Source organism: Aquarana catesbeiana, linkage group LG12, assembly GCF_042186555.1.
Source record: "Aquarana catesbeiana isolate 2022-GZ linkage group LG12, ASM4218655v1, whole genome shotgun sequence".
Classification (NCBI taxonomy): Eukaryota; Metazoa; Chordata; class Amphibia; order Anura; family Ranidae; genus Aquarana; species Aquarana catesbeiana.
In genome coordinates this window covers 206,391,639-206,452,586 of record NC_133335.1, presented here as the reverse complement: position 1 = coordinate 206,452,586, position 60,948 = coordinate 206,391,639, and the positions used below count along the sequence as shown (strand labels likewise).

At 41.8% G+C, this 60,948-nt stretch overlaps 1 protein-coding gene across 1 annotated transcript; it reads left to right on the top strand.

The window, feature by feature from the left end:
- The first annotated feature begins 3,713 nt into the window (after positions 1-3,713).
- BPIFB2 (BPI fold containing family B member 2) lies at positions 3,714-46,145 on the top strand. The gene is made up of 16 exons (XM_073606548.1): positions 3,714-3,870; positions 8,980-9,113; positions 9,815-9,947; positions 12,494-12,598; positions 14,515-14,661; positions 16,997-17,057; positions 21,138-21,198; positions 25,762-25,853; positions 27,457-27,642; positions 30,684-30,737; positions 36,068-36,238; positions 37,562-37,629; positions 37,708-37,759; positions 39,911-39,974; positions 43,569-43,645; positions 45,982-46,145. The coding sequence occupies exons 2-16, from the start codon at positions 9,008-9,010 to the stop codon at positions 46,021-46,023; spliced, it is 1,419 nt and encodes a 472-aa protein (XP_073462649.1). The 5' UTR covers positions 3,714-3,870; positions 8,980-9,007; the 3' UTR covers positions 46,024-46,145.
- Positions 46,146-60,948: the final 14,803 nt, after the last annotated feature.

Below are 60,948 nucleotides of genomic sequence, written 5' to 3'. Positions count from 1 at the left end.
TGTTAGGGGCCCCGTCCCCTGAAAGGGGAGGAGGTCCGAACCACGACCTGAGATCCCAATGGGGATCAATACCCATAGAAAAAGGGTGGCCTACGGGGGGTACACGTACCAACATAGGGAGAGGGTGAAAGGGCCTCCGTCCAGCGCATCTAATGTGGTGCGATGGGAGAGGGAGAAAAGTGGGGGGATGAAGAGGGCAAAGGGACATCTAGGCCTGAAGAAAGCATTCTGGTTAGCGTTTGAAGGAAGTCCCAATTGTAATACTCAGAAATACACAGGTCACGATAGCATCTCGCCATCAAGGAAGCATAAGTCTATCAGTTTCTTAAGAGGGCCAGGCCCGCTGAAGAGTCTGAGGGGTGCCGCCTGCGGTTTCGTTTGTGGTTTTGGCTCTTAGCGGGTTGCCATGGCTGTGGGCAATCTGGCAGCAACAAAGTCCAAAGAGCCCCTCCAGTCAGGAAAATCCACCGGATCCGGGTCCAAGGAAGTCAGGAAATGCGGGAGGTCATCTTTAGTACGAAGAGTCACAGATCTGCCCTCCTTGGTAACTTGGAGGCAAAAGGGAAAACCCCATCGGTATGACAGGCTGCGATCTGAATGGCTGCCAGGAGAGGACGAAGTGATCTTGAAATGTCTTGGCTAGGTGTGCACCATCAAAGTCAAGATAGGGTTTGCCTCTCATTTTCTGCATAATGCGGTCCTTGAGCGTATATTTATGCAGTTTGTAGATAATGCCCCTTGGGTTGTTCACATCTTGAGAAGGGGGTTTCAGGGCCCTGTGTGCACGATCAATTTCAATAGTGGCAGTAGCAGGAATCCCCAGAATTTCTTTAAAGACGCCTTTCAGGGTGGGGATAATGTCCCTAGCACCAGTGGCTTCAGGTAGGCCTCGAATCCTGATGTTGGCCCTGCGGCTACGGTTCTCTGCGTCGTCTAACTGGCAAAGCAGGGCCTCAATCTGGTGGCCCTGTATGGCGCATTTATCCTGTAGCATGGAGATGACAGGAAGGGCTTCCTCAAACTTTTGCTCCAAGGATTAAAGCCTACACTCCAGGTGCGTTGTATCAGCTTTGAGCTGTGCAATGTCCTCCTTAAGGGATTTTTCCACCCTGTCAGCAAAGCGCTCAAGATCAGCTTTAGTAGATAAGGACATAATATGGCGTCTAATGTCAGCCAGGGGATCCATGGGTCAGCAGGATCACCCTCCTGGGATGCGGGGGAGCCCCGGGAGGTCAGGGGAGCTGAATCACTTACCGACCGTGGGGACGGTATGGGAGAGTTGTTCCGCTGGTGTGACCTGGTGGCGGTACTCTGCGCGGCCTTGTGTGCTCTCTGGGCCTTTGCGGCCGGCCCCATCTTGGAGGCCTCACGGCCTCTCCCGTTGTGCTTGGGGAAGAAGGAGTCTAGCTGAGCCTGCCACGATCGGTCAGTTTGCGGTGGCTGGGAGGATGTCCGGTTCCTCAGGGACATGACAGGTGGCGGGTGGGGTATGTTTCACTCCCGTAGCGCTGGTGAATTGCGAGACGGAGCTAAGGAGACACACGTCTTCACTCCTCTATTGCCAGGACACACCCCAGGAGGGTATTTTAACTACACTGGACCTTATGAGAGTTAGTGACCACTTTACAGCTGAACAATTAAATCTCTTTGGAGAACTGTTTGCTTTCCAAATTATTTTTCCTTTGTGGATATTTTCTACTTACAATGGCGGGGTGTGGCAAAGGGGTCCAAAGTCACCCTATGCAAGGATGTTTATGAACCAATTTTAAATCTGAGTCTTTTATTCACCGAACATAGTTTACTTTGATGGCGCTATATTGATGATTTCCTTGCATTGAGGTGGGGCAACATTGGATTCCTCTTCCAGTTTAATGAACAATAAATGGTTTTGATGATACATTGTGTGTACTTTTAATGCATATTTCAGAAAGGTTTAATTTTTGGACACTTGTGGACTTGAGAAAGAGCAGGTAAGCCTGAAACTATTGCTCTTATGTGTTTCCTGTGTATCAGTTAGGCTTTTGCAAGATTAACACATTAAGATAATTGATCTGTATATATGACACAATCTCTGATTTATCTGGTGCCATATACTATTGACAACGTTGTCTTTAATGGTTTTTACTGTGGTGTGGTGAATGTTGCCTTTTTGTGGAAATTCTATTAATAAATATTTTCTATTTTTGTGACTATTACACTGCTGTGTGTTTCCCTTGAGAGTTACTCTCTCTTGGTATATTGCTATATCCAAGTCCTCACCTCCTTTTCCGCCTGTTACTGAACTCCGGGATCCCCCACAATAGGGGTGAGTCAGTGAATTTTTACTTCACTTCCAATTTAATCAAGTGTTGATTTTCCCTGTTTTAACCCATTCATGCCATATATAATATTATGCTTTTACACGCACATGAACGTTAATGGCATCCCAGTCTTAATCCGTAGGGCTCAATATTGAGTTGGCCCACACTTTGCAGCTATAACAGCTTAAACTCTTCTGTGAAGGCTGTGCACAAGGTTTAGGAGTGTGTCTATGGGAATGTTTGACCATTCATCGAGAAGCCCATTTGTGAGGTCAGGCACTGATGTGGACAAGAAGGCCTGGCTCACAGTCTCCGCTGTAATTCACCCCGAAGGTTGAGGTCAGGACTCGCCAGTCAAGTTCCTCTGCCCCAAACGCACTCATCCATATATTTATAGACCATGCTGTAGCTCTCAAAAATGCAGCAGACGCTAGGCCAGCTGCTGGTCAGGCATCTGGATGAATTGTGACATTATTATTGGAGTCTCTGCAGAGCCTGGACTGGCTCTGTGATGTCTTTAGCCCACTGTTGGCTGAATCTGGGTCACAGGATTGCAGAACTAAGTGCACTCCTGTGAGCCACATAAGAAGTATAGCCAAAAGAGATTTGGCCATACTTCACCTTTAAAGGAGGTATTAAAGTGGTTGTAAAGGCAGAAGGTTTTTTTTTTTTTATCTTAATGCATTCTATGCAATAAGATAAAAAAAAACCTTCTGTGTGCAGCAGCCCCCCACAGCCCCCCTAATACTTACTTGAGATCCATCTAGATCCAGCGATGTTGCACGAGAGACTTGACTGTTCGGGACTCTCCTCCTCATTGGCTGAGACAGCAGTGCGGCACCATTGGCTCCCGCTGCTGCCAATCAAAGTCAGTGAGCCAATGAGAAAGGGGAGGGATCAGGCAGCGGCTACATGTCTCAATGGACACAGGGAGCTGCGGCTCGGCTCAGGTGCGCCCATAGCAAGCTGCTTGCTGTGGGGGCCCTCAACAGGAGGGAGGGCCCAGGAGAACTGAAAAGGGGCCTGAGAAGAGTAAGATCTGGGCTGCTCTTTGCAAAACCAACTGCACAGAGCAGGTAAGTATAACATGTTTATTATTTTTAATGAAAAAAAAAAAGAGACTTTAGTATCACTTTAAAGACTGCAGTGTCAGTGCCAACAGATGCTGGAGCCAACAATATACCAACAATGCAACAAAGTCAGCAATGTCATGCCAATACTTACAGAGATTTCAACTGGGATTATATTTTTATCCATTCTAGTTTGCAACAGTAATATATACATACATGTATCTCCCTGCCTCGTGAGAAAAAGTTGGTATTGGGTAAATATATTTTAAAAGGCTACACCCATGAGTGTACTTTAGGGTCTGTGTAGCCAATTATTCACAAAATGTTTTAAAGCATCTATTTTTAGAGAGTTACACCCTAGCTGTGCTTTGGTTCTATTTAGCCAGCTATTAACTTAATACATTGTAAACATTCAACCAAATATAAAATGCTATTCAAAGTTTCAATTTCCCTGCAGTCATCAGCCACAGGAGAGAAGTCAAGGCCATACAGAATTACAGGTAGGAGTCATGTAATGTTTTTCTGGGGGCAACAAATAGCTCCTCCTTAGATACAGTGAGGTGAGCGAGTGTAGCCTAGGATGAGAAGTAACTTGCAGGATTAACGGGGAAAATAAATGAAAGCCTGAAAAAAAAAAAAGAAAACTAATGCACCTAAATGAATCATAAGCTGCAATATATTATTTTTTGTTTCTTGTGTTAGATACATTGTAATTATTATTTTTTTTTTTTTGTAAATTCTTTTTATTAAAGGTTTTCCACATGGATAATACATATACGAACTTAGAACATAATAAACATTCAGCACCACAATTCAGCACCAGTGTACAATGCAGCTCCCATATCTAATAGTAACAGACATCAAAAATCTTTCCATACAAAAATCATAGCAAAGGGGAAGACAAATCAAACAAAAAGGGGGGGGGGGAGAGGAAAGAGGGGAAGAGGGAGGACAAATACAATGTACAGTTGTTATACAAAGTATAATATCCCCAAATAGCCGTAGTAAAGGAGAGTCTAAAATTCCCATCTAGGCTTACCCAAACCTCACCACCCGCCACATAATTCAACTAGTCACCAGAGGGCATTCAATAAGATGCAGTAGAATTATCCTCAAGGTACATTGTAATTAAAACAAGATGTGGCACTAAAATTCCTCTTGATTGGGTAGTTACACTGACCTTTCCTTCTGTATGTTCTTAGACAGCAAACTGCAATGCATACAAACTTGAATGGCTTAGGCTAGGTTCACACTGCTGCGAATTCTATTGCGAATTTGAGCCATTGCGATCGCTCAAATTCGCAAGTCATTTAAATTACATAGATTAACATTAGTGCTGTTCACATCGACGTGTTGCGAATATAACCTGCGTGAAAAAAAGGTCCTGTGCGAGTTTACTGCGTTGCGTTGCGAATTTAGTCTCCATAGACATCAATGTAAATCGTTCTTGAATCGCATTGATTGGTTCACATATGTGCGAATTCCACCACACTACTCTCCACAAAAACCAGGAAGTACACAGGAAGTTAAGACCCTTTTTTTTTTTACATTATGATTCCATTGGCTAGACTATCAATCGCAGCTATATCCAACTCCTGAAATTCGCGGTAAAATCGCGGTAAAATCGCGGTAAAATCGCGGTAAATTCGCGGTAAAATCGCGGTAAAATCGCGGTAAATTCGCACTGCAGCAGTGTGAACCTAGCCTCAGTGCCAATCTTTACCCATGCAGGTCTGTTGCTGTACAGGAGATTACAGCAGGCTGATATAAAGACAGCTTTACATCATTATGCTAGTAGTACTGTATGTATGAGTAATATTGGGAATGGAAATTAAGGGGTTCCTATAATTATAGCTTTGAATCTGTGAAATTAATTAAAATGTATTTTATATATTACAATATTTACTTTCTGTTTAGGGGTTCTTTAGCTTTAGAAAGCAACCTAAGGGTTGTATAGTCAGGCCTGTCTTTAGGTAGGGAAAAGGGGCAGATGTCTTGGGCCCCATCATTGTTGTGGGGCCCGAAGCAGCTGCCTTATACTTACCAACTCTCCTAGTTTAAATTCCCTTGTCCCTTTAGTCCCATGCTGTGTCACGATATCTCAGTGTGAAGTTCTGTTACTAATACTGCCCAGCTCTGTCCTATTGCCGTGTTCAGATGACTCACCTGCAGACCCTGTGTTTACACGTAAATAACATGCATTGATATGTAATTAGCAGTTGCATTAATATGTAAATAGCCTCGGACCAGTGGCATTGAGATGTAAATAGAGGCAGCATTCATATGTATATCATGCCCCCCCCCCCAAGGTCATATCCACCATGGCTTCTGCTGAATGCTGCCCACAGGGGAGGTAAAGGTCATACTTAAAAGTCCTGCCTACAACGGTGGCCTTTAAGTCAGCCTGTTCTGCAAAGGTAAGCAAATTGGAGGGGGAACTCTTTTTCAAAATAACATGGCGCCACAGCACCGTGAATTGTGGTGCCTATGAATACGCACATCTTAGCAGATGTGTGAGGGTGTCATTAACAATTAATGGCACTGCTGTGCATCTTCTAAAGGGCAGCACGTTTCTGTGGTGTCAGGAAAGCAATTTTGCATGGGTTCCCAGCACACACAAATGTGAACGCAGTCTAAATGTCTCAGTTACATTGGTGGTCAGTGTAAATCTTCTCATTACATTGGGGCTTGGTGTACAATCCTTTCATTCTTACTAGTGGCCAGTGTGCAGGTCCTCCTTACATTGGTGGTCAGTGTAAATCCCTCCTTACAATGGTGGTTACTGTGAATGTTCCTAATACATTAGTGGTCAGTGTAAATCCCCATTATATTGATGGCCAGTGTAGAAACTCCTCTTTATATTGGTAATCAGTAAAAACAAAAAAAAACAAACTTACATTTGTGGTCAGTTTTCGAATCCTCTCTTACATTGGTGGTCCATGTAGGATCCCCCCTTAAATTGGTGGTGAGTGTAAATCCCCCCTTACATTGGTGGCCAGTGTAGAAATCCCCCTTTATTGGTTTTTGATGTAAAATCTCCCATTACATTGGTTGTCAGTGTAAATTCTTCATTACATTGGTGATCAGTGTACATTTTCCTTTACATTGGTGGTAAGTGCAGAATTGCCCTTACACTGGTGTTCAGTGTAAACCCCCCCTTTACATTGGTGGTCGGTGTTGAAGTTTTACCTTACATTGGTGGTCAGTACAAATCTCCTCGACAATGGTTGTCAGTGTAAATTCCACCTTACATGGGGGTCATTGTATATTCCCTCTTACACTGGTGTAAATGCTCCTATTACATTGGTGTCAGTGTAGAAATCCCTCTTTATATTGGTGGGTGGCATAAAATTCCCTGTTACATGGAGGTCAGTGCAAATCCCCCCTCACATTGGTGGTCAGTGCATACCCCCCTCACATTGGTGGTCGTTTGTAAATTCCCCATTACATTGGTGGTCAGTGTAGAATCCAGCACTATATACTTGCCAAAGATTTCCAGCTTTGCTCTACATAATTCAAAATTTGCCACAGTGCATTGCCTCCTAACTAATCCCCCCCCCACCACTGCCACTGATTCCATCAACCCCCCAGCATTGCCACTGAACACCCCCCCCCCCTTCCCCATGCATTGCCACTGATCCCAGGAGTTTTCTGTCTATTGATGGGTCCCCTCACTTCCCCAGTCCATGGTGCACAGGCAGTGAGGAGATTATGTGCTGTAACCTTTCGCAACCAATCAGTGGGCAGGATTGATGTGCACTAACCTCTTGCAACCAATTATTGAGTGCTAAGGATATGCAGTAACCTCTAGAAACCAATCAGTGAGCAGTAATGATGTACACTAACCTCTTGCAACCAATTATTGAGCGCTAAGGATATGCCGTAACCTCTAGCAACCAATTAGTGAGTGGTAAGGATGTCCAGTAACCTCTAACAACCAATCAGTGAGCAGTATTGATGTACATTAATCTCTAGCAACCAATCAACAAGCAGAAGTCATGTGCTGTAACCTCTAGCAAATAATCAGTGAGCAATAATGTGTGCTGTAACCTCTAGCAGCCAGTCAGTGAGTGGTAATGATACCCTGTAACCTCTGGCAACCAATCGCAATCGCTGCCTGATCTAATTCAATAAACTGCTATTTTTTGTATGTCTCAGAGCAGGTGGAGAACGAAATTGTATGGGGGGCAAGAAAATGTTTGCCCAGGGTCCAATCAATATTAAAGATGGCCCTGTGTACAGTATAAAACTAAGTCCGGCCCTTTTTTACCCCTCCTGGTATAAGTTGCTTGGTTTGCGAACATTACAGTAATTCAGGTGCCTAATGTTAAAAAGTAGTAATGGCCATTTTCTAGGCTAATAGGCAAGGATTTGTCAAACAAATGGCATGTACCAAAGCAAAAAAAAAAAAATTGTCAGCAAGCAGCAATTTTATTAACGCTTAAAGGTAAACATAAAAATTTTATATTTCCCTCAAACAACATGTCTGAGGGTTGCCCTTAACTTGCCTGTGAAGTGACCTATCTGTACACTATATATAACTCATTACAGAAAAACGGACATTTACAAAGAAAAAATTCAGTTTAAATTGTTGGTAAATGACAGCTCCTGCTTACTTCTGTTTATACCAGACTCTTATTCTAGGTGAGGGTCTGGAATAAATGTTAAGGGAGACCTAATCTATAGCAGATCCTCATTTGAGCATGCAGACTGGCAGGGGGACAAGCATATAGCTCATGAATATTGCCAGGCCACATGCCCTTGACACGAGGAGGGTACTTTACCGACCCCCCCCCCCCCCCCCCCGAAAAGCACCTTGTTTTCATGTTGATCTCCTTCCTCCAACCCTGTTCCAGTAGTTGTGGGGGTCTATGAGCGCAGGGTGGGAGGCTTATTGGAATGTGGAAGCCCCCCTTTAAAAATAAGGGGGACCCAGATATGTAGATTTATTTGAATGAGTGGGGTTTACTCATTCACATGGGGGGGAAGCATCCAGATTTAGAGCCCTTCTTTTTTGAAAAAGGGCTTCCAGATTTAGATAAGCCCCTCCACCCGCAGACTCATCCAGTGGGCCAGGGTTGCAGAGAAGAGGTCTTTTTCTTGTTTTTTGCATGGGGTTCCCCCTTAAAATCAATTATAGACCTTAAGGTACTGATGTGGATTTTGGAGGAAACAGCAGATCATCACATTCACATTTAGCACCAGTAGTAATACCTGCTGCAGCCAGATGTTCAGCCCAGTTGAACACTTATTTCGTTTGCACATTCACCACCAGCAAAATTCGGGCCAAACATGGGTTTGGGCCAAACCAGCAGCTCATCCATAGTCCCCTGCCCAAGTATTGGTCACTAGGCCTCTGTCGAAGGAAGACTTTCAGGCAGGACTGACCAATTGGCAGCTCTGCCTAAGCATTGATTCTCCCAATGCCATGGCGAGGGGAGTATCAGTGTTTAGGCAGAGCTACAGATTCATCAGAGGAAGCTAGGAATATTTTATTCTTTAGAAAATGTAAGTGAGGCTTATTGCAATGAATCTCCTTAATTGCATGTAATTATGACTAATGTGTTATATAAACTTAATTAAATCAAAATGTTGCATTTCCTTGAAAGCCAAAGAGCCGTCCCCACTCTAGGCATCATGAAGCTGCTATTTATTGCTGCGCTGATGATTGTGTGGGTCTCTCCACTGAGAAGCACACCTTGCAAAACAGTCCTGCGTGTAAAACAAGAAGCTATGGAATATGGTGAGTGAGGTTTATCTATTGCACTCTCTAGTTTGGTGAAAGGACACTTTGTATAAGGATGTGGCTATATCAGTATGACATCTAAATGCAATCCTGTCTAGGCAGACTCTGGCTATTTCTTGCAGTATTTTCATAGGCTTTGGCAGTCTTCTGTACCATCACTGATTATATTATATAACATGCAGCCTTTTGTGACATCAGGCAGGGGAAACATATGAAACCTCCTATATCTAGTAAGTTGAATGCCACTGCTCTGTCCTCTTCGTTTATTGCCAACCACACCAGGTTCTCTTACCCTTCCTTTGTTGCTCCATTTGGTCTGCAGGAGCTAGGATCAAAAGTGTCAGTCTCGGGACCTGAGACTGACACTCTCTCTTTAAGCCCATGTGACAGCGATGGCTGCCTGAGTGATCAATTGCCAAGTACCAATACTCTCACATAGAAGGAAGGAAAGTGAATTAAATGTTGCCCCATAAAAATTTGGTATTTTTAGGTATTCAAGTATTCAGCTAAGGATTTCTGACTTTACTCAAACTCTCTTGATCCACATACTTGCTCTAGGTCAATGACTCAGAAAGTATTGAAGTCAGAGGTTCACCAGCCAGGAAACTGTTTTCAGAAGAGGATTAGCAATGACAGCCCCCCATTTCTCTTGGTAAAGGTTTACCTTGATTTGTTCTATGAACTTTTTCTTTATGCAGCTTGCCAGACCCAAAAAAGACCTCTCCAAAAGGCTTTTGGAATCATTCCCATTCCTTCCGTTATTAACGGAGGAGACAGAGGTATCCTTGGTCTAGGATTGGGACTTGTGGACAATGTTGTCAAGCTTGCTGGGTATGTACATTATTTTTGTAAGGCAATATTGTCCATTTATGAATGTATTCACTTGGGACTAAAGCTTATCCCCATTTTGTGTTAGAATTATTTTTGCATACCACACATTGTTAAATAAGTAGGACAAAAAGTGGGCAATAGTTAAATTTAAAAATTAAAAAAATTAATGTTATAATTTTATGGTTGTGTAAAACTCTGAAAACTTTCTGAGCACCATTCCCTTGCAGAATATAATATCAAAAAAGGGACTTTGTTCAAAAAAAAACGTTGAATGCTTTCCACTACATTTGATTATTTGATAAATGACTGAAAAAATTGTTCTGATTTTGAGCCACAAAGTAGACCTCTTTTTTACCTAAAATATTCTAAAGATTTGGAATCCCTACATGGGGTAGCACAGGGGTAGCTATTACAAATCTTAAATTGTATCATTATTTAATTTTGGCTAGAGTAGAGAAAGATTTGTATTACTGTCTGTGTGCCTGAGAAAATTTGGCTAATTTATTAAAGGCAAATAGGATGTTCACTTTGCAAAGCAGGTTGCACTTTGCAAGGGAATTTTCCCCAGAGCATAGTGAATGTGGTAAGTTCTGCTGCCTTTATTATCCAATCATGTGCAAGAAAAAGTTTCTATACATGTTTGGGTATTCTTTGCAAAGTGAAACTTCACCACATTCCTTAATCTCCAAGGCAAATTTCCTTAAATACAAAAATAACTAAAAAAACAAGGGGGTTAGCTATTACCTTTTTTATATAAAGCAAAAAAATTGGTTAGATCTACTGATGTCTAGAGAATGCAGGATATACTGCATTCACCTATATGATAATGGAAGGCTTTAATACCCCTACAGCTTACAGTGAGGAAAGAACCTCCTTCCTCCTTCCAATGCCAGGGCATTGAAAATGGGTCGTGGATGGGTATTCCAGCATGACAATGACCCAAAACACACAGCCAAGGCAACAAAGGTGTGGTTTAAGAAGAAGCAAATTAAGGTCCTGGAGTGGCCTAGCCAGTCTTCAGACCTTAATGCCATAGAAAATATGTGGAGGGAGCTGAAGGTTCGAGTTACCAAACGTCAGCCTCGAAACCTTAATGACTTGGAGTGGATCTGCAAAGAGGAGTGGGACAAAATCCCTCCTGAGATGTGTGCAAACCTGGTGGCCAACTACAAGAAACGTCTATTTGCCAACAAGGGTTTTGCCACCAAGTACTAAGTCATGTTTTGCGAAGGGGTCAAATATACTTATTTAACTTTTTTAAATGCAAATCAATTTATACATTTTTTGAAATGCATTTTCCTGGATATTTTTGTAGTTATTCTGTCTCTCACTGTTAACATAAACCTACCATTAAAATTATAGACTGATCATTTATTTGTCAGTGGGCAAACGTACAAAATCAGCAGGGGGTCAAACACTTTTTCCCCTAACTGTAGGTCAGAATAGCAGTATATTGCAGAGTGTAGTGGATGCATACCTGCTCTCTGTTCTCATGGTCTATGTAATGTAGGTTGCACTTGCCATCCGAGGGAATGCAAAAGTCATGCATGCTCTAAACCACAAGCAATCATTGGACAGGCACATCATTCTCAGACAAGCTCAGAGATGTGGGGGTTGATTTACTAAAGGTAAATAGAAAGTTCACTTTGGAAGAGAATGTTCCTCAGAGCTTGGTAATTGCGGTGAAATTTCATTTTGCAAATTGTGGAGAAATCTCACCCCTGCAAAGTTAACAGTCTATTTGCCTTTAGTAAATCAACCTGATGATCTCTATTCTTTTCCAATAGCTTTTATCACTAAAGCGTGTCAAGAAAAAATATTGTATTTTGCTAAAGCGTATTTTTCTTTGCCCCTCCTTGTAACTCTGTGTATAAATATGTGAGTCCCAGATTAATTTTTCAGAAATGTATGCAATTTGACAAGGGGGTTTTGAGCTATCCTAAAAGCTTGCATCTTTAGTAACTGCAGTTAGCCAATAAAGGGTATCAGTTAAACTCCAATGTTTCTGCATTATTCAATGACTAAGGGCTCTTTCACATGGGGCGGATCAGTGATGATCCGCCCGTGAACATCCACTTGCTCGGCGGGGATCGCTCCACCGATCCCCGCTGAGCAGGAAGATGACAGGTCCGTCGCTGCACACTGTGCAGCGATGGACCTGTCGGAGCGCCGCTCTCCCCTATGGGGGATCGGGTGATGACGGACCGTAGAGTCTGTCGTCACCCGATCCGATCCGAAAACGGATGGAAAAGTAGGGTTTTCCTCCGTTACACTTTTTCGGATCGGAGCGGGTCGGATGTCAGCGGACATGTCACTGCTGACATCCGACGCTCCATAGACCTCCATGGAGTGTCCGTTCAGGTCTGCCTAAAAATCTGACAGGCGGACCTGAACGGACAGTCCGTGTGAAAGAGGCCTAACATGGTACAAAATTATACTACTGCTAAGATGGAAGAATTTTTATTCATGTTATATGGCCAAGTTGATATTACTAAAACTAAAAATGATATACAATCTAATATAAATTATTTGTTTCACAAATACAGGGTAGAAATCCTGGATGTCAAACTGCCAGAGCTCAATGTGAAAATGATGCCCAATGTTGGTGTTCAAGTTTCTATAGATACCAGTTTTCAGATCAGTGGGAGAGTGTAAGTTATTGTTACTAATTATTAGTTATTAATTATTATTAATAATGTAAAAAATATTTTTTATAACATATTATTATATTTTTATACCTTACAGATAAACATTAAGTTAGGATGAAAATACATTTCTTTATTTTGTATGTATTGAATATTGCAATTAAATATAGTTTCCTTTCTCTAAACAACATTAAAGTATATCTATAGTCAAATGTATTTTTTGAGTTTTGGATAAAGTAGGAAATAGTCAATTTTTTTTCTTGTTAGTTCTTTCTGCCCATCATGAGAATTTACTTAAAGCTCCGAACACACGGGCAGAATGTCGTGAGACATTTGCCGGTTCAAAAAAAAAAAAACAGCCGACAATCTGCCCATGTGTATGTCAGTCTGTCCGACAGAAGCCAGCAGTTCGGCCGGCTTCTGTCGGACGTGCATGCTGGAAAGCCAGCAGCTGACCGACTCCCAATCAATGCTCTCAGACTCAGACAATGGCAGAAAGTGCTGATCGGAGTGTTCTGGCAGGCGTGGCGTCCCCCTGTCAGAACACAACAGCTCAGTGGGGGAGATCGCTGAACTAACCTTGCATGGTTGGTACAGTGTCTCTGAATGAAGCTATTAGTATGTACCCGGCTTAAAGCTGACCATACAGTATTTAATCTGATGGAAATCAGTTCATTTAACAAAAGTAAACTTTTGCTGCAAAACAGCATAAGCCTTAATTAGATGGGTTCTTCAAAGGACTCCTGATGAGGCCCTGTTATAAATGGTCATGTTGTAAATAGTCTTTCTTTTTTTAACACTCAATATCTACACATTTTGTGGTGATGGGATTAAGGTGCCTGCGCTACTTGTGTGGATAAAATGCTGTGGTGTCTTCTTGACACTCATTGGAATTAAAGAAGTTGCTTGGAGAAGCTACAAAACCTCTTTAACATTACCAAACAAGTCTATTTGAATATTACTAACTACTACTAGCTGGTCTGGTGTGCAGCTTAGTGCACCACTGTCAGAGCGGATTATTCACCTATAGTGGAACTTCCAGAGCAAACGTTCATACATATTCCAGATTTTCCAGAGTAATGAAATTACCTTTAATATAAGTGGTTTCATTAACTACTGTGTATGTGTGTAACTGTGTAACTACTTGCCCCCCGTAGGATGTCCATGGGCATAAGGGATGATGCCTGTAGCTACAGGCATCATCCCAGTATTAAATCCTTCAATATTTCCTATAATAACCCTTAAGATTGGAAGTCTATTCACTTTTCAAGCATTTTCTGTCAGTTCCTGTTGTGTCAGGACAGGAAGTGAATAGAATACTAACCCAAAGCGGAAAAAATAACACGATAGGGAATTTAAACCTTCACTAATGTATCTAAAACATGCACTTTAAGGACTCATTCAAAGACAACACAATACAAGTCAAGACATGAATATATACATTTTTGCATCCTGTTCTCAATTGTGTTGAGCTTTGGAGTTTTAGGATATGGTTATAGCTAGGTATCTGGGATTGATCTTTGAACTTGGGAATAGAATAGTTCAGATTATTCTTATGATTTATCAACTGCGGTTATAATTTTCTTTAATATTTATGAAATTTGCCCGTGTCATGGAAAATGTTGTTTCTTGGTAATGGTCACTTGTTCACCTATGAATTGTGATACGGTCACATTGGCCTGGGCTGCTCCAGCAAACAGCATGTTTTTTAAGCTTGTGATTCCTGTTTTTCATGGATTTAAAGAGACTGTACATTTGTAAAGACACACGTATTTCACATTTCATGTTGAATTTAATACAGATCTGTAGAAAGAAAATTAATTCTCAAATGGGGGACATGTTTTTTGTAAAAACACACATTTGTGTATAGATATTTTCGAAATATCTTGTTCCTACTATTAACTGAGTATCTCTTTTTCTAGAGTCCTTGTTGGAAAAATTGATATCAAAGCAGAAGCTGGTGTTCTTGCAGATCTGAGAGTCACCAGGACAGAAAGAGGTATCCCTATACTCAGTGTTTCAGCTTGCAAGTCTGTGCTGGGAGGAATAAGAGTCACAGGACCCCTTGGGTATGAATGTTATTATAGGATTTTACACTTACATTTAGTCATTGTCTATATATAACAAATTCTGTTTCAGTCACAATTTTACATTAAAATAGATGTAAGAAGTGCAAATATAGTAAACTATTTACATACTAAGAGGGATATGTGGAAAGCCTATGACTTCTGAGCTGTTCAGCCAACAGAGCTGATGCCAAGAGGTCTTAGAAGATCTGAGCCTAAACCGCAGCTAGGAGACCCTATGAAATAGCCACAAGGCACATAGATTTGAAAGTGTGCATACATACCTTTCAACTTCAGAGTGTTTGCAAAAAAAAAAAAAAAAAAAGCACAAAGGGCGTTACAGTTTATGCATAGAGTCCTTTGCGCTGGATTCTGCTTTAGTTTAACTCTTCCTCCTCCGATCCCCCCTAGCCCTGCTGTCAGACTCTTTCACTGTAGGTTAATTGAACTGAAGGACCTCACATATACACCCGTCAAAAGTGCTGACTATGCCCGCCCTTTCTGTCCATCTCCTCCAATCATAGAAACTGTACTATAGCTTCTATGAATGAAAAATGATCTTTGAATGGAGGAGGCAGACTTTTTATTCATCCACCCATCCTCTATTCATAGATCACATTTCATTCATAGACTCTATAGTACATCTTCTATAAATGGAAGTAGGTGGATAGAAAGGCAGGTATAGTCGGCACTCATCAAGAGCCCAACTAGCTATACCATCTGTAAATTACTGGAACGGACATACATTTAAGCTTTTCTAGTTGTAAATAAGCCTGTGTCAGCTAAATTGGCAGCACAGACAGACCAGAGAACACTTTCCAGCTCAGCTCAGCTTATTTTCAATCCCAAACAAAGTCAAAGAAATAGATATGCAGTCAGACCGACTTTGTACCAATAACCTCAATTTTTACCATCTTTCCTCCATTTTCTTCTTACAACAATTGTGATGTGTGTCTAAAAAAAAGACTTTAAAGTGATTGTAAAGTCTTGTTTTTTTTTTTCTATTAAAATAACAAACATCTTATACTTACCCTGTTTCCCCAAAAATAAGACCTAGCGTGATTGTCGGTGATGGCTGCAATATAAGCCCTACCCCCCAAATAAGCCCTAGTTAAAGTCCTTGTAGGTCTTATTTTCAGGGTAGGGCTTATTTTCAGGGAAACAGGGTAGGGCTTATTTGGGGGGTAGGGCTTACATTGCAGCCATCACCGACAGTCATGCTAGGTCTTATTTTCGGGGAAACAGGGTACCTGTTCTCTGCAGTGGTTTTGCACAGGGCAGCCTGGATCCTCCTCTTCTTAGGTCCCTGGCTGGAGCTCCTGGCTCCTCCCTCCTGTTTTGTGCCCCCACAGCAAGCAGCTTGCTATGGGTGCGCCCAAGCCAAGCTACAGCTCTGTGTATCCATTCAGACACAGCGCTGACATTCAGCTCTGTCCCCTCTCTCTCCTGATTGGCTAACTGAGTTTGATTGACAGCAACTGGGACCAATAGCGCCGCTGCTGTGTTTCAACCAATCGGGGGGGGGGGGGTTGTCCCAGACGGCCGAGGCACTCGTTGACATCACTGGATAGAGAGGGAACTCAGGTAATTATTGGGGGGGGGGGGGGGGGCAGAGGGGGCTGCTGCACACAGAAGGCTTTTTATCTTAATACATAGAATGCATTAAGATAAAAAAATAAAATGTCTGCCTTTACAACCACTTTAATAGGCACCATAAAAGACCTCCTTCTCTCAGTAATTCACACAGATCAGCTCAGACATACACCTTCTCTTTTTCTGCAATACAAGTCCCCGAGAGGGCCCTTGTGCTAAGGGGTGTGGCTATTACTCAGCTCTGCAAGCACACAGCACAGCAAGGAAGCAGCATAATCACTAAGGGAAAATGGCATTTTTTAGGTATTTCCATTAAAAATCCGTCACAAATTGTAACAAAAGTCAGTGCAGGACTATAGATATATAAAAAGTTTGACTGGGAACCTGCTTTTTAGCAATGAGATGGAAAGTACAAATACTTAGGGGGAGATATACAAAAACTGGTGCACACAGAATCTAGTGCAGCTGTGCATAGTAACCAATCAGCTTCTAACTTCAGCTTGTTCAATTAGGCTTTGACAATAAAACCTAGAAGCTGATTGGTTACTATGCACAGCTGCACCAGATTCTGTGTGCACCAGTTTCAGTAAATCTCCTCCTTAATCTTTTCATTTGTCTTATTTTTTATCACTAGTATTAAAAGCAGAATATTTTGAACATGATGGACTTTGGTCTACTTCAACATTACTTGCTACTTATTATGTTACTTAAAATGTTTAACTGACGTATTTTTACTTTTCTTCAGTTTACTTTCTGCAGTAACGAATATAATAAAAGGTCATATTGAAGCTGTCCTTAGTGAAATGGTAAGTGCATGCTAAGATGTGTTGATTTGTTTTGTTAAATAGTGTTGTAAAAAGGCAATAAACAACAGAAGTTCAAATTAAAAAAATGATGCTTTCATGTGTTGGTGTGTAGCCAAAATAGCAACTTAAAGCGGAGTTCCGCCTGGGAAAAAAAAATAAATAAAAGTCAGCAGCTACAAATACTGTAGCTACTAACTTTTATTACAAGTACACTTACCTGTCCTGGGGGGCCCGCGATGTCGGCACCCGAAGCCGACCCGTGCCTTGGCTCCAGGTGCAGGCGCCGGTATCCTTACTAAGGGAAACAGGAAGTGAAGCCTTGCGGCTTCACAGCCTGTTTCCTACTGCGCATCCGCGAGTTGCGCTGCGCTTTCTGAATGGTACCTGCTGTCTTCTGGGACCTGTGTGTCTCCCAGAAGGCAGCCGGGAAAGGGGGGAGGTCATTCCTGTAGTTTGCTGCACAGATTGCGGTGATCTTTGCCCTGAAGTGGGAGTAAATACCTGGATTTGACAGGTATCCGCTCCCCCCTGAAAGGTGCCAAATGTGGCACCGGAGGGCCAGAGGAATCCGATCAGCAAAAGTTCAATTTCTGGGTGGAACTCCGCTTTAAGGGCGCTTCACACTAATGTGATGCATCAGAAAGCGCATCCAAACTGCGGTACATAATAGAAGTTTATGGCAAAGTGCAGCTAACTCGCATGAAAACTGTGAGTACACCATGTTGCCCCTGTGCTGCAGGAAAACAACACAGCATCAGTGTAAAAGCACCTTAAATTTTTTTTTGGCTACACTTCCCTTTTTGATTACACAAATACATTTACAAATGTACTCCTGTACCCTAAGGTCAGTCGATAATGGGCTATTGCTCAACAGTGGCTGATGGGGCAGAGCCTAAAAATACTCTGACAATACTGTCGAGATCCACCTCCACTGTCTGTTTGACAGCTAGCTCTGCCTCCCAGCATGCAGCTGAGAGCCAGAGACAGCAGCACCCACCTCCTCCCTTCTTTATTGCTACAGTCAGCAAATCAAAGAGGGAAGTAGGAAATCCCAAGAGGTGCCACTAGAAACAGAGGCCAAGAGCTGTCATATGATCATCATGTTTCAGTCTTATGATCGTCTTATGACGATCGGACTTTCCGACGGAAAATTTGCGATCGGAGCTTGTTGTCGGAAATTCCAACCGTGTGTGGGCTCCATCTGACTTTTTCCATCGGAATTTCCGACAAACAAAGTTTGAGAGCTGGCTCTAAAATATTCCGACAACAAAATCCATTTGCGCAAATTCTGATCGTGTGTACACAATTCCGACGCACAAACTTCCACGCATGCTCAGAATCAAGCAGAAGAGCCGCACTGGCTATAGAACTTAGTTTTTCTCGGCTCGTCGTACGTGTTGTACGTCAACGCATTCTTAACATTCAGAATTTCCGACCAACTTTGTGTGACCGTGTGTATGCAAGACAAGTTTGAGCCAACATCTGTCGGAAAAAATCTGATGGATTTTTGTTGTCGGAATGTGCGATCATGTGTACAGGGCATAAGAGTGGGACAGCTGCAACAACTGGAACGCTACAGTAGAGAGGTGAGTATGTATGGTAATTTATTTATGAACCCTCATTTAAAGGGTTAGCCCACCCAAAACTGCTCAGGGAGTAAATTGGTGAGAAATCCTGGTCTGCACACCTGCTATGGTCATTTTAAAGAGGAAGTAAACCCTGATGGGTTTTACTTCCTCTCTATTCCCCTGCAAAGTAAAAGCATAATGGGGCTAGTATGCATCGCATACTAGCCCATTATGTGCCACTTACCTGAAAACAAAGCCCGCGATGTCCCCGCTGGTGGAAGCATTCATCTTCACCCCTCTTCCTTCCGGGGCCGCGGACTCCAGCTCTGTGACTGGACAGAATTGCGTGATGTCACTCCCGCACATCTGTGCGTGAGCCAACTGTCACGGCACAGATCCTATAGAAACGACACAATCGTGCCCTTTCTATAGTGTCGGTGCAAGCATATATGGTACATATCTCCTAGACCGTGCAGGTTTTGGAGATATTTCCAGTACCTACAGGTAAGTCTTAATATAGGCTTACCTGTAGGTAAAAGTGGACTGTAAGGGTTTACAACCACTTTTAAGGGGTCTTTACTCTCAATAATAGATTTTGATGTTTATATTATATAATAGAGAATGCAACAGGATGAAGTGGAACATAAATTTGGGTGAGAACTCCCAAAAGGGGGACAGGTACAGAGTCAAACATTTGTAGTGGGTGGAAAATTTCACTCTAGAACTCTAAACATATTCTAAGAAAGCTAGAAGCAGGACTCTACCTTTACTTAAAATATTTTTGTGTAAACTGAACCTTTAATTATTAATAAAATACATTATATACTGTATCTAACACCAACAGTTTTCACAGCATATTACAATATATATTACAATATAAATTGAGACATTTCATTTACAATACAATTCAAGACAAGAGATTTAGGAGGGCCCTGCTCATGAAAGTTTACAACCTATAGAGGAGGGGCAAGTGATACAAAAAGTCATACCTGTGTGGAGATGAGTGATGAAGAAAGTAAAAATGTAGTTGTTATGTAGGGGCAGGAGAAGCTGGACGTGGCAGAAGATAACTGGAGAGATTGGGGCAGAGAGTTCCAGAGAAGGGGGAAGGCTCTGGAGAAGTCCTGGAGAGGAGCACATGGAAGGGTGTAAAGAGGGAGTTACTATATCAATGCATTGGACTATAACATTTTTTGTTAGGTTTCGACATTAGATTGTGCAAGTTAATTTCAAAAACCTTTACCTAATTGTTATCATCAGGACATATCTAGAAAGAGGGGCAATTTCTGCAGTAAAGTCATTTCTTTACTCCTCATATTACTTCTCAGGACTTTGAATGCAGTCCATCAAATCAAATCATATTCAGATCAGGATGGGCATATGGTTCTTTCATCTCTAATATCACAGATAGCCTGCAAGAAAGAGAAAACTTGACCATATCTAAATGTACATACACTTTTCAAATAGTTTCTACTCAGCATAACTGCACAGCATTACATACACTATGACAAGGCTATCAACCCATGCTGTCTCTAAAGGATGCATTGTAGACGACACCCAGAAGGTTCATGGTTAAAGATGCCATGCACATCTAATACTATACAACCTGATGATTGATAATCATGTGTCCTCTGTTGCTCAGTCTTTATCTTGTTGTAAAAACACATGGAAGCTTTGCCTCTTACAGCCACCCTTCTACGGTAAAATATGGAATTTTTTTTCACTTTTCTATTTTCCAATTGTTCAGTTTTTGTTGGGAAAGTCCCACATTTTGTGCTTAGCAAAATAAAAGTAGCGTGTTGCATGGGGCAAATTATGGTAAAGGTGAGGCATGTGGTTTACAAGCCCCAATTTATGACCTCAGAATGTTGGAAGATATTTCTTCCAGTAGTGGTAGAGCATGGGTGCTCAACCTGTGGCCCTCCAGCTGTTGCAGAACTACAAGTCCCATGAGGCATTGCAAAGCTGATAGTTAAAAGCATGACTCCCAAAGGCAGAGGCATGATGATGGGAATTGTAGTTTAGCAACATCTGAAGGGCCACAGGTTGAACACCCATGTGGTAGAGTAATGAGCTCTAAAAAAAATCTGAGTACAAACATGGCAAATGCCTGAGAGTACTCCAACATACAGAGCTAAACATACACCACCAGCACACAGCAACCAACAAGACGTGAAAACTATGCAGGATTTTTTTATTTTATTTTGTTTTTTTAGGGCAGACGATATATGGGCTGAATTATGCGTTATTGTCTGATGGGAACTATATTAATTTAGGAACAGGTCTGAGTTTCACTTTATATTTATAATTAGAATGAAACATTCCTTCAGGTACCCCAGAATCAGATTAGTTGAAATATGAGTTATTATCTGTTGAGAACAATACATTATTAGAATTCCCATTAGACAACAGAACACATCTAGGTTTCACTTCATTTTAACAGATACAATTAATCTTTCCTTTTACTACTCCAGAATCAAATCTAATAAAGATTTCTGTTTTTTCCTCACAGCTTTGTGTATCGGTATCCAACGTTTTCCTGGGATTTAATGCAAATCTGGGCATGTTGGTTGGTAAGCAATAGCCACTAGCTAACACAAGAGCAATACTAACTGAAAAATGGTCCATGACCACTTTATTGTATGGGCACACAAGCATTATTGATTCCACCCTCATGGCATGCTTCGAATGTAACTGTTTTGGAAAATCAATGGAGTTAGTTCTGCTCAAAAGCGAAATTTTACCCATAACAACTTGATAAAAAATAAGGTTCTTTAGCAAGGAACATATACAGGGCCGCCATCGGAGGGACAGTCGATACAATTATAAGGGGCCCAGGGTCCTAAGGGGCCTGACCGGGCCAGGAGAAGGCAGGAGCGGGTGAAGGGAGGTGTTTTGTGCACTACAGAAATGAACTCGCTAGCTTCTGCTGCTCTGTGTCATTGAACTCAGACATCAAGCTCAATACTGGCACCCTTCGTGTGTGCTGCCTGTACTCTGTTATGTAGTATGATCGGCTGCAGCTCCTCTGTGTCTCACAACATGTGTCAGCTTTGTGAAAACAAGAGCTGGGACTAGGTATGAAGACTTTCTTTACAAATAGGGGCTGTGAAGGAAAGGGAGGGGGACTTTTTGTGTATAGGGAGGGGCCAGAGCTTGGGCTGACATATATACAGGAGTGAGGGGGTCTGACATATATACAGGAGGGAAGGGGGCTGACATATATACAGAAGTGAGGGGTGGCTGACATATATACATTAGTGAGGGGGTGCTGACATATATACAGGAGTGAAGGGGTGTCAGAAACCATGAAATCAGACCGAGACAGAAGTACAGTTAAATCACACTTGTTTAATAATAAAAGCAAATAGAACAAACATAGTCAACACATAGCCAGAGTTCAGGAACCGGAACGGATAGTCAGACAAGCAAAACATTAGGGAGCCGGAGATAAGCGTGGTAAAATAGCAAGCAGGATCTGGAGTCAGAAGGGATGTCAGCCAAGCAGGTCTTTAACAGGAATGCAAGAGATAGTCTCTGTGACCGAGGCAAAGATCCTCTGGGATGGACCGCCTAAGTAGGCAGGACTGACGGTCAGGATATCATCAACAGCTGAGTAACTGTGGAGAGATAGGAGCTGGCAATTAGCGGACAGCTGAGCGGCCAGGCCAGAGAAGGAAGTGCTGAGCCCAGCCCTGACAGTACCCCCTCCTCAATGACCCCTCCCCCTCGGAGGACCACCAGGCTTGAGGGGAAAATGTCTATGGAGATCACAGAGGAGGACAGGGGCATGTACGTCCGAGGATGAGACCCAAGAGCGTTCCTCTGGACCGTACCCTTTGCACGTGGCACTGAGGTGGTAAAGCGGTTGCAGACCAAAGGTTTTGATAAGGAGACATGAAAAACATTTGAAATACGCATGCTAGAAGGAAAGTCTAATACGTAAGCCACTGGCTTAATCATGTGAAGAATACAGAAAGGCCCAATAAATCAGGGTGCTAACTTCAGTGAGGGAACACGAAGTCGGAGGTTGCGATATGACCGCCAGACCTTGTCCCCAACCTAGTAGGAAGGCGCAGGCAGGCGTCTGCGGTCAGCATGGAGTCTGTACCTATCATTAGCATGTCGCAAAGCCTCCTGGACTTGTGCCCAAGTGGAACGAAGACCACGGAGCTGCTCCTCTAACGCAGGAATACTCTGCGGAACAAACTGAGTCAGGCAACATGGAAGGTTGCAAACCATAATTCGCCATTAATGGGGACAATCGGGAAGCAGAATTCAAGGCACTGTTGTGAACAAACTCTGCCCACAGTAATAGGTCTGACCAGTTGTTATGATGGTCAGAAATATAGCAACATAGGAATTGCTCCAAGGACTGATTGGCTCGTTTTGCGGCCCCATTAGACTGCAGGTGATATGCAGAGGAGAAAGTAAGCTGAATTCCCAACTGTGCACAAAAGGCTCGCCAGAACCGGGACACAAACTGACTACCCCTGTCTGAGACAATCACCTTGGGTAGCCCATGTAAGCGAAATATCTCTTGAGCAAAAATGGAAGCCAGTTCCTTAGAAGTGGGCAACTTCTTAAGTGGAATACAATGATACATCTTTGAGAACCGGTCAACCACCATAAGGATAACTGTGTTGCCCTGGGAGTTGGGTAACTTCACAAAGAAATCCATAGACAGGTGGATCCAGGGCCTCTCTCCATTGGGTATGGGTTGCAGGAGGCCCACTGGAAGGTGTCGTGGAGTCTTACTCTGAGCACACATGGAACAGGCAACTAAGAAGGCGGTTACATCAGCACATAGACTAGGCCACCAGAATTGTTGGCAAATGGCCCAAAAGAGTTGATTCTTCCCAGGGTGGCCAGCAGCCTTGGGAGAATGGTAAGTCTGGAGCATGACAGTATGGAGACTCTTTGGGACAAAGCAATGGTCACAAGGTTTCTCAGGAGGAACATGGACCTGAGCAGCAAGAATTTTGTCACCCAAAAGAGAAGTGAGACTGGTGCGAACCATAGCCAGAATACGATCAGGAGGAATCACATCTTGGAAGTGGAGGAAAATTGTTGTGACAAAGCGTCAGCCCTTACATTCTTACTCTGTTTCCCCGAAAATAAGACCTAGCGTGATTGTAAGTGATGGCTGCAATATAAGCCCTACCCCCCAAATAAGCCCTACCCTGTTTCCCCGAAAATAAGCCCTACCCTGAAAATAAGACCTACAAGGACTTTAACTAGGGCTTATTTGGGGGGTAGGGCTTATATTGCAGCCATCACCGACAATCACGCTTGGTCTTATTTTCGGGGAAACAGGGTAGTACCTTGTAAGAATGAGACAATGTAATTGAAACTTGACAAGAAAAGAGCCCACTGCGCCCTTCTGGGAGAGAGGCGTTTAGCCTCAGACAAGAATGTGAGATTCTTATGGTCAGTAAGAATGAGAACCAGCACAGTGGTACCTTTGAGGAGATGTCTCCATTCTTTCAGGGCTAAAATGATCGCCAACAGCTCTCTGTCACCAATCTCGTAATTGCACTCCGCAGGTGACAATTTCTTGGAAAAGTAGCACAAGGACGCACTTCCGGGACTCGTAAGTCGCGATGATGTCAGCACATCGTCTGCCCTACTAGTTTCGTCAAAAATGTAAAGGCCCCGGCAGGGTAATCAGCCACAAGCGCTAATGGCCTTTTCAAAGGTCCGGTGTATCTGGTAAGCAGGCAATTCTTACTTCCAGTGGTGGTCACATATGGTGTCAACAGCAAAGGAGGTTGAAAGGGACTATGGTGTGTCTGAGAGTCTATATATGGACTAAATGCTCAAGATCCTGACACTCCTGTCTACTTATCACCCTGTTTTTTGCATTTCTTTTCCCTATCAAGGAGGACTGTGCAGTATTGGATATTTATGCTGTATATGATTTTCTTTCCAAATAAGGAGAACTTTTTAACATTAGATAATTTATGTATATGTTAAAAGGTTTTTTCATCATTAGATATTATGTTATACATAGTAGCTAAGTGCTACTCTGTTCTGTTCTTAACACCTATGTGTTAATGAATGTATCTGGCCCTGTTGATGAGCACACAGGAAATGAGGGGCAAGTATATCACATCTATACAAGATGGTGTCACCCAGTGGGGGTAAAACTGGGTCTCCATGGACAGATTTGGATATGGTTTCTGTTCAGATTTTTCACCAGTGAGATATTTATATGATGGATAGTTTGGGCAGCATCTTCTGTAAAATCGGCAAAAGACCGAAATGTTAAAGGATAACGTAACATTTTTTAATTTTTTTAAATTTTTGCCACTAGAGTTCTCACTGTCTACATTTTTGTTCTGCCCATTATTATTTGCATGATCATCTCTAAAAATGACTGTGATGTAGAGAAGAGGGGGGTGTTCAAAATGATCCACCCCAGGAGCTAGGTACCCCACTAAATATCTGGGTATAAAAGTAGAATTAGGATAAATTTCATGATTGTCATAAATGTTCTAAGTGCTGCGGGTCTTTTCCTGTTACTGTTCTCTCCATATTCTGTTCTTTTTTGTTTTTACACTCATGCTATGTAAAGTACACAACTTGATTCTGGTCCTGTAAATGTACCTATATTATGGCATTATCACAAACAGAGCATAATAAGATCATCATGTTTGTTGGCATAAAATCAACGTGCATGTGCGTCATAATCCTCCATTCATCCACAATGTGCACCTGAATGATTTTGGTGACCTCCACTGATCTTTCTTTTAACCTAGTAGACCAGTAGAGGTCACCAAAGGACTTGACAAATCCATGATACCTGATGATCTCCGTACTTTCCCAGCAGTGTACAGTAATAGCTGAATTGGTGTATTCAGCAATGCAGTATAAATGTATTTGAATATATCCATACAATACTTGCAAGCAACAAGTAGGGTTTCTGTTTATCAAAGTGCTGTTAATGAGTAAGGAATTATAATTGTGGTTATGTCCTCTGTCTCGTTGAAAAACCTTTTCTGTGAAATCCCAATAATCACATTAAGAGACCCCTATGATCAGCACCCAATACTCATATACACACACACACACAGATACAAATAAGTTAAATGTATAAAGCACAGCATAACATCTTTCTTTGTTCTATTTCAAAGGTGGGTCCATTATTGGTGGGGACCGTGGCTTACAATACACAATGCCCAGTGCTCCAGTGGTGACAGGAGACTACATGGATGTGATTATAAATGTAAGTTCATAGGTAACGCCTAAAAAGCCTTTACAGTTTACCAGTTTAGAGTTACACACAAGGTCTGGCCCTAGAATTATTGCTTTCCCTCGGAGGTTCATGGTGATACCTTACATGTGTGGTACGATCAATGTGTACATATGTGTGCGGGCAGGGCCGCCATCAGTGGGGGACAGACCATACACATGTATGGGGCCCGAGCATCCTGACATCATATGTTGTGATCAAGATAACAGAGTCCACGGGGCGCGCAACGCGGCGATCGGAGTTATGGTGTGTCACTCTGACACACCGCAACTCCGATTGTGGTATGAAGCCTCCGACAGAGGCTTCATACCACGTACGTGATCAGCTGTGACCAATCACAGCTGATCATCGTGTGAACCAGCAAGTGCCGGTAAATGGCTTTCCTCGGTTCACACTGACAGGGAGAGCCGGTCAGCGGCTCTCCCTGTCTGGGGGGGGGTCTGTGCTTATAATCAGCACATTGATTATCAGCACAGCCCCCATCAAAAGGTGCCCAACAGCTGCCAATCAGTGCCCATCACCTGCCAGCCTGTTCCCCTCTATAAAGCCTGTCAGTGCCCATAAAAGTGCAGATCAGTCCCCACAACAGTGCCAATCAATGCCCAAAAAAGTGTTAATTAGTGCCCCATCAGTAGCGCCTGTCAGTGCCCCATCAAAGTGCCAATCAGTAATGCCTGTCACTAGCTCCTCATCAGTGCTGCCTATCCAGTGCCGCCTATCAGTGCCCATCAGTGCTGCCTATCAGTGCCCATCAGTGCCGCCTATCAGTGCCCATCAGTGCCGCCTATCAGTGCCATCAGTCTCGCCTATCAGTGCCTATCAGTTTTTTTTTTTTCAAAATTGTCGGCTTTTTTTTTCTGTTTATAGCGCAAAAATTAAAAACTGCAGAAGGGGGGAAGTGCCTGGTATTGAAGTGGATAAGGAGAGATCTGAGGTCTATTAGACTATTAGATCTGAGGTCTATTAAACTTCAGATCTCTCCTCTGACCTCCAAAGCAGCAGATCAAACCAAGATCTGTGTGATCTGCTGCTACACAAGCCGGAAACAACTTGTAAACAAAGGAACCAAAACAGGAAGTGACTAAATCCTCGTCATGTCCAGTTTCTGATGTCACACAGTAAGAAGAACAAGAGCAATTCCTCTCATTGTGTTCCTAGAAACCTTAGTGGGCTCTCCCATCCGACCATCGAAACAACACACCTATCTTGCTCTGCGCTCTGTTGGAAAAAGTGTGGAGGTGCATTTTTTTTTGTTTGAGTTGGTTCTCTAGTTTTACTAGACAGGAAGTGGGGTACAATCTAAAACAATAATAGGTTAAAAAGGATTTTAGCCTTCCTGTACTACACAAAAAAAACAGTATATGTTGCTGTCAGAGATTTACCTGCACTTTTTGTTCGGAGAAACTGAATAGCAGTAAACATTTTACAAAAATTCAAGTCTTTCCCCACAAAAAAAGGTTTGGCTGGACTTGGCATTAGTCACAATCTTTCATTATACATCAAATATATATAACTGCAGTGTGTCGTTTTTATTTTGAGAAGCAACTTATACGATGTAAACTGATTTTTCCTTTAGGCGGAATACGAAGTGGATAAGAAGGTTGTTGAATTACCAACTGGTGCCAAAGACTTCACTCTTCCTCCTAATGCTGGTAATAAAGATGCAATGGTCAACCTTGGCCTCTCAGAGGATTTTTTCATCTCCATGTTTACAGCTTTTCAGAGTTCTGGGGGCTTTGACCTGGAAATCCCGTCAACTTCTGTAAGTCTATGGTCAACTCTTTTTTTTTCTGGTAAAATGAGTGCCCTTTGCTTTATTCACAAACAGGTTCAATCGTTAGAAAACTTTGAAGTGCCCCATCCAAACACAGTAGACTGTTTTCATCATCACTTATTTATAGTTGTAGGATTTTGAGAGGAAGAAAATTAAGTCAATCAGTGCAATTTCCTTTGCCTTGCTATTACATCTAACCTTTTCCTGGGTATTTAAAGGCAACTGTCAGCAAGAAGGGAAATTTACCCCTCAATCTTCTCCCAGTGTGTCATGCCTGGCTGCAATAGAGCTTCTCAAGAAACATCTAAAAAGCTACTGGACAACTTCAGCTGTTTATTTGATTGAGCTTGGAGCAGTTCCCAAATACACCCCATTTGCCACATTCCTAAATCTTGGATGGATATCCTACCACTTCTGTGCATACCTCCCAACTTTTTGAGAGATGGGAACAAGGGACACCCATCAGCAAAAGTATGTAGGTGTAGGACACACCCCCTATCACGCCCCCTTAAAGGAGAATTATACAAAAAAAAGATTAATTAGACCCACAAGTTTTTTGTTTTACCATTACTATTCCGTTATACTGGCTTTTGAAATTTACAAATACAGCAATTTAGAAATTGGATGAAAGGTTTAGCACTGGAAACACTTTTTGAAAGATAAAAAGTGCATTTTATATGGAACTATATAGATTAGACCAAAATGAGGGACAAATGTGGAGGAAAGAGGATCTCATCTCTACCACTTGTGCCCGTGACCTCCTGCTTACAGCCATTATCTAAAGCTTATTACCATAGGCCAAGACAGGCACATACGTAGGCAAGGAATTCACAGGCCCTGTCCAAAACCTAGCTTATGCTTCCTCTCCACATGTTGATATAGAGTCCTCATATCTGTATTTGACAAATTTGATTCTATATCAATCCATGCTCAGCAGCAGAGTGGTTGGGTATAGCTCCTCCTGAAGACATTTGGTTTGATTTACTAAAGAGAATGTTCAGTTAGCAAAGTCAATGTTAGTAAATAGGATGAAACTCAGTGAAACATAATGGGTTGATAGAAGTGACAAGGGCATCAGTTTATTTATTAAGCTTATTGAACATGCACTTTGCAAGGTGAACATTATGCTGCTAAAAAAACAGTCTCCACTACTTTATTAAATCAACACCACTATTTTCATCCAGTACTCTGGTCCTACAAATCTGTAATTGCATATCAAAACTGGATGGGGTTAATTTACTAACGTAGTAGAAACTGTTCAAACAGCAAAGTGCATGTTCATTTTCCAAAAGTAAAGCTGGTCATACGCTGTGTAAATTCCACTCGATTCCTAATGAACAGGCCAAAATGAATGTCCCCGCCTGCTTAACGTCCTGTAGCCACCCTGGTGGTATGATTATGTCCGCTTTTTGCGTCTCTAAGTGGTACAATTGTTTTGCATAGAAATTTGTCGTTTTATATTGTAGGCCTGTAATTCTTAGTGCTAACACACTTAAATCTGTCCAAACAAGAGTCTAGTAGATATCCCCGGTATGATAAAGTTTAAAACACAAAATCATAAATTATAATATAATAAATAACTATAAATAATAATAATAAAAAATAATAATATAATAATAATAAAATGAATTTCCCCGCGATTCACTATCGCTCAATTCTGCAAGTGTTCTAATTTACTATCGCTGTTTTCTAGCTGATCTAAAACCACTTTTGACGTAAAGGGACACTTTTTGGTTGCTATGGACAATCTCAAGTTTCCAGGCAGAAAGAACAGTATATATCATATAAAACTGCATGCAGGGCATGGGACAAAGCATTGGGGACAAAAGGGATGTGAAATGATTTCATACAGTAATGCAATCTGTAAGATTACAGTGTACTGTATGTGTTAGGAATTTTCAATTTTTTAAATTTGCAGCTGGGCTCCGCCCCCATGCGTCGTGACGCTCGCAGGGAATGGAGCCCAGCACATAGAGCATCGGGCGGAGGACAGAGCCCTCGGACAGCCCACGGACACAGCGGGGGGACTTCGCAGGATCCTGGGGACAAGGTAAGTATACCGCACCAGGATCCTGCAATGCAATTCCTGTGACTTGGGGTTACCGCTAATGGTACTGAAATTTAACCCTGAGCCACACTTGGGAAAACCGCCAGGGAGGTTAATTGAGAATTCAAAGAAACCTGGCGTAAAATTGGCATAAAGTCCACAGCTTTATCTTATTTACAAAATGCATTAAACATATTCACTTTGATAAGTAAATGTCTCTATTAAGAAAACCAACCCATTGTCTTAGTAGTGTCTAATATTTGAAGTGTATTACAAAAAGAAGAACAATATATTGCAGTTTCCAGACCTCAGATGTTGTGGCTGCATTGGTTTTCTTTTTTCAAGCTTTTTTCTTTTAATTTCACTTGGTGATCCTGCCAGTAACACAATTCTTGTCCTACATTGGCAGCACTCAGGCACTTTATCTATGGAGAAGAAGTGTTATTACTCTGGGGCAAGATATGTTTAGAAGACCTTTCCCTCTCCTTTTCTACATGACATAAGGGGGAGTTTTTTTGTGGTCCACAGAGAGAACGAGAAAAAAATGTACCTGATAACAGTCAATAGAGGCAGAAAGCACAGGAACTTATCAGCTCACAAGATTTTCTGTCAGGATCAACAGGGAGCAAAAAAACAAAAAAAACAAAAACTTGTTCAATCACATATTTAACAGACCAAAATGGAGCAAAAGAGAAAAGTTCATTGTTAGGTTTATATTTACTTTAATAGGGCCCAAGTTTTTCCATGTTCATTGAGGAAGTAGAACATTTCTTTACCCTCATAACAAGGTATAGCAGGTTCATCTCCTGCCCTATTGTTAGTTGGTTTTGTCCATGAAATTAGAATTGCCCTTTATATTGTGGGATGATGCGTTGTCCACAATGCTATTTTCACCCATATCATTATTGATATGTTTTACTGGCTTTCTTCTCTACATATTCCAAACCAGTTAACATATCACATTGATTTATCTTGCTTCTAGGTTTCTGTTAGAAAATATCTGACAACATCTGTACTGGGTTCCCACATTCCAGAGGTATGTACTGGTTTATATATATATTTTGATCACATTAAATACTACTTCTTCAGCATGCCATAACAATAGGCAGATTCGGTTAACCCTGTCATCAGTGAAAATAGGTTTTCTATAGTAAAACCAATCAAAATAAGGACAGAAGCTATAAATTGTTGCAGTAGGTAGTTTTACTCTTATTTTATTTAACTACTTCAGCTCCGGAAGGTTTTTTTTTTTCATAATTCAATTTTATGATATTTTTTCATTTATAACAAACCACACAATTCTATACATAAAAAAAATAGCTGAGAGAGTGAACTATTATATATATACTTCCATCCTTACTCTTCTATCTTAGATCACTTTTCCTATTTATATAGTTTATATTCTATACAATATATAAAACCAGCCTAACCACACCCACCTAATCCAAACAGAAACAAAAACCACAACAAAACCCCCCAAAAAAGGCAAAAAAAAGAAAGAAAAAGGGTGGGGGGAGAAGGGAGAGGACATGGCAAGGGAAGACAGCCATGCAGAAGGTGTGTACGGAACCCCAGTCAGCCAGACACAGAGAACAAGGAGAAAAGCAAAAAAAAAAAAAGGGAAGTGGGGGAGATAGAGAGGAAAAGGAAAAGAAATACGAAAAAAAAAAAAAAGGAAGGTTTACCATGACCAGGCCATTTTTTGCAATATATGGCGATGCATTACTTTAACTGACAATTGCGCTGTTGTATGACACTGTACCCAAATAAAATTGATGTCCTTTTCTCCCCACAAAAATGTAAAAGAAAAAATTCGAAAAACAGCAGCACTCACACATATGCACACATTAAATAAATGTAACAGAAAATAAAAATCAAAGTGTTGCGCTGTTACTCCATGATCATTATATATAGCGTGCACTAAAGTCCATCTATTAAAATGTAGTGAAAAAAGAAAAAAATATGTCCAAAATTCCAACTAAGAGTCCATATAGTGAACTTAAAAGAAGTGTCAATACAATTTCAATCAGTGAAGAGTGCAGTCACCCAGTGCTCCCCACAGGATAAGTATGGTAAATACCGTATTTATTGGTGTATAACACGCACAGGCATATAACACGCACCCCAATTTTAGGAGGGAAGTTTAAGGAAAAAAACTTACATTTTAAATAAAGAACTTTGAAGCGAAATTAGGGTCACAGCGCATCAATGCACCCTGCTCAGTGCCCATCTGCAGCCTCTAAATTTCCCATCAATGCACCCTGTCCAGTACCCATCTGCAGCCATTAAATTGACCAACAATGCAGCCTGTTCAGTGCCCATCTGCAGCCTCACCTTTCCCATCATTGCAGCCTCGCCAGTGTTGGATTATCCCTGCTGTCTCCAAGGGAAGAGGAGGAGCGAGCACCGCTGAATTACACAGAGCCGCGATCTCCTGTGTACCCGGTGCTCCGTCACTCACAGCCACGCCTCCTGGCCCTCCTCATATGATAGACAGAACACTGCCCCAATACGGGGCCAGGAGGCGTGGCTGTGAGTGACGGAGCACCGGGTACACAGGAGATCACAGCTCTATGTATGGTAATTCAGCGGCGCTCGCTCCTATTCCCTCAGAGACAGCAGGAATCGGTGTATAGCACGCACCCACGATTTCCCCCTGATTTTAAGGGGAAAAAAGTACATGTTACACGCCGATAAATATGGTATATTACCAGATACTAAGATCTCCCAAGGTCTATACGCACTTCAGTGAGCATTGGCACCAGTGACACTAATAAAGTGGCCAGTGCTAAAAATATGCACTGTTACTGTACTAATGACACTGGCAGGGAAGGGGTTAACACCAGGGGAGATTAAAGGGTTAAGCGTGTCCCTAGGAGGTGCTTGCTAACTGTGTGGGGGATGGACTGACTGGGTGAACACAGAGATCCTTGTTCCTGCTTGGCAGGAAAAGAAGATCTCTATGTCCCCCCCTGTCGGAACAGCAATCTGCCTTGTTTACATATGTATTAATAAAAAAAATAATAATATGACTTTAGTAACACTTTAAGGGTAGGAGCAAATTAATTGTTATTGTTATGATACGTTAGTGATAGGTAATAGCTGGGGGCCAACATCAAACATTTATTACAGTGTAGGATAGGATAAGTAAGAGGAAGAACCCATCTCAGATTACATTTGCTGCCTTTTTAATCATTGGTGAGATTTCCTTATAGCAAGTGGGGGTAAATATTCCCAGTGGGGACACAGAGAGCAAAAACAGAAGGTCTTAAGCCTCGTACACACGATCGGATTGTTGGCCAACAAAACCGTGGAATTTTGTCTGAAGGGCATTGGCCCAAACTTTTCTTGCATACACACGGCTAGACAATTGTTGGCCACCAAATACGAATGTAGTGACGTTCTACGTTGTTTTTCAGCTCTTTAGTGCCACCCTTTGGGCTCCTTCTGCTAATTTTGTGTTAATAGAAGTTTGATGAGCGTTGATTCGCGCTTTTCTTTTTTGCGCTTTTCATTTAGCGCTTTTCAGTTCGCATTCTTCATTTCGTGCTATTCTGTTCGTTTCTAAATGGCCGTTCATCAACAAGACATGTTGCGGAATCAGAGGAGATAACATGTGTAGCGGTGTAGTTGCCACTAGTAACTGACAATCCACCAATTCACCCCGCTGCTAGACTCCCATACATCACTTGCAGAGACAATGAACAGTCTTTTACTGGTTTTGGGGTTTTTTTGTTTATTGAGGGGTACAACTTGGTTGGGGAAAAGGGTATATGGGATGCCCACAGAATAGTTCAATTGCCATCATATTTTAAAGATTACACACATTAGCACATAGTTAGAGCCCGAAGAGATGATGTGCATTTATAATTGCTATTATCTTCCTCCTGCATCACCATGCCTACTGTTGCTCCTTCTCTGCTTAACTGCTATTATTGCCCTATACCTGACTATTGCTTCCAAGAATTCCCCATCCATTACCGTGTAAAGAATGAGGACATCACTCTTGACCGTGTAAGAGTGATGTTCCCTGAACTTCTTTCCTCCTGCACAACTTCTTTCCTCCTGCACAAAGCTTAATCCTGAAGTAAAGTAATTTCACGTCCTCTTCTGTGAGCAAGAAGGACCCACTCTGAATAAGTCCTTAAGCAGGCTCTGGTTGCTCGCTGCTACTAAAGCAGAGGCCTGCAGCACCTCTCCCCGGAAGCCTAGTAGTTTAGAAGCATTCTTTTGGATGGTGGACTACTGTTCCCAGCCAGCCCATCTCGCAAATCCTGTGCCCTCAGGCCACATCGATTTGACACATATCCCACAGTCTCTCCTCTGATTCAGGACTCCTCATCATTCACTGTGTAAATGATGAAGACTTTGCTAATGACCGTGTAGAAGCAAAGTTCCCTCACAAACTTCCTGGCACATCCAGCCCTCCACTGTGGTCACACTCACCGACCTTCCACTGCCCCAAGTCTTTGATGAAGAACTTGACCGTACCATACGTTCCGACAGCCTCACCTGCCCCTCTGCTCCAGGAGTTCTTTATCAACGTCCGTGTTATGATAAAGACATTGCCAATGACTGTGTAGAGGCAAAGTTCCCTCACAGCTCTCCCTGGGCCTCCTCCTGTGATCGGCGCACACCCCCCCAGATGGGGGTGCCCTCCTGCTGCTGTCTAGTATTCCATCCTCCACTTCACTCAGCCGACAACTCCCCCCAGTGGCATGTTATCTCTGCTTATATAGGAGACCTGTCCCCTGCCAATACCAGTTGGGGATTGGTCAGGGCTCCCACATGAGCTGCCTGCCACTCCAGTTCCAGGCCCTGCCCCTCTTCCAGAACATTCTCCCTGGAAGCAGGGGAGGCGCCCCAGAACTAGAGCATAGGTGGTCACACCTATTGGTACTCTGACCACTCCCAGCCCCCAGATCAAAACAGACTGCATTTTGAGTTTTCATAATTTGCCACGTCACTAATGTCACGTCATTGAAATTGAAAGTAACAGAAAATCCCAAATTTTGGGTTGTCCCCAGAAAAGTAATAGACTGTGAACACTAATTCTGGTGACCTGGGGGTGACCATGTAAGAGTGATGTTCCCAGAACTTCTTTCCTCCTGCACAACTTCTTTCCTCCTGCACAAAGCTTAATCCTGAAGTAAAGTAATTTCACGTCCTCTTCTGTGAACAAGAAGGACCCACTCTGAATAAGTCCTTAAGCAGGCTCTGGTTGCTCGCTGCTACTAAGCCAGAGGCCTGCAGCACCTCTCCCCGGAGGCCTAGTAGTTTAGAAGCATTCTTTTGGATGATGGACTACTGTTCCAAGCCAGCCCATCTTGCAAATCCTGTGCCCTCAGGCCACATCGATTTGACACATATCCCACAGTCTCTCCTCTGATTCAGGACTCCTCATCATTCACTGTGTAAATGATGAAGACTTTGCTAATGACCGTGTAGAAGCAAAGTTCCCTCACAAACTTCCTGGCACGTCCAGCCCTCCATTGTGGTGACACTCACCGACCTTCCACTGCCCCGAGTCTTTGATGAAGAACTTGACCGTACCATACGTTCCGACAGCCTCACCTGCCCCTCTGCTCCAGGAGTTCTTTATCTCTGCTTATATAGGAGACCTGCCCCCTGCCAATACCAGTTGGGGATTGGTCAGGGCTCCCACATGAGCTGCCTGCCACTCCAGTTCCAGGCCCTGCCCCTCTTCCAGAACATTCTCCCTGGAAGCAGATAAGGCGCCCCAGAACTAGAGCATAGGTGGTGACACCTATTGGTACTCTGACCACTCCCAGCCCCCAGATCAAAACAGACTGCATTTCGAGGTTTCATAATTTGCCACGTCACTAATGTTAATTCTCCATTATGAATGCTAGTTTACAAGAACGACTGCTTCTGGCTCGTCCTTGCTTCCGAGCATGCATGTTTGTACTTTGGACTTTTGTCCGACGGACTTGTGTACATATGCTCGGAAAATCTGACAACAGACATTTGTTCGCGGAAAATTTGAAGACATACTAACCAACATTTGTTGGCGGAAAGTCCGATAACAATTGTCCGATGGAGCATACACACAGTCGGATTTTCCGACAACAGCCTGACATTGAACATTTCTCGTTGGAAAATTCAATCGTGTGTACGGGCCTTTACTCTACTTGTGGAAGCTAACACTGAGCTATGCAGTGGAATAACGTCCTTACAAGATGTCTCCAACTTACAAGCCGACCTCAATGTACTGTTTAATGAATGTATGAGGAACATTGACCATAAAATGGGTTACAATATTGTACTGGCAAAAAGGGATTTTTCATGTAAAACTATGATGTAAATAAAAAAGAATAAAAATTGACATGTTTTCTCTGCCTGCAGATCAGCTGGAAATACAAGGAGTCTCTTGCTGTGAACATGAAGATACTCCTCACTCAAACCCCACTTGTTACTCTCAACTCCAACTTCGTGTTAGTTCAGATTTCTCCAGTTGTGGAGATGTTTGTGGTGACGGGTAACAATCGTAATCAGCACCTAATGACTCTCAATGTGGTGAGTAGAGGCGACTAATGCCATAGTTATAAAACAGTAATATGATTGTACCATGAGTGTACCACTTTACATACACTTAAAAGGGTTTCATCACAAACTGTATTAGTTATAACAGCTATGCACATTATTTGCATGTTAAGCTTTTCTTCTGGAAAAAAAAGAGGAAATATTTTGAAAAAATTAAGTGGGTACATCATTAGTGTCTCCTATTACTTTGAGAAATGCAGTATAGAGCCAAAAAAGCAGGGTGAAAAGGTCTTTAAAGGGTAGCAAGTTGCTTCTAAGTCAGCTTTGCGTGTAATCTTAGCCTCAGAAAAGTAGGTAAAGTATAACTAAAGGCAAAACTTTTTGTTTAGTTTTGGATAGAGCGGAGATGGATTAGAACACCTGTCAATTTGTATTGCTGTCTGTGCCCCCATTAGGGAGAGTCACCCTCTTTATTTGTCCTGTTTACCATTATCGTTGAAATTGAAAGTAACAGAAAATCCAGAATTTTGGGTTGTCCCCAGAAAAGTAATAGACGGGAAATTTTCCAATGGGAACACTAGTTCTGGTGACCTGGGGGTCCCCAAGGGATTCCCTTAATTTTAAGGGATTTCCTCTCACTTCCTGTTTTGGCAGGAGGTGAAGGGAAATCTCCCCAATAGGGCACAGATTGCAAAAAACAAACCAACTGGGGTTATAACCCTCCCTTACTCTATCCAAAATGAAAAAAAAAGTTTTGCCTTTAGTTCTACTTTAAATATTTTTTCCAGCATTTTATAATTTAGTCCTAAATATAATAAAAATAAAGTATATGTGGATATATTAATGCACAACACACACACAACCCCTTACTTCATGATGTTTACTTACGTCTAAAGGCAATGTTTGGAATGGGACATGACCCCAATTCAGTTGCTAGAGTTGGAGATGTCAATGCCAAACTGTAGGATACTGCAGTAATGTTTTTATATGTCTTTTTATATTATTACATGCAAATTGTTACTAATAAAAATTTCTTATTTTTACTACTGGTGTCCATAAAGTCCATACTTCCATTCCAAACATATACAATTGATATTAGGATGTGGCATCTAAGATCATGTTTACATGCACCCACAGTACCATCCTGTGTTGGTGTAATGATCTAACTATCTATACTTATGCCTAAAGGCAATAAAAATCTAAAAGGTTTGTAATCTTTCCACTCTGTATACAAAACAAAACCCCAAAAAATGTTTTGACTTTAGATACTGGTTTCAATGTCTTTTAAACCAAAGATGCATTTGGATGAATTTATTAAGCAACGCTTCTAAATATTTACTTTGTCTGTATGCACAGGGCGCTAACTTGATGGCCAAGTTGAATTTGTCTAGAGGGAAGATCACGACATCAGTAGGACTGCAAGGGTAGGACTTCTTGTTTCATCAACAGCACTGATTACCAAATTCAGTTATTCATTGGTTTCTATTTTTCTTTTTATATAGAGATCTCAAAATCACAATGTCTGCAAGCTCTTTTGGAAAGTGCAAGACAAATGTAAGCTATTTAGCTCACTTCAGAATAATGTTAAACATGCCACTGAATGAAACATACACAGCCTAAGTTTTGCCTTCATCAAAGTATATCTAAACTTTTTTTTTTTTTAATCACTAGATGTTCCTTTATTGAGCACTTGGTTCACACAATTATTTTACAGTCTTCCTCTTAGTTTCAGCCAATTCAACCTGACAACTTCCTGTGTGAGGGTGAGAGCAGTGACAGCGATACCCAAGCATCTCCATAGGCAGAAGTGATGTTGATGCCCTCAGAATGCAGACCCTCAATGGGTAGGGTTAGGTAGATGATGTGCCAATGCATAATGCGTGTACTTTATAAAAAGCATCTGAAGCAAGTTCTGTCTTCACTGATGCCATGTCCATATCAACCCATAAGCCTATATCTTTCATTTTTTTCTCCACAAAGCTTGGAAATTAACATCTTAAAGCTGATTGGCTGTGCTCCAGTTGAAACAAAGTTTGTTTCAGATGCTTTTTTAGGAATGGAACTACATCTGAGCATCACAAAACAAAAACTCTGTTCATTTTTAATATTCACACCAAACTCACCCATCCATCTATGTCTCCAGGCTTTATTTTGCTTAGAAATCATGTCAAAAAACACCCCTTAGCATTTCTGGCTGAAGATTCATGTACTGTAGCATTCATTTCCTGTAATCCATCTGCCCTTAGCTTAGGCATGCAGGCAGGAGAGTGCGCGTAGCTGAGAAAACTTCCCCTCCCCTCCTGAACAATCTTGCAATGTATGATATCATTTTCCTAGGCATGGAAACCATAAAATAACTGTAGAAATGTAAAAAAAAAAGTTTAAAACAAGTAAATCTGATATATTTTCCTATCTATTTACTAATGCTGGCAGCAAAAGGATTAAAATGAATCAATGTTGACTGAGAAGGTGAAGTTCCACTTTAATTCCTACCAGTATGTCAGTACATTCATCTTGTTAGTACTAAGAGGGGTGTGCCAAAGGATTTACGTACTTCCTCAGCACTGCCCACCCCCCATGTTGGATGAGCTTCCTAGCAGTCCTGCAGTCCTGAAAAGTGCACAAAAAATACAAAATAATGTTTAAGAAGTTATTCGCTATTTACTTTTTTTTTTTTTTAAAGTAAAGCTTTTTATACAAACCTTCCCATGTAACCAGTGGTTTTGGAGCAGTGCCATGCAGTTTATGCAGAGTGTGAAAAGGGTCACTCTTGCCAACTATGAGCATGGTAAAGGGATCATAGGAATCCTTATAATAGATCACACGCCGTTTAGCAAGTAAAACAGTTCCTAAATGTATGTATTGGGGTTGATTTACTAAAGGCAAATAGGGTATTCCCTTTGTAGGGGAATTTTCCCTTAGCTTAGTGAATGAGGTGAAGCTCTGATGACTTCTATCATCCAATCATATGCACCTTAGCCAAATGGAGATCATTTCTTGAACCCTAAAATTGTAGGCACTGGCGCTAATACAATTTTAGACAATCCAGTTTGAGCAAACACATTTATTCCTATATCATACTGCAAGTTTTAGGTCAACCCGGAGATCAGATGGAGTTAAAGTAATTGTAAAGTCAGAAGGTGTTTATCTTAATGTACTCTATGCATTAAGATAAAAGCTTTCTGTGTGCAGCAGCCACCCTCGGCCCTCCTAATACTTACCTGAGCCCCCTCTAATTTCAGTGACGTTGCATGAAGCACTCGGCTGGCCGGGACTCCCCTCCTCATTGGCTGAGACAGCAGCATAGCGCCATTGGCTCCCACTGCTGTCAATCAAAGTCAGTCAGCCAATCAGGAGAGAAAGGGGACTGGGCCAGGTCGCAGCTCTGTGTCTGAATGGATACAGGGATCTGTGACTTGGCTCGGGTGCCCCCATAGGAAGATATTTGCTGTGGGGGCACTCGACAGGAGGGAGGGGCCAGGATCACAGAAGAGGGACCCGAGAAGAGGAGGATCTGAGCTGCTCTGTGTACAACCACTGCACAGAGCAGGTAAGGGTATGTTTGTTATTTTAAAGGGAAAAACAAGACTTTACAATCACTTTGTTTTTGTGCATTTTAATATTGCATAACAAAATGTTAACACAATAACATAGCCATGAATTTATTGTTTCATTTACACTGCCTTTTTCTGTTTTTGCTGACAGCCATCAGTGCTGATGGGGTACATGCGTGACATCTTCAACATGGCTTACCTGGTTCAGCTTAATGGTAAACAAAAGTATTCATTAACTGTGTTTAAATATTAAAGCAGAGATATTTAAACTCAATTTAGCCTAAAACAGCTAAGTGGTAAAAACAAAACAAATATTCAATAGTTGTGTAATAATAAGACAGAGACATCTAAAATACATTTTTCCTAATACCTATGCCCCGTACACACGGTCGGACTTTGTTCGGACATTCCGACAACAAAATCCTAGGATTTTTTCCGACGGATGTTGGCTCAAACTTGTCTTGCATACACACGGTCACACAAAGTTGTCGGAAAATCCGATCGTTCTAAACGCGGTGACGTAAAACACGTACGTCGGGGCAGTGGCTAATAGCTTTCATCTCTTTATTTATTCTGAGCATGCGTGGCACTTTGTCCGTCGGATTTGTGTACACACGATCGGAATTTCCGACAACGGATTTTGTTGTCGGAAAATTTTATCTCCTGCTTTGTGTGTCGGAAAATCCGATGGAAAATGTCCGATGGAGCCCACACACGGTCGGAATTTCCGACAACACGCTCCGATCGGACATTTTCCATCGGAAAATCCGACCGTGTGTACGGGGCACTAGACTGAGTCAAGGCTAGGACATTGAGTCATAAAATATGTGCTGTAAACATGTGGTAGACAACAATAAGTGTTACTATTGAAAACTAAAGAAACCTGGAAAAAAAAAATCATATCGGTCTGCTTTAGGAAATAAACTCATTATTAATCAATAAACCATAGGAACCATAGTTCATATCCACATTAGAGATGGTCTGAACACCCCCCCCCCCCCCCCCCCCCGTTCAGTTTGCAGCAGAACTCCTAAACAGGGGAAAAGTTCTAAGATGAACGACGAACCCCATTGAAGCCTAGGGAAGCCGAACAGGAAAAATCAAAAGTACTAATTTTGAAGGCTTATATACAAGTAATTGGCCATAAAATGGGTATGGGGGTCTGGGTACTGCCCTAGGGGACATGTATCAATGCAAAAAAATATTTTTAAAACATTTTTTTACCCTTTGGGTCTGGTATGAATTTTAAAGGGAGCCCCATGCCGTTTTTTTTTTTAATTTTGGCATGGGCTTCCCCTTAAAATTCATACCAGACCCGAAGGGTTTGGTATGGACTGGGGGGGACCACATGCAGTTTTTTTCTTAATTTTTTTTTTTTAAGCTGGGTGCTGGCAATTGCAACTGCGAGTCAATTTAAATGTGATTTGACTCATTTTTTTTTTCTTTAGAAATTTCATTTTTGCTGCAGCATGTTATATGCATGCTACAGATGCGCCACTTTACAGGCAGACTAAAGGGCCCCCCCCCCAAATCCATACCAGACCAGACCCTTATCTGAGCATTCAGTCTGGCAGGTCAGAAAAGGGGGAGGAAGGGCGAGCAAGGGCGAGCACCCCCCTCCTGAACCATACCAAACCACATGCCTTCAACATGGCACATTGTCCCCATGTTGATGGGGACACGGTCTCTTCTCCATAACCCTGGGCTGTGATTGTGTGGATCTGTGGGCGGGGGGTTTATTGAAATCTAGAAGCCCCCTTTAACAAAGGAGCCCACAGATCCCCCCTCCCATGTGAATGTGTATGGAGTACATTATACTCCTATCCAATTACCAAGAAAGTGTCAAAAAGTAATAAAAACACAAAGACAGTTTTTGACAAATCCTTTATTAAAAAATAAAAAAAATTTAAAAAGTATCCCCCGATGTAAATCCATCGTCAATCACGCTGCCCGCCGCACCCGAAAAAGAACAAAAACAAATGCTCTGCTTTCATTGATGGCTGACTGCCTAATGCCTCCTCTGCTGTTTGACAGTTCTTATATAGGGAAGGGGCGGGCCACAGGTGGAGTCACCTGGTGGCCCCACCTCCTTGTGATGTCACAGACCGGTGCATGCCCTGCCCCTTCCCAATATAAGAACTGTCAAACAGCAGAGGAGGCATTCGGCGGCCGGCCGGCAATGAAGGCGGAGCATTTTTTGTTTTGTTCTTTCTTGGGTGCGGTGGGCGGCATGATTGACGGTGGATTTACATTGGGGAAACTGATTTTTTTTTTTTAACCTCCCTGGCGGTATTCCCGAGTGTGGCTTAAATTTCAGTACCATTAGTGGTAACCCCCAGCCACACTCGGGATTAAATTGCAGGATCCTGGTGCAGGTTACTTACCTTGTCCCCAGGATCCTGCGATATCCCCCCTCTCTGTCTGCAGGTCGTGTCCTCCACTCAATGCCTCTGTGTGCCGGGCTCCGTTCCCTGCGAGCGTCGCGACGCATGGGGGTGAAGCCCGGCAGCAAATTCAAAAAGTACAAAATTCATAACACATACAGTACACTGTAATCTTACAGATTACATTACTGTATGAAATCATTTCACCTCCCTTTTGTCCCCAGTGCTTTGTCCAATGCCCTGCATGCAGTTTTATAATATATACTGTTCTTTCTGCCTGGAAACTTGAAATTGTCCATTGCAAACAAAAAGTGTCCCTTTACGTCAAAAGTGGTTTTAGAAAACAGCAATAATAAATTAGAATCATTTGCAGAATTGCGCAATAGTGAATCGTAGAGAAATTAATTTTATTAATATTATAATATTATTTTTTTTATAATTATTTATAGTACCATATAGTATTATTTATTATATTATAATTTATAATTTCGTGATTCAAACTTTACCATACCCAGGATATCTACTAGACTCTTGTTTGGACAGATTTAAGTGTGTTATTCCTAAGAATTACAGGCCTACAATATGAAAACGCCAAATTTCTATGCAAAATAATTGTACCGCTTTGAGACGCAAAAATCTGACATAATCATACCGCCAGGGAGACTACTAAAGGAATTGTCAAAAACTGTCTCTTGTTTTTATTACTTTTTTACACTTTTTTGGTGAATGGCTAATGGTACATAGTACCCCATACTCATTCACATAAAGGCAGGCTGGGATCTGGGGGCCCCCTTGTTAAAGGGGGCTTCCAGATTCCGATAATAAGCCCCCTGCTCTCAGAACCCCACAACCGCCAAAGGTTGTGGGGAAGAGACCCTTGTCTCCATTAACAGGCAATGTTCAGCCCAAACTCATGCTCGGGCCAAACTGTTCGCAAAACCCAAATCCACATCACACACCCCCTATTCAGGAAAAGGGACAAATTGTAAGGTCCTAGCTGAACCCCCTCCTTCATCAAAAAATTTAAATACCATTACAGATACGTCTGTTGAAGTTCTCAGGTCATGATATCGTTTAGTAATTACATTCTACTGTTCATAAACTAAAATGTAAATGTTTCATCTTTTATTCAAATGGCTTCTTCTGAAAACTTTTTGGATGAATGATGATGGCATCAAGAAAAAAAAAAAGTTTTAATGTATCTAACTATTATTAGTGGTAATATTTTGATCTTAGATTCAAATTATGATGAGCTGACTCATGTCACTGTAGTCTGAAGCTCCACTTGCCCACTTGCAGTCTGAAGTCTTTAAAATTTTTTGACTAATGGGCATTTTTCTTTTATGTTGACATCTTATAATAGTGCATTATATGTTATTATATGTTATTTTATTTTTATACTGACTTACTATACCATTTTTACAGCTGACCTGAGTGTTGGAGTATCTTTACCATCATTGCCAGGTGTTGACCTTATTCATGAAGTCATAGAAGTGAAAGAGGTAAACAATGCATGCTAAAAGCTACTTCTTAGTGTAAATATTCTTGTGGGTCACTAGGAGGGAAGTAACATTTGTTGAGCTCACCAGTCCTTGTCTGGGGTGTGAACTTGACCTGGAGTTTACCGCTGGTATGCACCATTTTTGTAACTGGTGATGCTTGGCAAGCTCCGTCATTCTTGTTTTGCATGACAGCTCATCCTCTCTTGTTTTTACCCGTGGAATGGACAGATATACACAAGAGAAGACACTGATGTAGAACACGCTGTTTTACTTATTTTCAGTGCAGTTAGGGTATGTCACATCTTTTAGTGCTGTTATGAGCTCTATTGACATAACTAAATTCAGAGGTTTTGGCCTCATGCACACCGGGTGTTAGGCCCCTATCCATGAGGGTCTGGGGTTTAGCTGCAGCTGCAGCTGGAAGGCACTGTCGCTGCTCTGGCTGGAGGGGCTGGGTGGTGCACCTAGCAGTATGTACTAGGGTAATATACAATCAAAGACAAATGCCCAGAATGCAAGCAGTCTGCATTCTGGGCATTTGTCCCTGGGTGCATACTGCTCTAAATTGAAGTACCACTGAGTGAGTCCAGCCCCAACAGCTGTCAGAATCTCTGTTTGCTGAGGGGCTAGATGAAGCGCCTGTGCCCTGCAGCTAATCGCCAGTACCTCATGCACTGGGACTAACCGCCCAGTGTCAATGAGGTCTAAGAGGATGTGTTGCTGTAGCAGTTCACTCATTTCTAAGTTTTAGGGGAGCCTGCAATATCGTCCTTGCCATTTGGTTGTGCGACACAAAGAGACTTATATTGCTATAACTATCAACAGGGGCATGTCTGGGTATATACGTAAAAATATATGTCTTTGGGTAACAACAAACATAATAAATGTTGAGTTGGCGTACATGTTTGGAGCTGCCCTGATCTTGGGTCTTAAAAGATATAGATGTGGCTTGATATAGCTGGGCATGATACATTTAAATATGGGCAAATCTGGGGCTGGTTATCAGAGGATTAGGAGAGGGTTAGTATGTTCATTTTTAATTTTGAAGGTTATGGTAGTCTGCTTAGTAAAGATGAGCTGGCGATATTACTTTAAAGGTTCACTTGACTAAGCCGTATGGAAGCGGAACCCTCAAAACAGAATATTTCCTAATAAAAATGTATACAGTTTGCTTAATTAGGTAAATTACATAATAAGGAGGTTTGCCCCTTAACCATCAGCATTGTTGTCAGCAGTATCTCTATTTTGTTCCAACCATGGAGCCAGGGGTCACTTTTGGGGAGGAAGTATGGGATTTCTTTAAGCAAGAGCTTTATTTATAGGAGACCCCTTACACACTGTACTATTAGCAAACTTGTAAGTGGTCTTTTGGACCACTTCCTACTAGTTTATGAACAAATATTTACCTGATAACTCTGGATCAGCAGCAGACTAAACTTTCTATTACTCATCATCTCTACCCCTTATTACTTTTAAATCCACCCATAATACACTTGTATACTATGTAGTGCGCCCCTTACCCCCTGACATTAGGGAGGGCTGAGGTTGCACCTCAGGATGCTGCCAATCACTTTTAGGCTGAACAAAAGTGAGTTTATCGCTTACAACAACAAACTAAGGGAGAGAGGGTTAGGGTACAGGACACCCTAGGACAGTAGGCAAACAGACCCACAGACCCAAAGACACAAAAAAAGCCAGGTAGACAGCCTGCAGCCCACATTCTGTATCTATGTAGCAACAGCTGTCTCCTGTAGAAACCAAAAACTCACAGTACCGTGCAGGGTTTCCTTGGATGAGTGCATCTTGACACTTTCCCAAGCTTTCCACAGTCCCAGGTTCGTGGAAGAGTAACCTCTGGTGCTTCACTTCAGAACTTCATCCCTCATGCCTCCAGCCAACAAACAGGCTCTCGCATTGCTGGGCCTTAGACTTCAGGCCTCACCCAACGCAGCTGTTCCTCACACATCCACACCAGACCAAGGTCTGGGTGGGAGGACCTTGATCGCTTGATTTCCCCTTAATATATACTCTCTCCCAGCATGCTCAGTGGCCATAAAACTCCTACTGATTAGCTATATATGCATATTCATAACCTAGCTTTACTGTAGCACATCAGCTAATGCCAAAGGTAACAGTGCCACCTACTGACAGAATGGAGAAGCCACAGCCACACCAGACTTAGGAGAAAACCCAAATGATCACAAAGACTGAAAATCAGCCAGGGTAACTACAACCTAGCGCAGCTAAATTTACTGGTAGCCCCTGTTTAAGACAAGGGTATTACAACTTATAATCTCATAAAATCATTGATTTCTTTCTGTATTTGTTTTTTACAGCAATATGCAGTTGTGTCATGTGATCTCCAGTATGTCAAGTAAAATCAAGCTGTGAAGTGTTGTCACTGTATGTTCTATAAGAATCAGGGATGAAGAACCTTACATCCATGAAAAGGATAATCATAAACCATTAATTCAAATAAAAAATATATAAAAACCTTTAATTCTTCTTGCATGCCTTCATTCTCAAGAACTGTTTTAATTATTTAAAAAAAAAAAAAAAAAACTACCTGCACTTGTTTTTTCCTCCTATTTAGATTTTAAGAAAGAAAAGAGGTTTCCACTGTCTCAATGGGATCAATGCAGTGGCCACATCCCTATGCTGTATACAACAAAAAAACTATTCCCCCTTGGATGGGACTTTAAAGGCCACAGACATTGATTTGCGTAGAAAAATGATTTTTATTGTTACATAAAACAAGTAGATCAAACGGATGATCAAACATTAGAAGACATCTGGTGTCCAGAGTTATATGATAAAACAGACAACACAAACACAAAGCAAAATACAACAGTACATATAAAATGACACTAGTACTCTCTAGTGGGTGGTAATCCCTGGTACCCGACGCATTTCCAGTTTAAATCAACTACTTGGTGTATGATTGGTGTAGGGCCAATGTGGTGCCCATTTTTAAAAAGAGATCAAAGTCTTTACCAAGCAACTATAGACCTGTTAGTTTAACTTCTATAGTCGGGAAGATACTGGAGAGTTTAATAAAAGACCACATAGACGAGTTCTTGCTGGAAAAAAATATTTTAAGCAACAGACAGCATGGATTTATGAAAGACAGGAGTTGTCAAACAAACCTGATTCTTTTTATGAGGAGCTAAGTAAAACCTTGGACAGAGGGGTGGCTGTGGACGTGGTATACTTGGATTTTGCAAAAGCGTTTGACAGTTCCCCACACACGGCTCATGTGTAAGGTAAAGTCTACGGGCTTGGAAAGATCAATTTGTAAATTGATAGAAAACTGTCTAAAAGACAAAATTCAGAGAGTAGTGATTAGATTGATGATTGTGATTAATGACTTTTACTCTGAATGGTCTAAGGTTGTCAGTGGTGTACCCCAAGGTTCAGTGCTGGGATCCGTACTTTTTAATACCCACCCCTACCAACCTCAATGCACTGTCTAATTGGGCAACTAAGTGGCAAATGAGGTTTAATGTTGATAAATGTAAAGTTATGCACTTGGGGGCTAAGAATATGCATATCATACATACTGGGGGGGTACAACTGGGGGAATAGATGGTGGAGAAGGATCTGGGGGTTTTGATAGATCATAAGCTTAATAATAGCATGCAATGCCAAGCTGCGGTTTCCAAAGCGAGCAAAGTCCTTTCTTGTATTAAGAGCGGTATGGACTCTAGAGAGAGAGATAACATTTTGCCCCTGTACAAATCATTAGGAAGACCTCATCTGGAATATGCAGTTCATTTTTGGGCACCGGTTCTCAAAAAGGATATCGGGAAACTGGAGAAAGTAAAGAAAAGGACAACCAAACTAATAGGAGGCATGGAGGAGCTCAGCTATGAGGAAAGATTAGAGCAACTGAATCTATTCCTTCTTGAGAAGAGGAGAATAAGGGGGATATGATCAACATGTACAAATATATAAGGGCTCCATATAGTGAACTTGTGAACTTGGTGTTGAGATATTCACTTTAAGGTCATTACAGAGGACAAGGGGGCACTCTTTATGTCTGGAGAAAAAAAATGTTTCATCTCCAAATACGGAAAGGTTTCTTCACAGTAAGGGCTGTGAAAATGTGGAATAGACTCCCTCCAGAGGTGCTTTTGGCCAGCTCAGTAGATTGCTTTAAAAAAGGCCTGGATTCTTTCCTAAATGTACATAATATAACTGGGTACTGACATTTATAGGTATAGTGGATCCAGGGAAAATCCAATTGCCTCTCGGGGGGATCAGGAAGGAATTTTTTCCCCTGCAGTAGCAAATTGGATCATGCTTTGCTGGGGTTTTTTGCCTTCCTCTGAATCAACTATGGGTATAGGTTTGCGTTTTTTGGGGGGTTTTTTTTGTTTGAACTGGATGGACATGTGTCTTTTTTCACCCTGAGTAGCGATGTAACTATGACAGGGGGCCAGGTAGAGGATTGGAAGCCTTTTGGTGAAACAGTGGGGTTTATATAAACAAAATAAAAAAAACTGTGCACAGAAGATGATTTCTGATTCGTAGCCACAAATATATGCTTTTTTATTTTTTTTCCTATTTAATTGAAAACCTATTAAAGAGAACTACTCACAGAAGGGCTTATGAAGGAAAGGGAGAAAATTCTGAAGTGAATAAAAGTCCATCAGCACTGACCCTTACGCTTTAATTTCTAGAACTGGTCCAGAGGTCACCCGATGCCTGATAATTGATACCATGACACACTGATTTTACACTGTACATTTACAATATTGGAAACAGTGTGGGAAGTCAGGTACTGTATATAGCAGCAAAAGCTCTTATCTTGGCCACAAATACACCAAATTTCCATCAAAGTCAACCACTTTCAACCACTCTTATATTATACTGACCAAACAAATTAAATCAACTGGACATCAAAACTGTGACACCAGTGAGGCTGTTTGTGGTAGGGTGCCTTAAATCAGTCAACTTTAAAACAAAAATAATTCAGAAACTGGGCTAGTGCCAATATTGTGTCAAAAATAATTAGTGCAGAGCAGCACTCCTATGGAAACTGACCACCACTGCTTATCTCCAGATCGGCCACTGCAGATACCATAATACAGGGTATGGAAGGAAAAAAATGATCTAAGTCATTGGAAGATGTCATTTATAAAAAAAAAAAATGTAGGGCGGTGCTGCGTGCTAACATCATCCTGTCCATACTGATCCCGGAAGTGCGGGTGAATTGTTTGCCAGGAAAGATACTGTACAGATTAGTGTTTTTATCATTCACTTATGTAAGTGCAATTTCAATTATTTCAATAAAACGGTTGAGCGATTTTACACTATTGGAGCTTTTTTTTCTTCCATACCCTGGACCATGGTATCTGCCATGGCTGGTCTTGAGATAAGCAGTGGCGGTCAGTTTCCATAGGAGTGCATCTCTTACTACAATACCTCATAGATGGTTATGATTATTGCTAGATTGACCTCTCTAGAGATAGAGGGTCAAAATGATCTGGTAAGCACCCTTATTATATAAACCGAATTCACCAAAGGAAAATTATAGATGAAATAGTGGCGCTTATCCCCAGGTGGGGAGATGGCAGACACTCTTATCCAGCCAGTGAGCTGAATACAGACGTGACTAGAAAAAAAGTGAAAAAAACATATATTGCTAAATATCCCAAAAAGTAAAAATTATTAAATAAAATAAATTATTTAATAAATTCAATATGAGTTAATATAAATTATAACACTCAGTGAAAGTGATATACAAATATATAAATCCAAGAAAAAATATATATATAATGAGAATTGAACACAGTAAATGTCTATAAAGTCCAGAAAGATTTAATCACATATAAAACAACTTGTAATGAACTCACATTTAAAATAAAATAACAGGCAAGTCACTTCACGGCAAATGGAGAACTCCCACAGCACAGCATGCAATAGCAACTGAAATAACAACAGGCAGGCCACAGCGGACCCAGGAGGTGTGTATACTCACGTGCGTCTCACCCGTGCGCAGCACTCGTCCCTTCACTGGAGCTCCGCTCTGTCCCCCTTCACTCCCTCCTCTAGCACTCGTGTGAGATCGCCGTGTAGCTACGCCCCGACATGTTTCATCATAAAGATTTAATCATGGGGTCTTTATGGGATCTTTATGATGAAACATGTCGGGGCGTAGCTACACGGCAATCTCACACGAGTGCTAGAGGAGGGAGTGAAGGGGGACAGAGCGGAGCTCCAGTGAAGGGACGAGTGCTGTGGACGGGTGAGACGAACGTGAGCACACACACCTCCTGGGTCCGCCGTGGCCTGCCTGTTGTTATTTCAGTTGCTGTTGCATGCTGTGCTGTGGGAGTTCTCCATTTGCTGTGAAGTGACTTGCCTGTTATTTTATTTTAAATGTGAGTTCATTACAAGTTGTTTTATATGTGATTAAATCTTTTAAACGAGATTACACTATTGGAGCTTCTTTTATTTTTATGTCATACTACCAACCTGAGAAAAGCGGTGTTCCTATGGAGCAGTGGAGGGGAGGTGTATGCTCGCATGTTAACCCCCATGTAAGTGGGTTAGAGGCTCTGTCAGGCCAAACACGAGAGTGAGAGGCCTTAACAGCTGGTGAGTTTGAATACCAGCAGGGAGTGGATTCACGTCACAGAGGTGTGGTGGATGTTTGAAAACACAGCTGAGCAGTTTTGGAGTCACCCTCACTCTTTTTTTGGACTTTCCTCAAATATTTTCACGATTATTTTTCACGATTGATTGGTTTCTGGACTTTATAGACATTTACTGTGTTCAATTCTCATTATATATATTTTTTTTCTTGGATTTATATATTTGTATATCACTTTCACTGAGTGTTATAATTTATATTAACTCATATTGAATTTATTGAATAATTTATTTTATTTAATAATTTTTACTTTTTGGGATATTTAGCAATATATGTTTTTTCACTTTTTTTCTAGTCACGTCTGTATTCAGCTCACTGGCTGAATAGGAGTGTCTGCCATCTCCCCACCTGGGGATAAGCGCCACTATTTCATCTATAATTTTCCTTTGGTGAATTCGGTTTATATACATTTTATTGTTAAGTGGCAGCTTTGGTAGGGTTTTGACATTTATTAACATAGCGCGGAGGTGGTAATACAGGTCAGGGGTGGTGTAATTTGCACCTGGTTATCTCCGTTTTTTAGGTGCCCTTATTATCGGAGGTGGAGATTTTCACAGACGGAGTTTATATCACTGTTGGATCTCTTATAGGGCGTACACACGGTCGGACTTTGTTCGGACATTCCGACAGCAAAATCCTAGGATTTTTTCCGACGGATGTTGGCTCAAACTTGTTTTGCCTACACACGGTCGCACAAAGTTGTCGGAATTTCCGATCGTCAACCACGCGGTCACGTACACCACGTACGACGAGACTAGAAAAGGCCGTTTCAGAACCAAGCGCGGCACCCTTTGGGCTCCTTTTGCTAATCTCGTGTTAGTAAAAGTTTGGTGAGAGACGATTCGCGCTTTTTCAGACTCGTGGCTTTCAGATCGTTTTCTGCCGTTCAGTTTGTGCTTGTGGGTTTGTATCTGCTCTTCAGTGCGTGCAAGCAAGTTCCGCGTGACTTTAGGTAGTCATTGTATTCTTGTTCGTTCGTTACTGGTTTTCAGGTCGCTCTTCACAGGCCTTGCTGTTCTTCAGTGCGTTCTGTTACTTCGTTCTGAGCAGCCGACCGTTTTCTAGCCATGTTTCGTATGCGTACTCCTCGTAGAGTTCGTGCTGTGCGGGGGCTTGGTGTTGGGGTCCTGACCTTGACACAAGTCCAGTCCATGAACAGGGTGGGGAGGAGTTCATGGACCAAGAATTGGTTGCTTCAGCGTGACCAGTTCTGTCATATGCCTTTGCTCCGTGAGATCCGTGAGAATAATCCTGATGATTTCAGGAACTTTCTCAGGATGACGGACCCCGTATTTCACCGTTTGTTGGCTTTGCTGACCCCCTATATCAGCAGGCAGGATACCTGCATGAGGCAAGCCATCACTCCGGAGCAGAGGCTCGTCGCTACCCTGCGGTATTTGGCCACAGGGAGAAGTCTGCAGGACCTCAAGTTCTCGACAGGCATCTCCCCCCAGGCTCTTCTTTGTGGACATTTACTGCTTGTGTTTGTTTGAGCTGACCCTGACAGAAATGTGTGGAGTCCAGAAAATATCGTGATTGTGTAACCTTATGCAAAGCACTGTGTGCTGTTATTTACTAAATGCAAAGACACTTTTCACTACAAGTGCACTTGCAACTGCACTGAAACTGCACTTGTAGTGCAAAGAGGATTTGCCCTTAGGAAATAACCCCCATTTTCTCATAAAACAACAATTACATCACCCCAAAAGTGTTGTAGCGTTGAGACAATAATCCACACATTCTTGATGAACAATCTTTTTAATACCTGCACAATCACATGTGCATTTACCAAAGGTTTTTCTGACAAACCAACATGTTTGTTGTATAACAATTTTTGTGGTGTCATTATCCAAAATCAAAATGTGCATTTTATAGAAAACAGGCCTGTGTAAAACCCACAAGAAAGACACAAATCTTGATCTTACAAAGTTCACATATGGTAGAACTTGAAGGCAATATCAGACATGAGTATTTAGGAACTGTGTTTGATATTGCGTTCAGATGGGGGGAAAATCACCCCATGAAAAGCCAAATTTGGAAGATGCACACAAATTTCACAATGTCAACATGTGTGACCTGCCATCACGGGGGATCAAGGGACATGTTTTGGGGGAGAAACCCCTTCCTCACCGCTACTTTATTATTGAGGAAGGGGTTGCACCCCCAAAACGCGTCCATTGATCTTCCGTGATGACAGATAGCACATGTTGACACACTGTGTGCATCCTCCAAATTTGGCTTTGGGAAAAATCACAAAAACATTTCGCACATTGTAGCACACAAAAGAAGAAAGTGATTTGGAGGGGTTTTAAACTCGCCCCAAAACATCAATGATGTTTTTATATTTTGGAATAACATCATTGATGTTTTGCTTGATGTTTTCCAATTGTAAATTACACCCCATGATCTCCCCGATCAGGATCTGGGCACTTTCTGATATGAAAGGATCTTCATCCACAACCTCACGATCACCTAAAAAGAGAGGAAACCCAAAATAAATTAGGTCTAAAAAAAATGCCGCCATCCATCTCTTATCTGAGCCTGTGGTTGCAGACACTCACCTGTTGTGGTGACTAGTTCCACCACGTCTTCTTCCTCCTGCTCATCTTGTGTTGGGGGGATTTCCCCTTCTTCCAGGGGGGGGGGGGCTCTGGTCTCCTCGGATGAGGGGTGTCCTCCGAGTCTTTTCTCCCCTATGTAAATCAAAAATGGTATAATTAGCACACAGATATTTGATGGCAGAACTATAAAGATGAAACATTGCTTGGAAGTGGGGTACAATTATCTATTTTAGCAGAGTTCCAAGATGTAGCTTTTTTATTGTCCTTTGTCAAGCTTCAATACTTTACCTGTTTAGTACAAGCTTCACAGATGGAGACCCCCTATAGTATACACTGGGGCACCTGTGTGGCCCCCCTAATAAAAATGGTGTTCTGGGGTCCCACACTAGTGCTCCAGTGTCCAGATGTGAAAACAGCTGCTGAGTGTCCTCTCCTTACACAGAATCTAGTTTGCATTTCATTCTAGTAATAAAGCCATCTACACAACCCAATTCTTTGAAGCCAAGTATAGGGCGTCAAAATGGTGGCCAAATGCATATGGCCTAAACAATGGTATTTTATCGTCCAAAATAAAAATGTGTGATCCGAACGAATAATGTGCCCATGAACATGAAAGTTGACATTTTAAACTGTACAACAGTTCCTAAAAGCACACGGAGCAGCACGAACGTAATAAACACAAAAAAATAGGAACACAGCACAACTACTTACTTTTTTGCAGCACTCTCCGGATCTTTCTGTACTGCTCATGTTCTCGTAATTTCAGGTCCGACCACCGCTTCCTGAGCTGATCTTTCGATCGTCGTACCCCGAATTTCCGGTGCAGACTCCTGACCACTTTCGCCATGATCTTGGCCTTTCGGACATTGGGGTTGGGGTAAGGCCCATACTTTCCATCATAGTCGGCCTTCTTCAGGATATCCACCATCTCCAACATCTCCCCAAAGGACATATTTGAGTCCTTTAATCTCCTTCTGGATGGGGACGTTTCAGGCTCCGGCCTTTCCTCCTCCTCCTCGTTGCTGTAATTAGCACTATCCTGCTGTCTATCCGCCATGTGCTCTTCCTCCACTGCGCCGAACGAAAAGGGGCGGGGAATAGAATAGAAAGAACGTCAGGGGCGGGCGGAGTTATACGCATGCGCAGTATGTATAAATCGTAACGCGCGCGTCTTACGTACGATCTGTGAGCGGAGGAAGGAGCATCGGAGACGCCGATCGTGCTAACGAAGGTAGGATCTAAACTTGGGCCTATACTGCTTCGAAATGGAAGCCTATATTGTAACAAGATTAGGGGAGTTTGGCCTGACATTAGGGTTTGTCTTGTGTTGTGTCTTGCAGAGAAAATGGATGGGTTCAACGACCACAATTTCCTGCCCCTGTTCATTGACAAGTACAGGGAGCTGCCCTGTCTGTGGCAAGTGAGACACCCCCACTATAATCACAAACAGAAGAGGCAGGCAGCGCTGGAGAAACTGCTGGAGTTGGTGAAGCCGGTGGTCCCCACGGCAACCATCCCTTATTTAAAAGCCAAAATTGGTGGCCTGAGGAGCACGTATTTAGGGAGCGCAAGAAGGTCACAGATTCCCAGAGGTCCGGAGCTGCAGCAGATGACGTTTATGTCCCCAGGCTGTGGTACTATGAGAGACTGCGATTTCTGTCAGACCACACTGAAGTCAGGGAATCCCTCTCTACTCTTCCTTCCACGCTTCCTTCCATACCAGCTGAGGCTTCCGATGTCCAACCTGGGCCTTCCAGCCAGGAAGAAGTGGAGGAGCCCAGCTGGAGTCAGGTATAGCATTCTTCTACAGATTTCTGGGCAATAAATAAATGATGTTTACTAGATGTTATTATTGATCATTAATTGCTGATTAAAAAAAGTGTTTTACATATCAATAGACAGTAGTGGGCACCCAAAATTGGGACAAGAATGCAAAATGCTGGGCTCAGAAGGATAGTCTGTTATATTTGTTAACATTCAATTTGCAGCAGTCAGGAGGTGAAAATTGTGTGTGATTGATGAAAACAATACTAAAACTATGTCCCTTTTTCATGCACAGGAAGGCCTCAGCCAGGAGGAGGCTGTGGAATGTGGCAGCCAGGAGGAGGCGGGGATTAGTGGCAGCCAGGAGGAGGCGGGGATTAGTGGCAGCCAGGAGGAGGCGGGGCTAAGTGGCAGCCAAGAGAAGCCTGGGACAAGTCGCAGCCTGACTAAGTCTCAGGTTCCTCCCCTCCGCCTGCCACATAAACGAGCCAGGAAGATGACTCCTAGTCCCGTGCAGGATTCAGCGTACAGGCTGATCCAGGAGGCTTCGGCGTCCCTCAGAGCCTTCCCCAGTCCTGAAGAGGCCTTTGCCTGCATGGCTGCCACCAAATTGCAGGGCATGCAGGAGGGCCAACGCAAGATCTCTGAGGACCTGATTTATAAAGTCCTACGTAAGGGGGAGAGTGGGGAACTGACACACAAGACGGATGTCATTGAGATCGACGATCCTCCTCCTCCTCCTCCTCCTGCTGCCACAACTCCACCACCACAGCCAAAGGCTGGAAGGAAGCGTGGAAGGAAGACCAAAGAGTGATTACCCTGGGTTCAGTCTGGTCTGACAAAAGCTGCAGTCTCTCGTATGACCACAGCCTGGGGACACAGATGTCATCTGCTGCTTTCCGGATCCCTGGGACTTCTGGACCACACTGCCCTCCCTTAGATAAGGACTCCTCAGGCCACCAATTTTGCTTTTAAATAATTGATGTCTGCCCTGGGGGTCCAAGGCTTCGCCCACTTCTGCAGTTTCTCCAGCGTTGCCTCCCTCTTTGTTTATAGTTGTGACCCCTTAATAAAATTTTTTTAGGTAAATTCTACTCTCCTGTGTGTGTTTTCATCCAAAAAGGACAGTTTGTTGGTGACGATTCAGGTACATTTCTAAAGTACAGTGTGAAATTAACAAGGGACAACAACACCAAACAATCTCCTACAGATTAAATAGAACAACATATCAATGGTGTTGTGTGAACTTGTCACAAAAAACACACAAACATTTTCGGGAGTACTAATCCAAATCACCAAAAAAAAAAATTAAAAAAGAGAAAAACAAAAAAAGAATCTACATTAAAGTCCAAAAAAAATAAAAAAAATATGTTGTCAGATGTGAGAAATCAAAATATATTGAGGGAATCCCGATAAATAGTAACAAAATAAGTTTGTGAGAAGTGTGTGTGAATATGAGCATCAAAACTACTTAATTCTTGTCACATTATAAAGAAGAAGAGAGTGCGCTGTATTAAACCATTTTTAACATTGCAGCGTGACGAAAGTGCTGTATCCATTGCGAACGCTAAGTTTACCAGACCGAGCTGTCCCGTGTCGGAATTTCTTCTGAGCATGCGTGGCACTTTGTGCGTCGGAACAGGCCACACACGGTCGGAATTGACGCGATCGGATTTTGTTGTCGGAAAATTTTATCTCCTGCTGTCCAACTTTGTGTGTCGGAAAATCCGATGGAAAATGTCCGATGGAGCCCACACACGGTCGGAATTTCAGAAAACACGCTCCGATCGGACATTGTCCATCGGAAAATCCGACCGTGTGTACGGGGCATTACAGTGAGTTTTTAAAGAAGATAAATTTTCACTTATCCACTTGGACGTTATTTAAATATTATTCTAGTTTATGTTTCACTGAATGTATATTTAACTAATTTTTCTTGTAACTTTAAAGCCAAAGTTTATAGCTGAAACTGTCTGAAAAATTTACATTCCAAACATCAAACTATAGGTGACCTCTGTTTCCCTTGGCACAAGCTTAGAGTATGTTAAAGTGAATAAAGGGAATTGTTTAAACCTATTTTATGTAAGCCTGCTCAAATATAATATATTTAAACTGAAAATTTCAGATTTCTGCATAATCCCAGATGGAATTAATTCTAAACAGGGCTAAAGTCTGCCAGATTAGAAAGATAAGTAGTTTGTGTATAAAGAAGTTACACACCTTGAGGCTCAATACAAGCCCTTAATAGAAGGCGGGGGTAGTAGTAGGTAGAGCTCATGAGCCAGTGTGGCCCAACAGGTTGGCTCAGGGCCCAAAATATGGTCAGTTACCTAATGTGAACTTCAGTGTACTTTGCGCTCTTGTTATGTAAGAGGAAGGATATGATTATCCCTTATCTTCTGTAAATCTTCAAAAAATCAATCAATGAACTGATGCAAGGACAAGTCTCTTATTCTCATCCTCGATGTATCTTAGATGGAATTTAAAAATATTTTAGTCTACCAAATGGGATTTTGCATCAGTAAAACAAACAGAGCAGTGTGTGGTCAATCATTCATTTAAATCAAATGTAAACTATGAGCTCATTTAAATCCACTGTCTATTGGATAGGTTTGATTTTAGGTTATATTATTACGGTAAAGCAATTACCTAATCTGCCAATCATTTTCTTTACTTATCGGATAATATACCTACAGCATCATTTTGCATTATAACTGACACTAATTCCGTGTACACATGGCCGGACTTTTCGACCAAACTTGTTCGACGGAACGAATCCGTCGGACAATTCGACCGTGTGTGGGCTTCATCGGACCTGCAGCGGACCTTTTCTGTCGAAAATGTGACGGACTTTAGATTTAGAACATGTTTCAAATCTTTCCGACGGACTCGAGTCCGGTCAAAAAAATCCATTCGTCTGTATGCTAGTCCGATGGACGAAAACCGAGGCTAGGGCAGCTATTGGCTACTGGCTATGAACTTCCTTATTCTAGTCTGGTCGTACGTCATCACGGTCGAATCCATCAGACTTTGGTGTGATTGTGTGTAGACAAGTCCGATTCGACGGAAGTCTGTCGAAAAGTCAGTCGAAAGTCCGTAGAAAAGTCAGACGTGATTCAGTCCATCGAAAGTCCGGTCGTGTGTACACAGCAGTAGACAAGACTGAATAAGTATACACTATAGCAAATATTTATTGCCCCCCTGAGGTCTAAACTGATATTTTATTTTTTTAGTAGATGCTGGAGAGGTTCATTGCCTAAATATTTTTGTATCTTCAGGGTACTCTTTTGTGCTTGAGTTCCTAAATATGCATATCTGTTGGCCATTATGAGCGTTCCCAATCTATTTTGTATTATGGAGAATAAACCAGGAGGGACTGGAGCACACAGAAGTAAGCAGGAACCCCCAAAGGATAGACAGGGACCTAGTTGGGAATTGCAGCAGAGAGATGGTGCTGTTGCAAGACTTATAAAAAGCCAGGACTTCTTTTCATAATAAGAGTTTTATTAGAATATTGAGTCTTAAACTAGCCACAAACCATTGTCATATAATATATATTTTTTCACACAATCAACAAATCTACCTGTTAGGTTCATCTAGCTAAAGTCGACAACTCTGAAAACTTTGTTAGGAAAGCTCTGGTTGCATTAAAGAGAAGAGCATTGTTTTATCAATGTATAATTGTAGTGTGTATATATTTAGGGATCCTTGCCTTGTTATTGAAGACAACTCTTCTGACATATTTATCCACGGCACCGAGAACCCGTTTTTGATCTAAAAAATGGTTGCTAATACAAATGCGCTATTCATGCATACATCTGTTCTTATCAGTCAAGTTTTAATAAAAATGTTGTAAGCTTGGTACATGAGACCATGAGTCCGGCAACAATTATTTTCATCATGTGTTTCGGACTTCGCTGGCTGAAGTTTTATTTTCCTAGGAGCTTATATTTCTTGTTGTTCAGAGCCTAAGTGGCTATCATGCATTGAACATTTTATGAACATTTTGAATGAAAATTGTTTCTGTTCATTCCTTAAAGCAGATCTACACCCTGAAAATGAACCCCCTCCCCCACCCTCACCCCACTCTGCTACATAATTATCTTAATCTTTTTTTACGGCCCACCCCCCATACTCCATTCTTGCCCAGACGAATGATGTCTATAGCTCCCGGGCCCCCCCGAAATATGTAAAGTGCATATTCCAGAAGGCACAGGGAGCACTGAACGACATTCTATTTATTAAGGCAGGAGTGAGCTGGGCCTAGTGTCAGGTCATCGGCAGGGGGGGCGACAGAACCTGGAAAAGGCAATGATATCACGGGAGAAAATGGCAGCATGGGACCCAAGCAATGGCAGCAGGAGTGGATCTCAGCACGGTATCCACTCATTGGGTGAGTTTCTGAATTGTACACAACCCAGCATCAGGTAAGCGATTACAAAAAATTAATACATGGGGGGGGGTGAAGTTCCTCTTTAAAGTATATCTGAATGCAAATTGTGGGGGTTTGATCACTTGTCAGTTTTTTTTTTTTTTTATTGCTATCCCTATTTGTCACCAGAACAATGGGGACACCAGTTATTTTTACAACTAAGGGGGTAGTTGCCTCATTATAGATTATAGAGTTGGTCTAACTTCCTGTTGTATATAAAGAAAAAATGGGGAAATGGCGCTACCCTATTATGACACAGTATTTAAATTGCAATTGCAGTGAAAATAAAAATCAAAATAAAAGTAAAAATGAACATGATAAAAATAAATAGTGCAAAACCCAGTGAAATTAACAAATGTTAAAGTAAGTACCATATACGTGCATGAAGGTATTTTAAGCATACAGTATTTTAAATCACAGCTACGCTAATTATAAAAAACCATACAGTTATTACAGTATATCACCCCTTAGGGCAAACAACAGTGATAATAGATATTAAAGTGTATAATCAATGTGTATATTCAATCCAATATCTTCTGTTTCTAATGAGATGAGCAGTGAAGCATCTACTAGAGAAAGTCCGTGTATGTGTGTAATCGTATAATTAAACCACACATTGACTCATGTGAAGTGTATAAAGAAGATCTGTATGAAAAAATCCAGACCAAATGTGTATACGGTTATACAATTAATTAGTAGCCTCGTTTAAAGTGCATGTAACAAAGTCTATATGAAAAAGCAAAGTCTCTGTGAAAAAACAAACAAGGTCTCTGAAAAAAACGGGAGCCGAGATCCCACCATACAATGGTAGCTGCAGAGATCTATTGTGAGGAAAAGACAGATTGATGGTGGTGAGTTAAGGAGGAGCCCAGCTCTGGAACGTTTGCCGGGAATCTTGAACCAGATTGCTGGTGCAAACCTACGGAGGAGCGGAGTACAAGCGGGACATCTAAGGGGACATCCATCCCAAGACACCCACTCTATGCCCATTACCCCTGCAGGGGTGACTGCTTCTGGTGAGTGGGGGAACATTGGGGGAGCACTTGGAGTCACCAGTCTTTATGAGCACAGAAGTCACCGTTTTTATTTTGATTATCTTTTGGATTGCATATGGTGGGATCTCGGCTCCCGGTTTTTTCACAGAGACCTTGCTTTTTCATATAGACTTTGTTAAATACACTTTAAACGAGGCTACTAATTAATTATATAACCGTATACATATTTGGTCTGGATTTTTTCATACAGATCTTGTTTATACACTTCACATGAGTCAATGTGTGGTTTAATTATACGATTACACACATACACGGACTTTCTCTAGTAGATGCTTCACTGCTCATCTCATTAGAAACAGAAGATATTGGATTGAATATACACATTGATTATACACTTTAATATCTATTATCACTGTTGTTTGCCCTAAGGGGTGATACACTGTAATAACTGTATGTTTTTTTATAATTAGCATAGCTGTGATTTAAAATACTGTATGCTTAAGATACCTTCATGCACGTATATGGTACTTACTTTAACATTTGTTAATTTCACTGGGTTTTACACTATTTATTTTTATCATGTTCAATTTTACTTTTATTTTGATTTTTATTTTCACTGCAATTGCAATTTAAATACCGTGTCATAATAGGGTAGCGCCATTTCCCCATTTTTTCTTTATATACTTTAATAGCTCAAAGTGGGAACTAATTAGGGGGAGGCTGCAACCCTCCATCTCCTGAGCGTGGACTTTTAACTTATTATTCATAACTTCCTGTTGTGTCTACAGGGCATGGATTTAAAGGAAATCTCCCCAATGGGCAACATATAGCAGAAAAAAATGACAAGGATTTTAACAAAGTATTTTGGCTTTAGATTTATTTTAACATGTACA

Bases quoted from the DNA above. Each gene is read 5' to 3' on its own strand.
- BPIFB2 (XM_073606548.1), top strand. From the start codon at position 9,008: ATGAAGCTGCTATTTATTGCTGCGCTGATGATTGTGTGGGTCTCTCCA. The intron at 9,948-12,493 runs GTATGTACATTA...TCACAAATACAG, and splicing joins AATGTTGTCAAGCTTGCTGG to GGTAGAAATCCTGGATGTCA. The intron at 37,630-37,707 runs GTAGGACTTCTT...CTTTTTATATAG, and splicing joins ACATCAGTAGGACTGCAAGG to AGATCTCAAAATCACAATGT.